The sequence below is a fragment of the Carassius carassius genome, chromosome 1 (genome assembly GCF_963082965.1).
Source record: "Carassius carassius chromosome 1, fCarCar2.1, whole genome shotgun sequence".
NCBI lineage: Eukaryota > Metazoa > Chordata > Actinopteri > Cypriniformes > Cyprinidae > Carassius > Carassius carassius.
In genome coordinates, this window is record NC_081755.1 from 32,365,871 (window position 1) to 32,437,959 (window position 72,089).

A 72,089-nucleotide genomic window follows, 5' to 3' on the forward strand; every position below is an offset into this window, starting at 1 on the left:
CTGTTAGGGCCAGACTCCTGGGCCCGGGGTAGAGCTGAAGGCTTGGAATCAAGAATAGATTATTTTAAAGGGATATGACCAAGAGCCTAGCATCATATTAAGTCTTGGCCTGTCACACAGGGGTTACCACTTGCTTTCGCATAAGCTTTGCTAAAGAACTTTCTCAACAGATCCCTAGTAGCAACACCCTGTTTAAACAGGTATCCTGAGGATTCATAGGTGGAGCGGTGCCCAAGAAGACCTGGGCTTACCAGCTCAAGAAAGGGCATGAAGCAACCCGCGAGAAGCCCTCACCATATAGGATTTTGTAAAAAATTAAAAAAAATTTGTTAAATCATAGCTTAGCCTTCTGACCATGCACTGTATCATAGCTTAACCTTCTGACCATGGACAACTCTACAGACCATGGACTGTATAAAAACATGGATGTAGTGTCCGTGATGTCATCCATAGATTCCTGAAGAGAGATTTTGAAGCTCAAAGTTGGCGGAGCAGGCCGTCGCCATGGTGGCAGCAAATCACTGTGCTTCACTCCCGGATAATCGACAGAAAAATGGACAGAAAGGCAGGAGCTAGCTGCTGAAGTTACGCCCACCTAGCACGACAGCGGTCACAGCAGTGGCAATCGACCTGTAACTCAAGTGGCCACGACCTTAATTATGCAGAACTTTAATGTTTAATGTAAACGGATGAGTTCAAAAAAAAAAATCCAACCCCCTCACAGTTGTCATGAAGGGCAAAATTAGATATTTATACCAAAATCATTTTTTGAACCAGGCTGTAAAGTTGGACATTTTAACATGGGGAGTCTTTGGGATTGACTACCTTTTGCAGCCAGCCTCTAGCGGCCAGTTGACGAATTACGAATTAACATCCCATTATACTTCAGCAAACCTAATGAAAACGGACCAAAAGACATGTAGGATAGTACATTTGAGGAAATGACTTATGCTATTAATGGAGAGGCATGTGAGCTGGAGACCACAATTTTTGTGCAGCATCATGAAAACAGGATTCTCAGGCCATGTTTTAAACACTATGAATGAAGACAGACATATTTAAATTATGTCAAAGCCACGTTCTGTCAGACACAACGTATTTCCTCAGCACACAGTCCTCTTCCCTTTAGGAGGAAATTAGTTTCTGATGCATTAGCAGTCTGCTTTGCAAAGAATAAATGATGATTCAGATGCATTTTTTTTCATTTACATTTATTAATTTAGCAGACACTTTTTTTCTAAAGTGCCTTACGAAAGAAAATAATACAGAAGTGATTCATCTAATCCAAGCACATCAGATCTAAGAGGAGTTTTGAATACATGCAGAAATATAGTTTTTTTTGCAGAGGCTGTGAAATTGTAGTCAAAAGTAAAACCATCCATGGTGTCTTTTCATTATTTTCCCAATTTCTTATTTCCAGCGACCTCCAACCTTTCCTTTTCCATGGCCTTTTTTGCTGTGATAAAGAGAGAGGTGACACAAAAGCATAACTGAGACAGATTTCTATGGGCTTTTTTCAAGAAAAAAATTTCACTGAAGAAAAATGCTTAAGAAACAAGGATTGGTTGGTCCGAAATGACAAATTCTGTCATCATTTACTCCAAATCCTACATGATTTCTTTGTTCTGTGAAACACAAAAGATGATATGTTGGTGACAAAACAGTTTCTGTTTCTATTGACTTCGAATGTATGCACAAATACAATGGAAGTCAGCAGTTTGGTTATCAATGCAAAATATATTCTTTTTTGTGTTCGACAGAAAAAAATAAATGTATACAGGCTTACTGGACAAAATAAGTTATAGATGACAGAATATTCATTTTTGGGCAGTCAGTTTTCATATCTTTCAGATGTCACAGTTGTATGTGCACCGGTTTTGTAGTTGTTGTTTGTTTTATTTTGTTTTTGTTTTTTTGCTTTCACTTTCGCTTTTAAAATTGATCATGTTCAGCAAGAAAGGGAGAAGAGTGAAGGGCAAGGCCCGTGAATGCCCCACCTTGGCGCCGGCACTGGTGTAGTAATCTGTGATGTCTCCAATTATATAGCCTCACACTATGATTTTATCCAGTCTGAGAATGTCAAAAATATGGGCTCATTTCAAACATATGAACTGTTTTCATTTGACTTCTTGCAATGAGGCGCATGTTTCTGAGTGAGTTGTTTGAGCTGTGTTTAGACTTGAATGTCTGATGTGCGTGTCACTCATTTAGTGTATGATTGTAGAATATGAGTTGTTCTTAAAAACCATTTACAAAGATGGAAAGTGAATGTATCCAAGTGTTAAAAAATCAGATAAAAAACAAACAAACATCTGCTAATTAACTTATTGTGACTTACAACTTTTGAGCGTGAGAGATCCTGTTCAGCAGAACAACAATCTGTTGAGGAAGCAACGTTCAGATAAATACTGTACATTCTTTTCACTCTGTTTTCCTCTAATTCAACCGAGCACAGATTAGTATTCGCCAAAACAAACACAGACAGCTTTAATACTGTATAATCCTTCATTAGTTCCCAACAATTTGATCTAGCAAACTCTTAGATCTCTCTCAGCGAATCAAATCAACACACCTCATACTTCTGTCTCTTCATTTGATCCAAGAGGTCAAACTTCTCTGACTCCAGCTGGTAAATCCAGTTCCACATATCCTGAGCTCGTTCCCTGTTATAGTAAGAAACAGATACCTGTCAGGTTTTAATAGACCGCTATTCATGGAGCATGGGGGTGGGGGGGAGTGAGAGTCCAAATAGGAGCACACTTTTCATTGTAAAATTAAACATCCTGCGCACATGCTGAATAACACATATGACTCTAATTGGATGTGTATGTGGGCGTTAACCTCAACGCATCCTCTCGCAGATTTTCGATGCCAAGAGGAGAGCGTCTCTCTGAAAGAGTCTTTCTCTTGATCTCCCGTCCAGTAAGACGCTTCCCCCGTTTCTGCTCTGCCTACAACACAGAAATGCATATGTACTGTACAAGCATTATTAATGTACAATGTAAGGTTGAGAACAGTAAGTTACCTTGGCTAAGAAGCCACCAAAGTTTGCCCCCATATTGGACAAAACCTTCTTCTTCTTGGCATCGTCTTCTGCTCTCTTCTTAGCCTCCTCATCCTCTTTCCTCTGACGCTCTTCCTGATGAGAGTGTGTAGATAATACATTTCACATCAACTTTATCCCGCAAGTGCTTTGTATTAAATTCCACATGTGACTTAGAGAGCATTTGAGTATTTCATTTACTAAGTTTTACGTTTCATTACTGATTTACCGCAATCCTCGTCTGTCGGTCTCTTTCTTTCTCTGCTCTAAACCGCTGCTGCTCTGCTCTTTCTGACCGCCGCCGCTCCTGAGGACCGATTGGCCGACAATTAGTTCAAAACAAAGATAACATTGAGTACAGAAAGGTTTTTGAAAAAACTGAAATGATCAAGATCAGGAATTACAATTCTCTCCTTGAGACCGATCAGTTCTTCCTCCTCTTTCTTCCTCTGCTCAAAGTGGACCTCAATTAAAGTCTGCAACTCCAGAAGGTCCTTCTCCATCCTTTTTCTGTGAATATCCTGACAGAGGAAATTATATAGATTTTCATCAAATCTAAACAGCTTAAAACACACAATAGTATGTTTTATGTCTTCATTGAACACACCATAAAAACCATTTACCCTGCATGTGTTGTCAAATTTTACTCAAATATTACGTATGGTAATAATTACAATCAATATGGTGAATATTTTAATGATTATTTAAATATTCGAAGTCTTAATATAGGCTATAAGTCTTAGGTACCCCTTAACGGGCAAGTGCTTTCCTTTGGGCACCGCCAATGAACTAGAGCAAACTTTGGGTGACTTCCAAGAATATGTCATGGATGGCATATACAAGTAGGATGATTGGCCATTTCTGAATGGCTCCGTTTCTTGAGTTTTGTTTTATGACTTTGAAAAGACCATTGTTTGTTCCACAACACATGGTGGAAAAAAGTGACCCCTGCATATTCTCAGGCTGAACTGTATTTAAATACTGTGAATTGGCACTTACATCAAAATCAACCCGGTCACCCTCTGGAATCTTTGGAGGGGCAATTTGTGGAGCCATGGGCCTGTGAGAGAGAGAGGAATCAGCAATCAGTGCAAGAAGACATTAGAAAAATGCAGAGCATGCTTGTGAAGAGTCTGAACACTTACTTGGGCCGGGGTCTTTCTTCCTCTGCAATAGGGTTCAAACGAACAGGGAAAAAAGAAACAAGGAAGTTTTTTTTTTCAAACGTAGTCATAAAACTTTCTTCCTCTGTATGGACAGGTTGATGGCTAATTTCGCTGGTACTTGTGACTAGTGACAATAAAGGGCTACTACTAAAAGCCTTCCTATTCACAAACAGCTTGACAATTATCCACTAGTCTTGCTGACTTTTGCGGGGTATCATACTGAATTACAGGTTGTATGAAATGTTTTTCTGTCTCCTTTTGACATTTTCCAATTTTAAAAATATCAGGAAATTCTTTTAAATAAAGCTGGTCCCTCTGATGCAACACAAGACTAAAGGACACAGCTGTCACAGGGTTCCTTTAAGAACTCTTAAGTGATTTATTACAGTTCATATATTTTGGGTTTGGAAAAAACATCAGTCTGGCGAGTAACACAAAAGAGTTGCAAAAGATGAATTTGATTTTTAGAGCCCCTTCCCACTAATCTATAAAAACAGATTTAAAGTAAATATTTTCTATCAAAATCCCTCACCTTCTTCCTGAGTGTCTTCTGATGAAAAGAATACAAGAACATTAACAACAAAGAACAATGGATGACATGGGAAAAAAAATTGTGATAAAATGAGTAGATAAGCAGACATTTGACAAATGATGATGTGTGAGAAAAATACTGTTCAGACATAATGCAAATCTCCAATCCAATTTCCAATTGTTTGATTGAACATGCAACCTACTCTTGCTCTCATTTCATTAGAAAACAAAATGTATAGTGCTCCACAGTGTGCAGTCAAATGTTTACAAAAACGTACAATATATTCACAAACATGCATTACACGTCTAAAATGAAGAGTTATAATTTTTTTAATTACTGACTACATGATTTATTAAATATGACAGCCCTTACGCACAATATTAGACATGCATGTTACATGTTACAGTCTTCCCTACTGTTTATATTTAACATGTCATTCTGGTGATGCATGTCTTTGTATCAAGTACCTTGATATTCTGTATAGTCCTGCTGCTCTGTAATAAAGATTCAACAAATAAACAAATCAAACATATCAATTTCTTTAACAAATACAGAGAATCTTGGCAATCAGTCCTCAATAATCCTTATCTGTCTTTATTTGCCGTCCTCTTGCTCCATTTCTGTCCATCTTTTAAATAGGATAAAGAATTTTGTATTTTGATCGAATGTGGATTTTGATTTTTTTTACATCAATATATTAATTTACTATGTTTCTATTGCCCTATTATTATAATAATAATAATTATATAATAATGATTGATTTAATTAATGAATTATTGCTAATTATTGATTTATGTAGAAACAATGTATTTTATATTTTTGTGCAAATATTAATTCAAATGTAAATAATATTTTTTCTTTATTTGAGAGCATATAGACTCAATTATGTCATTCGTAGCGCTTCTTTGCAGTGGGTGGGTACCAAAGACTTTTTTTTTGCTTTTTTTTCTTCCCTGATTCTCTGGTTTGTGGAGACTTCTTTGCAGAATCACCAGGAATTCCACTGTTAACAAGATTGTTTAGGCCCATGGCTTCAACAGAAGCATATATTGATTAACCAGCCTATAGCTCAGAACCCAAATATTGAACTCTACTGGTTTTGTCCATTTCCACCAGCTTGATGGATTAGCTGACCAGTTATGAACATAATCAGTGGAAATAATCCCAAAACAGTGTGATGAACCAGTCAGCGCGTGACTGAAGCTCTACTTCCAGTCATTTGACTTTGTGCTGAATTTTACTATTGCTACTGCATCACTTTCACACGATTTCGGCTGGTGTTACATTCAGTCAACGTTTCTTGAGTAAAATGACTGCATTACATACCATCTCATATTCTCATTTCCATTTATTTTTGTGTAGCCTATTGTTTTTTTATCGACTTTAAAGAGACATTGTTTTGAACCCTTGATGAGGTATAATTTTACCTGCTCCTGCATCTTCTGCAGCCTCCTCCTCCTCTGTTTCTCACAAATAAACAAACCACAATGACAAGACGATGAAAGAAAAGGAAAACACAAGTGAATATCAATTCTGTGTCCAAGAGAGCACGTGGGGACAATCAGGAGAGAGTATGAGTATGTATATAAATAAGTGGTGCAAAGGATTATGTAAGTGCACACCATTTGTTAGGAATGCACACCAACAGCAACATGAGATCAGTCTGTAATAATAACCCTTCCAGGAAAAGGCATTGTAAATAGCCTAAGCACCCAATCAGACTCATGCATAGCTCCATGAAACCAACTGAAGCAGGGCCTTCAGAGACATCTATAACTGGCCTCTGGGTACACATTATTCCAAGGATTTACTGATAATCACTAAAGCTACCCCCCCCCCCCCACCCCACGACCAAAAAACATTCTACTTACCCTCTGCTTGTTCACTAAGAGGCCGTTTAGGAAAAGACAAGACAAGAAAAAAAGGGTAGAGTAAAAGAGTAAAAATCACATTAAATGTAATGCTTTATTAGTCTGATGATCAGTAATAATAGAAAAAAAGAAACATTACTCACTCATATTCCTCCTCTACATCAGACATGGTGAAACTGGATGAGAGAAGGAGGAAGAGAGAGCAAGAGTGAGACAGACAGTACAAGGGAAAATAGCCGATCCACATAGCTAAACATTTCGTTATAGCACTAGAAAGAGGATGAGAGAGCAGGAGAGAGTGACAAAGCCAAAGTAGCATCAGATCTAAATTGTTCCATTGTCCCAAAGTGCTGACATCTGATTGAATGCTTCATATGAGGACTGATGGGGTGAGAACAGGTGGGAACGCGCAGACAAAGACAGGGTCAGATACGTTTTCTGACACTTTCTTCATTCGGTTCTTCCATTATTACAGTTTCATATATGTTCTTTTCTCATTTTGCTCTCTGAGAACAAGAAGCACCTAGTTCTGTTTTGCACAACTGTCCATTAAGTGGACAAGGTAGCAAATTGCTGTGAACCTGGCCTTGCTTGTTTTCCCAAACTGGAACTTATGGATTTGATTACAGGAATTGCAGTAAATGACTGTCATTGTTTAACTGCAGTCATTAGTATTCCACTGTCAGATGTCATCAGTGTCCTATCATAACTGCTATTTGAAACAATTTTAAAGCTACAGTGTCATCGCCAGAGGGAATTTATGAGGCATGTAGCTGTCATCACCCCTCTTGTACTTTACTGTCTCTGGACAAATGCTTGCAAGCACATGAGCTGCCCATTTAAAACCAGCATCCTTTCAACAGTTCACGCTGCTGCTACTTTGCTAATGAGATTCTCAGCATCTAAAGAGCACGGGTCTGGCAAATTCTGCACGAAAGGATCAAATTACAAACAGAAGATGCCCCTCGCTCTGGATCGACCCACTTAAAGATAGACACAATCAATAGGATGAGAAAGTGGCTGACCGAGAGGGCGTTTGAAGGGCGAGTAAGATTATGGGAGGTTATGGGAGGTCATAGCAACATTAACCACAAAATTCTGACAGGTTAATTTTAGCCAAGGACGCATGGGGAGATAATATGAGTTATGGTGAATCTTTATTCCTCTGAAAGTGAATTTTATTCATAGTACCATAAGTCCATTTGGTCTAGGACAGAATCAAAAGCTACACAAATCAGTGCAGACTACAATAGGCAATTATGCCAGGAAGATGTTTGCAGATTATGACCATTATTGGTGAACTACATACTGTTCTGCCTTTAGTTACTTTATTACAGCAATTTTTGAGTCCTACATAACCACACATCTGGTACAGGACACTAAAACACAATAATGGATAACTAACATTATTATGCTGTAATTGCACACAAGAACTTAACCACTTCAGCTGTTATTTTGATTTTTTGAGAATTAGGCATATGCAATATTGGACCCACCGGTGGGTCCCCAGAGTTGATGTGGTTAAAGTCAACAGACCTTCTGAATAATATTGAAAATTAAATTACTTTTATCCAGACTGAAAGAAATGACAATTGTTTGAGAAGTTACAAAAAAGACTTTTACCTTGTGGTGATGGTAGGATGGGTTCACAGTGAAACAAATACTGGCACACAAAGGATGGAAGGAGAGTCCCTGTGAATTATGAGAGTTCTGTAATGCGGGACAATGGCTCGTTTTTATATGAGGACAGGGACAGATGGAGGGTGTTAGCAGCTATGGCACAGGACCATGGATGGATTAGAAATGAACCCAGGACAGAAAGATGACCACCTCAAGGATTAGATGAGGCAGTGGGAATGACCTCACACAACAAACACAGGGATATAAAAAGGGATAGAAAAAACAAAACAAAACAAAGGCACAGTTGGGAACAAAAATAGCACAGGGGATTTAGACACAATTCTTCCTAGAAGCCATATTTATTTTCTATTCGACACAATGTAAAATAAGGTAATGGCTAAGACAACTTGGAGGTAAATGGATGGGCTCCCATTTCTTGTAGGTATTGGTCAGGGATATAAATGAAAGTTTTGTTTATTCTTCTACCTATTTTTTAATTCAGATAATTATCCAAAATCCTAACCCTACAGATAGCTGATTGAAGTTCCAGTAAAAGGTAAAGTTGATGATATATACAGTTAGGTCAAAGGCAACATGCTTGCATGCACAATTGTTGCCTTGTTGGGAAATGTCTTGGCCTTTGTTGGCTGAATACAACAGACTTTAATAGATTATGGTTTAGTTATTTTGTTGTAAAAGGAAATATTTAACCAGCAGATTACAATAACTTTGATTTTTGATGGTCACATTATCTTCTTTCTGTGAACATGAATATTAATTTATTTATTTTAGTGCTGTCAACGTTAACGCGTTAACGCATGCGATTAATTTTTGTCTGGTTTAACGTGTCAAAATATTTAACGCAATTAACGCAGCATCCGTATTTTCTGCCATCCGTTGGCTAGCTTTACATTATATGATCACGCTCTTATTCATTTAAATGCTTTTAAACATTTCAAGCGCGGCAAGACAAAAGAGAATGCGCTGTCTGTGAATGCCCTTATGTGACACATACACACGTACACACACACACACAATGCATAGACAGGGCGCCAGAATCCAGTTCTCTTAAGCACTTGAACTAACAATAAACATCCCAAAGTGCCAGTTTTGTCGATTATCCTCATAAGAGCAATCTTAAATGATTTATATAAAGTCTAAAATGAACAAAAAGAGTTGTGAGAGAATGAGGCGAGATCCATAGACAGTATATAAACGGTGAGATCCGCGTGTCTGTCTGCTCTTAAAGGGACAGCAGCCAATAAAGCTTCCTGTCAGTAAAGTTAAAGAACAAAGGGAACATAGAAAATGACTCGCTGCTCTTGACTAAATAACTTTTGTAGCTTTAATAAGGATTAACTATTTAATTTATAGTTTAGGCAGTGCAGACTGCATATAACTTTGATAACTTTATTACATTTCTGTATATTTCCTAACTGTTAAGACAGGAAGGGCAGGAGTAAACATGGCATTTATCATGGGTTTATGTTAGCATTGTTTTAAGTTTACTTAAATTAAAAACTGTTATATTTTTGAAGCCTAATAATAAATGTAAAAAAAAAATAAAAAATCAGCAGCTGTATTAATATCAGTAATACTGGCCTTCATTCATAAAAAGATGTCATTTACACAAATATTTAAATTTAACTGTGAAATTATTACATTAAAAATATATTAAAAACGTACAAAAACATTTCTTTTATTATTGCGATTAATTGCGATTAATCACAGAAAAAATGTGTGATTAATCTAGTTAAAGTTTTTAATCGATTGACAGCACTAATTTATTTAGATCTAGGCAGTCATTTCTTGAATCAATACTCGGTGTGTCTGTTAAGGTTGCTCACAATTACATAGTGGCCATTTATTCCAATCAATGCCAGCTCAGTGGTTCTCCAGCTCTATTTAAAAATAGAGTTTATCTAGACTCTGACATAAAGCCATACTTCAAGAATACTAACATCCCAGCTAGCAGGGAACGTTCTCAGAACTTTGGCTAACATTCCGTAAAAGATTTTTTAATGTTTGAAAGAAAACATTTTATTGTAATGTTTAAAAAATGTTCTAAGAATGTTTATAATTTAAAAAAATGTTCCTATAACGTTAAGTGTAAACAAAGATAAAACATTCTTCCTGCAACATTTTGAGGATGTTTTGAGGATGTTGTTGAGAAAACATATTATAAAATGTTCTGAAAAACCCATTAGCACAATGTTTCAAGAAAACAAATGAAGAACATTCTCTCAGCCACATTAGTAGAACGTTCTAAGAACATCATTAAGGCTTGAGGTGATGAAATGTTTTGTTTAAAACATTCTTTTAATGTGACGGTCTAACAAAGATAGAACATTTTATCCAAAACATTTTGAGGAAGTTTTGAGGATGTCGCTGAGGTAACAGATTATAAAATGTTCTCAAAAACACACTGGCACAATGTTTCAAGACAACAAATGAAGAACATTCTCTCAGCTACATTAGTAGAACGTTATAAAAACATCATTGAGACTTGAGGTGATCAAATGTTTTGTTTAAAATGTTCTTCAAATGTGATGATTTAACAAACATTGGACATTTTATCCGCAACATTTTGAGGATGTTGTTGAGGAAACAGATTATAAAATGTTCTCAAAAACACATTGACACAATGTTTCAAGTCAACAAATGAAGAACATTTTCTCAGCCAAATTAGTAGAACGTTATAAGAACATCATTGAGACTTGAGATGATGAAATGTTTTATTTAAAACGTTCTTCAAATGTGATGATTTAACAAAGATAAAACATTTTATCCACAACATTTTGAGGATGTTGCTGAGGTAACAGATTATAACGTTCTCAAAAACACACTGGCACAATGTTTCAAGACAACAAATGAAGAACATTCTCTCAGCCACATTAGTAGAACGTTATAAGAACATCATTGAGGCTTGAGGTGATAAAATGTTTTAATAAAACATTCTTCTAATGTGATGGTTTAACAAACATAGAACATTTTATCCGCAACATTTTGAGGATTTTAAAGATGTTTTGAGAATGTTGTTGAGATAACAGATTATATAATGTTCTCAATTAAACACTGGCATGAGGTTTCAAGATAACAAAGTAAGAACATTCTCTCAGCCACATTAGGAGAACGTTATAGAAACATCACTGAGACTTGAGATTGTGTAATGTTTTTATAAAACGTTCTTTTAATGTGACGTACAAACCCGATTCCAAAAAAGTTGGGACACTGTACAAATTGTGAATAAAAATAGAATGCCATGATGTGGAACTTTCAAATTTCAAGATTTTATTCAGAATACAACATAATGACATATCAAATGTTTAAACTGAGAAAATTTATCATTTTAAGGGTAAAACAAGTTGATTTTAAATTTCATGGCATCAACACATCTCAAAAACGTTGGGACAAGGCCATGTTTACCACTGTGTGGCATCCCCTCTTCTTTTTATAACAGTCTGCAAACGTCTGGGGACTGAGGAGACAAGTTGCTCAAGTTTAGCAATAGGAATGTTGTCCCATTCTTGTCTAATACAGGCTTCTAGTTGCTCAACTGTCTTAGGTCTTCTTTGTCACATCTTCCTCTTTATGATGCACCAAATGTTTTCTATGAGTGAAAGATCTGACCTGCAGTCTGGCCATTTCAGTATCCGGATCCTTCTTCTAGTCAGCCATGATGTTGTAATTGATGCAGTATGTGGTCTGGCATTGTCATGATGGAAAATGCAAGGTCTTCCCTGAAAGAGACGATGTCTGCATGGGAGCATATGTTGTTCTAGAACTTGGATATACCTTTCAGCATTGATGGTGCCTTTTTCAGATGTGTAAGCCACCCGTGCCACACACACTCATGCAACCCCCTACCATCAGAGATGCAGGCTTCTGAACTGAGCTCTGATCTCCATTTGGGTTGTCCTTGTCCGCTTTAGTCCGGATGACATGGCATCTTAAGAACTTCAAATTTTGATTTGTCTGACCACAGAACAGTTTTCCACTTTGCCACAGTCCATTTTAAATTAGACTTGGTCCCAAGAAAATGCCTGCGCTTCTGGATCATGTTTAGATATGGCGTCTTTTTGACCTATAGATTTTTAGCCAGCAACGGTGAATGGCACAGTGGATTGTGTTCACTGACAATGTTTTCTGGAAGTATTCCTGAGCCCAGGGGCGGACTTGCCATCAGGAGCACCGGGACTTTTCCCGGTCTGCCACTAGCCAGTGTGGGCCGGCCCACCCGGTACACAAAAATATACATATATTTTTTTCAAATGACGGAGACAATTATTTTGAGATAATTGTGTGTGTATGTGTTCATTCAGAAGTTACGATACGTGAAAGATGAATACTGTGTAAGCGCGAAATGCTGCTCTCGGCGCGTGTTTTTGAATGAGCGCGCAAGCTCCGAATGCACATGAATTGTTTAAAATGCTTGAATCGGCAAGTTTAGAAACAAGTGCAAACAATCAAGATCAAGGTTTCATTCAACAAAATAAATGATTATTTTAAAAGATTGACTCAAAAGAATCATCTGTTCACAAATCACAAATCATGAACTTGTATTACCGAACCAAAGATGATCTATTATTGAACATTTCAAATGAATAAAGACTTCAAGTTCATCTGTAAAGCAAATAAAGCTATCGTTTGAGTTTATAAACTTCTATTTCATGCATGATTCGTATGGATCTGTTAACTGAATGCAAAGTGTGAGTTCTAGGAGATTGTTTGTGTCATGATGAGCATGTATTGCTCACTAGGAGTCACTAGATGAACAGCTGCTGCACACAGTTTTTTTTTGTTTGTTTGTTTCAACGGAGGATCAGTTGCCCTATTGGTTAAAATTCCCGAACTGTTTACTTAAATATTAAATTAATAAATGACATCAAACCAGGGGCGGATGCGTTATGATGTGGTGGGCTGCTGTGGGCCAGAAAGTCCAGGGCCACTTTTCGGTCCCAGTCTGCCCCTGCCTGAGCCCATGTTGTGATTTCCATTACAGTACAGTAAGATCACTGGGACTTGAGATTATGTAATTTTTTTATTTTTTTTATTTTTTATGTTCTTGTAATGTGACCTAATAACAAAGCTAGAATATTGCAGGGAAGTCGTGGCCTAATGGTTAGAGAGTTGGACTTGCAATCGAAAGGTTGTGAGTTCGAGACTCGGGCCGGCAGGAATTGTAGGTGGGGGGAGTGCATGTACAGTTCTCTCTCCACCTTCAATACCACGACTTAGGTGCCCTTGAGCAAGGCACTGAACCCACAACTGCTCCCCGGGCGCCGCAGCATAAATGGCTGTCCACTGCTCCGGGTGTGTGTTCACAGTGTGTGTGTTCACTGCTCTGTGTGTGTGCACTTCGGATGGGTTAAATGCAGAGCACAAATTCTGAGTATGGGTCACCATACTTGGCTGAATGTCACTTCACTTTCACGTATCATTCCTGTATGAGATGCAGTGCCGTCTAAGGGCCCGAAGATCACGAGCATCCAGTATGGGTTTCCGGCCTTTCGCACAGAGATTGTTCCAGATTCTCTGAATCTTTGGATGATATTATGCACTGTAGATGATGATAACTTAAATCTCTTTGCAATTTTTATCTGAGAAACTCCTTTCTGATATTGCTTCACTATTTTTCGCCGCAGCATTGGAGGAATTGGTGATCCTCTGCCCATCTTGACTTCTGAGAGACACTGCCTCTCTAAGAGGCTCTTTTTATACCCAATCATGTTGCCTGTTGACCTAATAAGTTGCAAATTGGTCCTCCAGCTGTTCCTTATATGTACATTTAACTTTTCCGGCCTCTTATTGCTACCTGTCCCAGATTTTTTGGAATGGTTAGCTCTCATTAAATCCAAAATGAGCCAATATTTGGCATGACATTTCAAAATGTCTCACTTTCAACATTTGATATGTTATCTATATTCAATTGTGAATAAAATATAAGTTTATGAGATTTGTAAATGATTCCATTCATTTTTTACTCACAATTTGTACAGTGTCACAACTTTTTTGGAATCAGGTTTGTATTAACAAAACTAGAACATGTTATCTGCAACATTTTGAGGATGTTTGAGAATGTTGTTGAGGTAACACACTATGTAATGTTCTCAATAAAACATTGTTACAATGTTTCAGGATAACAAAATAAGAACATTCTCTCAGCCTCATTTGGGGAATGTTATGGGAACATCACTGAGGCCTGAGATGGTGTTATGCTTTTTTATAAAACGTTCCTGTAGCGTGATGTAATAACAAAGCTAGAACATTTTACCTGCAACATTTTGAGGATGTTTTGAGGATGTTGTTGAGATAACAGATTATATAATGTTTACAATAAAACATTATTACAATGTTTCAAGATAACTAAGAAAAAGCATTCTCTCAGCCACATTAGGGGAACATTATAGGAACATCACTGAGGGCTGAGAAAGTGTTATGTTTTTTTAAAACTTTCTTGTAATGTGATATAATAACAAAGCTAGAACATTTTACCTGCAAAATATTAGGGATGTTTTGAGGATGTTGTTGAGGTAACAGATTACATAATGTTGTCAATAAAACATTATTACAATGTTTCAAGATAACAAAGAAAGAACATTCTCACAGCCACGTAGGGGAACGTTATAAGGATGTCATTGAGTCTGGAGGTGATGACATGTTTTTTTTAAACGTTATTGTAACGTGATGTAATAACAAAGCTAGAACATTTTACAGCAACGTTTTGAGGATGTTTTGTGGATGTTGTTGAGGTAACAGGTTATGTAATTTTCTCAATAAAATATTATTACAATGTTTCAAAATAACAAAGAAAGAACATTCTATCAGCCACATTAGGAGAACGTTATAGTAAGATCACTGGGACTTGAGATTATGTAATTTTTTTATTTTTTTTTTATTTTTTATGTTCTTGTAATGTGACCTAATAACAAAGCTAGAATATTTTACCTGCAACATTTTGAGGATGTTTTGAGGATGTTGTTGTGGTAACAGATTACAGGTGCATCTCTAGTCTCAGCCTGAGATGTCATGCCCATGGACAATTGGCTAAAATTCTGATGCATATGGGACAAAAAATTGGAAACACTTCAGAAGTGTCGAAGTCCTCATCGGATTGGTTGAATTCTACAGGATTTCCGTGAGATGTGTGTGTCGGGTTCTTTAACGTTCTGCCTGGAAACAAAGACACCATGGTGCCAAGCCCCCTCAAGAAAGAAGAAAGCTTTCGTGTTTACAACTGTGACAACAAGTGCTTATCAGGATCAACCAAATGCTGGATTTTCAAAAGTATGTGAAATATTTAATGTTCGCGGCATAAAATCTTTCAAATATGTCCGAAAGTTTTACACACTGTTCTGTCATTGTGGCGACATTTCCACGCCTCGAAACATGATGGTGAATTAAAAGAAATGTGATTGGTTGTTTCACATGTTGGTCAAACAGCCTCATGGGTGGGCCTTGGCCAATGAAAGCTGCCATGAATTCCAGACCTTCAGAAACTTAACACTGGACTTCACGAGCTTCTCCAGCCTTCCTCCAGACTCTAGGACCTTGGTTTCCAAATAAAATACAAAACTTGCTCTCATCTGAAAAGAGGACTTTGGACCACTGGGCAACAGTCCACTTCTTATCCTTAGCCCAGGTAAGACGCCTCGGGAGTGGCTTAACAACAGGAATACGACAGCTGTATCCAAATTCCTTGACACATCTGTGTGTGGTGGCTTTTGATGCCTTGAACCCAGCCTCAGTCCATTCCCTGTGAAGTTCACTCATATTCTTGAATCCAGTTTGCTTGACAATCCTCATAAGCCCGCGGTTCTCTCGGTTGGTTGTGCATCTTTTTTTCCCCACACTTTTTTGTTCCACTCAACTTTCAGTTAACATGCTGGGATACAGCACTCTGTGAACAGCCAGCTTATTGATTTTTTGTGATTTACACTCCTTGTGAAGGGTGTCAATGATTGTCTTCTGGACAACTGTCAGATCAGCAGTCTTCCCCATGATTGTGTAGCTTAGTGAACCAAACTGAAAGACCATTTTGAAAGCTCAGGAAACCTTTGCAGGTGTTTTGAGTTGATCAGCTGATTGGCATGTCACCATATTCTAATTTGTAGAGATAGTGAATTGGTGGGTTTTTGTTAAATGTGAACCAAAACCATCACAATTAAAAGAACCAAAGACTTAGACTACTTCAGTCTGTGTGCATTGAATTTATTTTAATACACAAGTGTCACAATTTGTGTTGAATTACTGAAATGAACTTTTCCTCGACATTCTAATTTATTGAGAAGCACCTGTATATTGGTTGTTCATAGGGGTGGGCGATATGGAAATTATTATTATTTTTTTTTAAATATCACGATTTTATCACAATTCTTTGACATTTTGGTTTTACTATTTTGCAGGTTGTCTGAGAATTACATCCAAACAAATTTCCCTATATAAAGACAAATCCTTTCAAGGTAACAGAAAAAAAAGAATGGCAGATATTTAGGCCAAGGAGGCGAGGATAATTTTTTTGTTATTTTTTAATAACAAGGATAAAAGAATGACAAAGATATAAATTACAACTACACATGACATACAAATAAAACAAAGTGCTTTATTTTCAGGTGCAATAGGTGCATTTAGCAGGACCATTCAAGAAATGAACAAATATAAAAAAATAAAATACTATATGAACCGATTCCTAAAGCAACTGTATTCAATTTCTCCAGTCAAGAGCAGTGAGTTAATTTTTTTTTTTCTCTTTGTGTTTTGTTTTATTTTATTGTTTTATTTGACAGGCTTTAGCGCATGCCCTTTGGCTGTATGCGGCGCTCAGAAAAAGCACAGGTCAGACCAGCACGTGAATGAAACATTTAAAAGAACACGCTTAGCACATGAGTAACTTTACTGCTGAGTTAACACTGCTGTGAATGCATGTGGCATTGTACAGCCTATATGACAGAGGCTCCAGAACTGCAGCTGATAGAATGTGCACTGTAGCATGATACTACGATATTTCTTCAAAAGCAGATCGTGGAGACCTTTTTATCGTCCACGATCCAAAATTGTCATATCGCACCCTCCTAGTTGTTCATTAGTATTTTAAGGGATACCCCACCCTAAAATTAAATTTTTGTAATTAATCACTTACCACATGTCGTTCCAAACCCGTAAAAGCTCCAGTTGTCTTCGGAACACAATTTAAGATATTTTGGATTAAAACCTGGAGGCTTGAGACTGTCCCATAGACTGCCAAGTAAATAACCATGTCAAGGTCTATAAAAGTTATGAAATGTGTCTTCAGAATACTCCATCTGCCATCAGACGTGCAATCTGAGTTATATGAAGCGACAAGAATACTTTTTGTAAGCGAATAAAACAAAAATGACTTTATTCAGCAGTTCCTTTGTCAATCGTCTCCTCTGTGTCACTCCAGATCACTGTATGCTCTTTTGTGTCCTCTGCGCCACAAGGATGCGCTGTTTCTACTTGTATTTAGCTTCACCCAAAAATGAAAATTCAGTCATTAATTACTCATCCTAATTTCGTTCCAAACCCGTAACTTCATTTATCTTCAGAACATATGCGGAGGCAAATAATTGTTGAAGAAAGTGGCTTATATTATTTTTTTTGTGCACAAAAAGTATTCTCTTAGCTTCGTAAATTTATGATTGAACCTGGACCATTTTAACAATGTCCTTACTATGTTTGTGTGCCTTGACCGTGGTGGTAGTACCGTTGCTGTATATGGAGGGTCAGAGAGTTCTGGGATTTCATTGGTGGCCGTGGGTTAAAATTAATCTTTTGATTTTCTTTTTTTTTTTTTTTTTTACATTCTACACAAACAGCTGCTTGTGCTGCCTGACTGTTTCATGAACTGTTTCATGAAGAGACTTTCATGGAGAAATGAAATGTGTAACGCCACTCATAAAGAAATTCACAGAAACATAGAAACATACTGAGGTAAAAATTAAATATGTTTAGTTTATTTCTAACATGATGCATTTGAGTAACATACAATGACAAGGGAGCTATTTTGCTGAATATTTCTATGAGTGCAAATATTACCTTGATTTTAGTTCAACAAACAAGAAAATTTTAGACACAATATTGACTGTTTTGTTCTGTTTCACCAATGAAAATAGTTCCAAAGGAAGATGACAGCAGAAGTATTTCTCATTACTGTGTTTTGAACCAACCAATCAGTGAATTCCCATCTTCTACTGGTGGTTTAATGTATTTTAAAAAATAATTTTTCCTCCGCATATCTTTTTTTTTTTTTTTTTTTTATAGGCCTATTAAAATGTATTGCAGTTGTAATTTGGCACTGTAAATTTAATTTGATTGGTAACAGCCCTATAGTGCATTTTTATTTATTTTTTTATATTTTTTTTTGTTAACTAATAATTTGACTTTAAAGATGATGCATACATTTTAATAAGATTAAAAAGAATATTGGCCTTTATTAAAGTAAATAAAATCCTGGAGTAAATATATTTAAAAAAACAAAAAGTTCAAGTCTCGGCTCAAGGTTCGGGCTTTTCAAGCCAATGTCAAGTTGTTTTATTCATGTATAATTGATTACGTAGATGTGTTTTAAATTTATTGAAGCAGTATATATACTCATAAGGTGTCATATGTAACTTTCAGTAAATTAGTCTTTTCATAGTTTGTGAAGACTAATTAGGCTGGGTAGTTCAGAAAGTTTTCAATATTGTTTGTGATCTTAAGATGTGATAATTATTTGTATTCTTTCTGTTTACACTGTTGTATGCTCCCCTGTTATAGGCCATGAGGAAGAACTCTATCATGCACACAGTGAATAGAGCTCAGCGCTGCTAACTGGGAGAATAGCTGGAAAACTGGAGGAGGAGAACGTTTGAACATACAGACAACTGTATTATTTTTCTGCAAGAACCACAACAAGCAAAGACGATGAGCACTCTGAGCAAACAACAGTCAGACGCTTAATTATGCACTGCACTTTACTGAGTTCTACAACATGTGATGCTGAGTTAGATTTTGATTTTTTTTTTTTCAGGTTAATAAAATTATATGTTTTAAGAATGTAATAGCTAAGAATTTTGAGTTTTTTTAAGAATGTTAGGGAATTATGTTCTAACAATGTTATCACTAAACATTTTTAGAATGTTTTTAAAGAATGTTAAACTATCTTTTGAGAGAATGTTCTGGGAACAAAAACAAAACTACCCACTTAAAACATTGTAAGAATGTTACAGCTTACTGTTTTAACAATGTTGTCACTAAACAATTTTAGAATTATTTAAGAGAATGTTATCTTATAGGAAAATGTTCTGGGAACAAAAATAAAACTACCTGCTAAAAACTTTATAAGAATGTTACAGCATACTGTTTTAACAATGTTATCACTAAACATTTTTAGAATGTTTTTAGGGAATGTTATCCTAACTTTTGAGAGAATGTCCTGGGAAGAAAAATAAAACTACCCGCTTAAAACTTTGTTAAAATGTTATGGATCGATGTTCTAACAATGTTATCACTAAACATTTCAGAATGTTTTTAGAGAATGTTTTCCTAACTTTTTGAGAGCACGTCCTGGGAACTAAAATAAAACTACCCACTAAAAACTTTGTAAGAATGTTATCACTGAACATTTTCAGAATGTTTTTAGAGAATGTTTTCCTAACTTTTAAGAGAACATTCTGGGAACTTAAACAAAACTACCCCCTTAAAACTTTGTAAGAATGTTAGGGAATGATGTTCTAACAATGTTATCACTAAACATTTTCAGAAGGTTTTTAGAGAATGTTACCCTACCTTTTAAGAGAACATTCTGGGAACTCAAATAAAACTACCCGCAAAAAACTTTAAAAGAACATTATGGGGAAAATAATGTCCTAACAATGTTTTTAACTAACATTTTTAGAATGTTTTTTGAAGAATGTTACCCTACCTTTTAAAAGAACATTCTGGGAACATAAATAAAACTACCTGTTGGAAACATTAAAAAAACGTTAGTGACTACTGTTATAACAATGTTTTCACTTAACAGTTTTATAATGTTTTTAGACAATGTTATCCTACCTTTAAAGAGAACGTTCTGGGAACTTAAATAAAACTACCCGCTAAAAACATTAATAGAACACTGCCTGATAATGTTATAAAAACATTTTTAGAACAAAAAATTTCTAGCTGGGATTTCTCCCATGTGACTTCACTAGAACATGCAGCGTTTGCTTCTATTTACATTGCATTGGGCTTTAATCAAAGCACCAACAAAGTTCTTCAAATTTCCTGTGGGACTGCACCAAACATTGAGCCTTGGCACTCATCAGAGCACTGAATGTCATTCAACAAACTCTCTCATAACAGTCATTCTTCTCTCTTTGCGGTTTAAAGAACCCAGTTCTACAACCCGAATTCCGGAAAAGTTGGGACGTTTTTTAAATTTTAATAAAATTAAAACTAAAGGAATTTCAAATCACATGAGCCAATATTTTATTCACAATAGAACATAGATAACGTAGCAAATGTTTAAACTGAGAAATTTTACACTTTTATCCACTTAATTAGCTCATTTAAAATTTAATGCCTGCTACAGGTCTCAAAAAAGTTGGCACGGGGGCAACAAATGGCTAAAAAAGCAAGCAGTTTTGAAAAGATTCAGCTGGGAGAACATCTAGTGATTATTAAAGTTAATTGATATCAGGTCTGTAACATGATTAGCTATAAAAGCTTTGTCTTAGAGAAGCAGAGTCTCTCAGAAGTAAAGATGGACAGAGGCTCTCCAATCTGTGAAAGACTGCGTCAAAAAAATGTGGAAAACTTTAAAAACAATGTTCCTCAATGTCAAATTGCAAAGGCTTTGCAAATCTCATCATCTACAGTGCATAACATCATCAAAAGATTCAGAGAAACTGGAGAAATCTCTGTGCGTAAGGGACAAGGCCGGAGACCTTTATTGGATGCCCGTGGTCTTCGGGCTCTCAGACGACACTGCATCACTCATCGGCATGATTGTGTCAATGACATTACTAAATGGGCCCAGGAATACTTTCAGAAACCACTGTCGGTAAACACAATCCGCCGTGCCATCAGCAGATGCCAACTAAAGCTCTATCATGCAAAAAGGAAGCCATATGTGAACATGGTCCAGAAGCGCCGTCGTGTCCTGTGGGCCAAGGCTCATTTAAAATGGACTATTTCAAAGTGGAATAGTGTTTTATGGTCAGACGAGTCAAAATTTGACATTCTTGTTGGAAATCACGGACGACGTGTCCTCCGGGCTAAAGAGGAGGGAGACCTTCCAGCATGTTATCAGCGTTCAGTTGAAAAGCCAGCATCTCTGATGGTATGGGGGTGCATAAGTGCATACGGTATGGGCAGCTTGCATGTTTTGGAAGGCTCTGTGAATGCTGAAAGGTATATAAAGGTTTTAGAGCAACATATGCTTCCCTCCAAACAACGTCTATTTCAGGGAAGGCCTTGTTTATTTCAGCAGGACAATGCAAAACCACATACTGCAGCTATAACAACAGCATGGCTTCGTCGTAGAAGAGTCCGGGTGCTAACCTGGCCTGCCTGCAGTCCAGATCTTTCACCTATAGAGAACATTTGGCGCATCATTAAACGAAAAATACGTCAAAGACGACCACGAACTCTTCAGCAGCTGGAAATCTATATAAGGCAAGAATGGGACCAAATTCCAACAGCAAAACTCCAGCAACTCATAGCCTCAATGCCCAGACGTCTTCAAACTGTTTTGAAAAGAAAAGGAGATGCTACACCATGGTAAACATGCCCCGTCCCAACTATTTTGAGACCTGTAGCAGAAATCTAAATTGAAATGAGCTCATTTTGTGCATACAATTGTAAACTTTCTCAGTTTAAACATTTGCTATGTTATCTATGTTCTATTGTGAATAAAATATTGGCTCATGTGATTTGAAAGTCTTTTAGTTTTCATTTTATTCAAATTTAAAAAACGTCCCAACTTTTCCGGAATTCGGGTTGTATAATAATCCCTGGCAGAAAGTAGAGGGCAACAAAACAGACGTTGTCAGAAATGTATCTCTCTAAAAAAACAAACAAACATGTAATTATTATATATTGTAATTTGGTTATATATTCAAACCTTGTATAATTAGTTACCAATTAAATCTTCTTGAGCACCACCCATAACACCTTCTGTATACAAAATTAAGTTTAATATGAAATAATAGCCTTGCAATAGTTCTTATGAAGACACCACTGGCATGGTCACTGTGAGCATCTGAAAAGAAAATAGGAAAAACTGTATAAGACATACTGCAAATCCACACCAGCACTAATATAATGGGTCAAATAGTGGTCATTGTGTAGCGTTTAAAAAAAAAACTTGGGCAAAGTATGCTATCCTGACAAGACCTCACATGTGTGTTTGTGTTGAACTGGGCAACACTGTTTACTTGTAAGCAGGGGAAAGAAAATATCCAAGTGGAGAAGAGAAGGTTGAGCATTCAGCACTAGTCTGTCTTCTCCCAAATCCAGAACAAGAGAGCGAGCAGATATCTAGTGAAGAAGACAGCAAAGCCTAGAATCTACTTCTTTGTGTTAACGTAGTTGAATATAGTCCAAACCAGGCCTTCATTACTCATCACTCCAGGAAGTAGGATCTCTTCGATCAGATGCTCTGCATTTCCACATAGGGGCTCCACTAATAAACTGAACTCTGGACTGTGTTAATGAAGTACAATAAAGGCATAAATTATTAAGTTGCAGGTAAAGGCCTGCCTCACAATAACCAGTTATATATCACACAGAGCATAACTCATCTCTGGGTTGTTAAACATAAGTGACAGCAAAACACGAAAGGGACAGACTAAACAATTTACAAATGCATTTTAAAAAAAACCTTCACTTAAACATACTGTTTGGTTGATAAAGGCAAGGAGTCTGATACTTTGTTCAGAGAACAAAGTGATTAGAGGAATTCCAGTTATAGCTACTCAGCAGGTCAACATTCAGAATGGGATCAGGTGACAGGACAGGACAGACAACTCAGTCACTAATCACATGACACATACACACAGTAACAGACAGGCAAAGTGTCACTGATAACTAGGAACAGGTCCAGACAGAATGTGTCAATGATTTTTGAACAAATTTGGCAGCATTCTATGAAAGCTATTTCATTTTAGTAAAATGTGTAAACATAGTAAGTATAAAAATATTATTGGTAGTTAAAAGCATAAAATTTAAACAAAATATTAAAGGACCAAACACACAAGGGGCTTGCAGTGTGAGATAATTATTATCTATGATGGAATTTTTCAATGGCCGAACTATAAATATACCACTTATGCACTAATAGACAATGATGAACAACAGAAAAAAATAAGTAAAGTATAGAAATCCTTCAGGCACAACTAAAGTAGTTGGTGCCAAGTATGAGCAATGTTTCATTTTGTTAAAATGCTGTATACCCAACTTGTTTGAACACTGCCAGAGGGCCTTCTGTTGTAAGAAAGCTATAACTGAAAACTTTGCTGTTCAGAAGGCTTTAAAGGGGCAGTTACAAGCATTTAATAATGAATACATGTGAAAACATGAATAAGAAATGGCACACTTTTCTGATTCTTTTTGAGTATTTTTAACACATTAAGCCATTTCCCCTAATCAGGGCCATCCTTAGCTGACGGGGGGTCCGGTGCAGGGTAAGGAGCGGGGCTTCCCCTCGATCCATTTGTGATCGTAGGGTGCTTAAAACCCATCACAATGGATAGAGCGCCAAGTGGACAAAAGTGAAAAGTTTTGTAGCATTACAAATATTTTTTGGAAATAAATAAAAATGATTCACTGAAGTAGGCTTGTTGCCAAAACATTTGATTGTCAATTGCTCCATTGCTAAATTAAAATAGATTTCAAGTCATTAAGAAGAAACAGCGAGTGTGGATCCTTTCACTGAAAGGGGGAAAAAGAATTCTAGTTTCTACAAAGTCAGATGATATTTTTCAATGGCTGATGTCTATAAAGATATCTAGAAAATGGAAAAATAAAACATTTTACACAAATTTATTTAAAATTCATGTAGAAACTGAAATCACAAAATTATTACTTATCTACTGACAGAGCTGTTTAGACATTGGTATTAACATGTATTTCTATTCTGAAAAACATCAGAATTTTCTGAAACAATTCAACTGCTGATTCTAGTACATTAGGCTTCATAATGAGTATTATTTGTTTTCCTTAGCACCGGCCCAATCAACTCAAAAAGACTCATTTTAAAGAAGAACTCACTTTGAGTTAATTTCCTGGATAAATGACTTGCTCTTGGTACGAACATTTTGTTCCACTATGGAGCCCATGAACTTCCTGTTCTTCAAAATTTTTACATCTGGAGAAAAAGAAAAAGAAAATGATTGGATCAATGGACATGGTATGAAGAGGGACTTTCTGAACTAAACACATGCAGAGTATGATCGGAAATGAATGGTGGCTTGGGGGAAAAATTCCCCCAAAATTTCAAATTTGAAAAATGTTGAGTTGAGCTTATGAATGCAATGTCCAATCAGAAGTTATTTTTTCCACCAGAGTTATACAGTGCACACACTCATTGACTGAATGCTCATCATCATAAGATGCATTTTGGAGTGTAGACAGCAAAAATGCATATCTCACTTTATTTCATTTATTCCCAGTTTGACTAACCATTTAAGTTTTTCATGCTACTGAAACAAATCAATGTGACATTTTGATTTTCTAATCTGTAAAATGAAATAAATTCATGAACAGTTCTTAGTTTTTGTCTGTAGCCAGAATATGACATGCTTCAGTCAAATTTTGTGTAAATACAAACATGAGCAGTCTGTGTAAATGAATTAAGTAAAATTTAGCTTCACCTCCAACTCTCAGTGTAAAGATGTTTTCTATATATATATATGTATATATATATATATATATATATATATATATATATATATATATATATATATATATATATATACATGTATGTAATTGGGAACAGACTATAGTATTGCGATGATTGAAGTAACTGGTTAAATTTAAGTAGCTTACATATCACACAGTGACAAAGCACACAGATAAATTTAATGTAATAAAAAAATTGGCCTCACAAAACAAAACTAAAATGTCCACTTTTGTATGCGGCTCGCCAAGACTCATGGGCACTCTGTAACTGGTCAGGTCCTCTTACTCCAGTAGTTCAACGAGGGCTTCCTGGGACAGATGAGGAGGGGGCGGCACCATAGTGTTGCACGCTTCTTTTACTGTCTATGGTTGCACGGTGCACCGATACTTAAAAAGTATCGCGATTCTCGGAAATTAAAAACGTCACGATTCCTAAATGTATTAGTATCGATACTTCAAAGAATGACTGCGTTCCAGATTTGTAAGAGACGTATTTCATGTTGGTGTGTGCAACGCACGCTTCTAGTGCCTCCCTATGGACGCCTGTGTTTTTTCTCCTCAGGAGATGTATCAGTTCATTCAGCTCGTTCACAAATGAGAAGATCTATCGATCTCGTTCAGTGAAGGGCGGATTCGTTCACTACGTACATTCAACAAATCACATGCTCCGTCACATCTTGAGTAACTCTTTGACAGGATGAAGCAGTTCACAGAGCTGTTCACGAGCTGCGCATGCGCTGCTTTAAGCGCCGTGCTCGCGCGCTGCTGTGGAGAGAGGAACTTCAGTGAACGTCTCCGGTTACTCACGTAACCTTAGTTCCCTGAGAGGAGGGAATGAGACATTACGTATGGGGAAATCCATTTCCTTGAAATTATGAAGTCTGATTGAATAACTCTTTTGCTTGCAAATAGCCAATGGCTATTGGCTGACAACCATCAATATAGGTGACGGCGGGCACCAAAAACCTCAGAATCTTCGACTGAATGAGAGTTATGAGGCTGGAAGGTTTTCCACACGGCAGGTTACGTAATGTCTCGCTCCCTCCTCTCAGGGAACTAAGGTAAGTGAGTAACCGGAGACGTTCCCTTATCGAGTCGGCCTCTCGACATTACGTATGGGGAACAATAAAACCCCCGCCGTGTTGGAAATACTGTCCGGCCCAGCTCGCATCGAGCCACAGAAGAGCATAAGCACTAGTTCTTACAGCGCATTAGCTCTAGGTCGGGTACCGGACCTGGTTGAAACACCTCTTGGCACAGAGCCAAATCAGCTCTTACACCATCGTAACCCAGTGCACTTAGATAAGCAACACTGGTGTGATATGGGGAAAATGCAGCAATATGTTGGTGCTTGGGAATACACTGCCGGCTTATAATGCGGGCATAATAAAGGGGCCACACTAGATAGTGAATGAATACCTCAACCGCAGCTATTACTAAAATAACTGACGCTGTCTATATGACCTGGTCGAAACCATGGCTAGTGCACGTGCCAGACAAGGCGTGCCATAGCCTAGTCCAATGACTGCTCGACTCCCTCCTCCTGCACTGACAGCACATGTGATGCGAACGAGGGAATGTCCAAATTATAGAATCTCGCAAACGTGTTGCGAGACGACCAGCCCGCTGCGAAACAAATGTCCTGAATAGACATGCCTTTCTCCCAACCCCATGACGACGCCAAACTCCTTGTGGAGTGGGCATGCACCCCGATTGGGCAGGCGGTTCCCCGGGAAGCATGCACGGGGCACAAAGCGCACTTCTGAGACACTGAATTACTGTCCTCCTCGGGAGAAAATGCTTGAATTGTAACTATCTGAGCTCTGAACGGCGTTGAGAGTACTTTAGGCGAATAGCCGCGTTTGGGTAAAAGTCTGACCATACAATCCTCCGGTCCAAACTGCATACACGCGCTGTTCACTGACAGGGCATTTAAGTCTCCCACTCGTTTCCCGCAAGCTAGCACGAGCAGTAGCGCCGTCTTACATGAGAGCATTTTAAGGTCGCTAAACTCGGCTGGTTCAAAAGGTGGGTAGGACAGCGCACTAAGCACTAACGACAGGTCCCAGACCGGCATCTGACGAAGGCGGGGTGGATTAAGCCGCCTAGCTCCCCGAAGAAAACTCGTTATCAGGGGGTGCCTCCCCACTGAATGGCCGTCTAGCAAGTTACGAAAAACAGCGATAGCGGCCACGTAGACTTTCACTGTAGATGGGGTACTGCCAGCATCCAGACGTTCCTGTAGGAAGGTCAGAATAATGGAAATATCGCAACTGCTGGGGTCCTCATTTTTGTCAACACACCAGTTAGCAAATACTTTCCACTTCAGAGTGTATAAACGCCTCGTCGAAGGGGCTCTAGCCTCTGCTATTGTCTGCAGCACTCGCTGATATACTCCACGCTGATCTGCCACACATGCAGGTCCCAAAGCTCTGGGTTGGGGTGCCATATGGTGCCCCTCGCCTGGGATAAGAGGTCCCTTCTCGGCGGGATCCGCCACGGGGGAAGCCGCAACATGTTCACCAGTTCCGGGAACCACGGCTGGTTGGGCCATTTGCGTGCTACCAGGATCAACGCACATCTCTCCTCCCTGATCTTTTGCAGCACCAGCGGCATTAACTTGACTGGGGGAAAACCATACTTCCGTCCCTTGGGCCAGCGGCTCGACAGCGCGTCTCCCCCCAGGGGGGATGCTGTCAGCGAGAAGTACAGAGGGCAGTGGGCGTTCTCTTGCGACGCAAAGAGGTCGATCTCTGCTTTGCCGAACAGATTCCAGATCATATTTATCATTTGCGGATGGAGCCTCCATTCTCCGTGTACAATGCCGTCCCTGGACAGCATGTTGGCGCCGCAATTCAAACTGCCTGGTACGTGCACTGCTCGAATCGACAGAAGTACCCTGTCCGTCTATAACAGCAGCTGACTCGCTAATCCCTGCAGGGATCGCGAACGTAAACCTCCCTGGCGATTGATGTACGCCACCACCGCCGTGTTGTCCGTTCTGATGAGAACATGACGGTGTTTCACAAACGGAAGGAAACTTTGCAGTGCTAGATGAACCGCTTCCATCTCCAAGCAGTTTATATGCCAGTGCGTCTGGTCCCCTGTCCACGTACCGAATGCTGGTCTGCCATCGCATAGGGCTCCCCAGCCTGATAGTGAAGCCTCAGTGGTGACCACTACACGTCTGACCACTCTGCCCATAGCAGCACCCTGCTCGAATATGGTCGTGCCGAACCAAGGCACCAGAGTCTTGAGACATGAACGTGCTATGATAAGGCGTTCCGTTCCCTCTCTCCACGCCCGCGGCTTCACTCGGCTCTGTAACCAGTGTTGAAGCGGTCTCATGTGCAACAACCCCAGTCTGCAGACGGAGGCTGCGGCCGCCATCAGACCGATCAGCCTCTGAAACGTTCTTAAGGGGATAGCTCTGCCTTGAACGAAGAGGGCTAGTGTATTGTGAATCGACTGGATTCTCGGCTTCGCGATCATAGTGCGCGAGTCCAGTATCATACCCAGGAATGTGATATATTGGCGCGGCTGCAGCGTGCTCTTCTGAATGTTCACAGACAGCCCCAAACCTGTCAGATGGGCGAGGAGTCTGTGTTTGTGTTCCTCGAGAGCGCTTCTCAACCGTGCGATGACTAACCAGTCGTCGAGATAGTTCAGTATGCGCATTCCACTGAGCTTCAGGGGAGCGAGCACTGTATTCATGCACATTGTAAATACGCGGGGAGCCAAAGCGAACCCAAAGGCAACACTTTGAACTGGTACGCCACACCCTCGAATGCAAAACGCAGGAAGCGCCTGTGATGTGGGGCTATCTGGATGTGGAAGTATGCATCCTTTAGATCCACTGCAATGAAGTAATCGTCGGGCTGAATATGCGCGAGGATCTGCTTCACAGTTATCATCTTGAACGTGCGTTTCGGGAGCGCTTTGTTCAGTAATCTCAGGTCTAAGATGGGGCGCATACCTCCGTCCTTTTTCGGAACTAGAAAATAACGGCTGTAGAACCCTGAATTTCTCCGTTCCTCGGGCACTATCTCTACTGCTTGTTTGGCCAGGAGACAGGATATTTCTGCTCGTAGCAGCGGGGCGCTCTGTTCTGATACTTCTGTCATAATCACACCGCCGAAGCGGGGTGGTCTGCGAGCGAACTGGAGCGTATAGCCGCGTTTTATCGTGTTGATCACCCAATAAGATGCCGCGGGGAGTGTCGCCCACGAGCTCAGATGACTCAATACAGATGGTATTAATGCATGCTGCGGCAGGGGCTGCGCGCCAGCCACCGGGGAAGCATTGACCGCCATATGAATGGCAGGTGACTCGTCCGCGGCTTCTTGCACAGGAGCATACATAGTCACCTCCTCGGGTTTCCCCGAGCTTCCGCTTTGCAAAACGTCTCTCGGGGGAGAGGCTTCGCTTATGTAGCGGGTAATAGTAGAGGGAGGAAGAAAGCTCTTTTGCTGAGGCATGTAATGCATGTTTATTGAAACAGAAGACAGCGGTTTCATTCTCACAACATTTACATCGTTGACGAACTCTGGGCGGGAACACGCCCTCTTCGCTGCGGGTCCGACGAACACGTCCCGCGCTCTCTTCCCCCTGGCACGAGCATCAGGAACACTGCTCCTTCTTGCCCGCCGGGCGCCCTTGGCTGCTAGAGGCCGGTTTAGTACCAAAACGGGGCTTCCTGGGCTGCCTCTGGCGGAACGGTGGCTCTGGCTCACGACGCACTACCGCGCTCGGGAACGCGCGCCTGGTATATCCCGCTGGGCGCTGCGCTGAAGAAGACCTGGACCTCGCTGCAGGGGGGGCTTGAGACCGTTTCGGCAGGAGATGAGGCATCATCTTAGACTGCTTGACGGTCTCGGCGTATTTCTCTGACAGAGATTCCACCGCGACACCGAAAAGACCGGTGGGGCTCACCGGCGCATTCAGGAACTGCCTCTTTTCGGCATTGCGCATGCCAGACAGTGTCAGCCACAGATGGCGATGCAGGACCACAAGGCTGCTCATATTGCGGCCGATTCCCTGCGCGACTTTCTTCGACGCCGCGAGAGCGAGATCCGCCACCGTGCGCAGCTTCCTGAGCGACTCTGGGTCCGGGCTTCCCTCGTCCAGGGACTCCAGGAGCCGAGTTTGGAAGACCTGCAGGATTGCCATCGTGTGGAGGGCAGATGCTGCATGTCCAGCCGATATATACGCCTTCTCGGCGATGTGAGCAGTAGCTCGACATGGCCTAGAAGGCAAAGAGGCGGTTTTCCAGCCGGGAGAAGACGCCAGGTGGGCCGCGATAGCATCCTCGACGGGAGGCACGAGGATGCTATCCGAAAGTCGCGCGTATCCGATTTTCCACCCCTTCCACCGTCGTCAGCAGCTGGGTCCCCTGTGCATGGGCTCGGGCTGAGTAAGGCCACCGCCTCCGTGATGACCGCCATAAACTCGGCATCCAGCGAGGCGGGGGCGGCTTCAGACGGGGCCTCGGACCACGCTCCCGGGTCTGAGGCATTAGTAGACATAGCGTCATCCTCGTCATATCCAAATGAGACCATTTCCCGCGCTTCAAGTGGAGGGCGGTAACTGGCCTCAGAGTATGAGAGGGGATCTTCCACGTGAGGGTGGCGTGGGCGTTGGGCCGATGCCAGTACCTCGACAGAATCCGTCGACGGAGCTCTCTGCAGTCTCCCGGTTCGTGGCTCGACGGTGGCTGACGGGGGAGTGGCAGGAGATACAGGGCCCCCATTGCAGGTAATGGCCAGCCTTGCACGAAGGATCTTGATGGGAAGCTCCTCACAGGCACGACATCCCGAACCTTCGAATGCCGCCTCTGCGTGAGCCCGACCCAGGCACAGCACACACTGCTCGTGTGCGTCCGGGAAATCAGTGGGCCCACCACACATGCGGCAAAGAGACATTATAAGAGTAAAATCACCAGAACGCGAGAGGGGATAATTTTCCACAATTTTCCGCTCTGTATGCGTGAATCCACGGCGAAACCAGACTCAAGTGAAAAAAAAGATTCTGAGGTTTTTGGTGCCCGCCGTTACCTATATTGATGGCTGTCAGCCAATCAGGTGAGGGTGAGGGCGCCATTGGCTATTTGCAAGCAAAAGAGTTATTCAATCAGACTTCATAATTTCGAGGAAATGGATTTCCCCATACGCAATGTCGAGAGACCGACTCGATAAGGGAACGAGAAATATGAGTCAGATTCATTCACCTACAAGATTCGTTCACGGACGAACCATCACTAGTGCAATTTCATATAGCCTATATTAAATATTTGGAATATATATTTTAATATTTTATTAGGTTCTTTAATAAGGTTACAATACGAAGGTCTAAGTAGCAACGTATCTTCCGTGATGTCCCCGATGCGCGGGTCGGGGTGGGTAAAGAAATTTAACTTTATTTGCGGGCTGGGGCGGGCCAAGTAATAAAAAAAAAAAAGCGGGACCCACGGATTGGAAAAAAACCCGACCCGCGCATCACTAGGCTGCATGTACGAGCACAAGTGATACTGTGGCCGCCGGTCCACGACTGGAAGAAAAAGATGACGCTCAAAAATTTCACTGGTTGCACAACTGACAGAATAAGTTACAATATCTCAGATATTGCTGCTAAATTTTATTTGCTTTTTTTTTTTTTTTACTTGAATGCCATTGCTTAAATTGATATTATTTATCTTTTGACATTTAATCTTTTGAGTTCAGAAACATTGTTTAATATAATCGCTGTTCATATTTTTATTCAAAGTTCAGAATCAAGATAAATTTATTACTCTTATGTTTCTTATGATAACTGAGATAATGCTGCTAAATTTATTCTTTCTTTACCTTGAATGTCATTGCTCTAATTTATTTTTTATATTTTGATATTTCATATTTTGTTCAAATGTTTAACATATATGCTGTTCATATGTTCATTTATTAGTGTGTTATATGATTAGAATGTTGTCCCGATTTTAAAATAAAGCACAGCAATGATATTTGAGAGTGTATTTTCCACTTTCAGGAAACGTATCGAAAAAGTATCTAAATCGCAATTCTTGACTAGGTATCGGTATCGAAACAATAATTTTGGAATCGTGACAACACTACTGTCTGGCCTATCATGGCCTCTATCACTGTGCGGCATTTTTAAGTGCTTTTATAATCACTTTATTAATTAAATCTTATCTTTTCTTCTTTTTATCCATATATTCTAGAATCTTGTAAGAAGTACTTCGTCTGGTGGGTTTTTAATTTTCTTCTTACTTTTGGGGTATGCTCCGCAATGCCTTTGTCTTCGGCAGGAATAGATGGAATCTATAACGTCTCACTCAAGCTACCGATGGGGTCTACGCCAAAATAATTCTGTTCTATGTATTGGTCTTGTAAATAAATACTTTTGCATTTTATCTTCACTTCCTGAGTCTTTCTGGTAGAAGTGGAAGTGTCAGCGCAAGTTCTACTTGGAAGACTTAATGCCATGTCACATTACAATTAGATCTAGTCAATCCGCACTCAACACAAGGAATATAAAAGCCCTCTACTCACACCTCATTGTGTTTGCAGATACTGCCGCAACGTTTCCCTCCATCCTCCCCACCACCACCATGTTAGCCCTGTCCATGCGGGGGTATGCTCCGCCCTGCCTTCGTCTTCGGCAGGATTAGCTGGAATCTACAACGTCTGATTCAAGCTAAAGATGGGCCTACACCAAAATAATTCTGTTATTTATTATTTTTGTAAATTAATACTTTTTTGCGTTTAATCTTCACCTCCTGAGTCTTTCTGGTAGAACTTAATTAATACTCCTTCCTTCTACAGTATTGAGGCCATTCTGATGCAACAGGATGATGGCTGCACGTGTTTCTATGCAGGTAACCATCGATAACAAGAACACGATTGGAAGCACTTCTTCCCTCCTTTACATCAGTCAATTATTGTTTGAAAACATTGTTTCTTGAAACATTGTGTCAGTGTGTTATTGACAACATTGTATAATTATTACCAGAACAACATCCTTAAAATGTTGGAGGTAAAATGTTCTTACTTCATTAAACCGTCATATTAGAAGAATGTTTTATTAAAACATTTCATCACCTCGAGCCTCAATGATGTTCGTATAACGTTCTACTAATGTGGCTGAGAGAATGTTCTTCCTTTTGTTATCTTGAAACTGTGTCACAATCTTTTATTGACAACATTTTATAATCTATTACCTCAACAACATCCTCAAAACATCCTCAAAATGTTACGGAAAAAATGTTCTATCTTTGTTAAAACGTCACATTAGAAGAACGTTTTATTAAAATATTTCATGACCTCAAGCCTCAATGATGAACGTTCTTCTAATGTAGCTGAGAGAATGTTCTTCATTTGTTATCTTGAAGCATTGTGCCAATGTGTTTTTGAGAACATTTTATAATCTGTTACCTCAACAAAATTCTCAAAATGTTGCATAAAGAATGTTCTATCTTTGTTAAACTGTGACAAATTCTTAGCAAATTCTTTGTCCATGCTCTCTGCCTTTTTCCTATTTGACACTGCTGTTCCTTCCTCTGTTACTAAAAATGTTTTTTCCAATTCCCCTTTGTCTCCTCTCATCCTCTTTATCATACCCCATACCTCTCCCACTAGTGTTGTTCTTCCTATTCCATCGCAAAATTCCTTAACCTGATGTACTGTTCTTCTCACTATAGCATGAGCTTTCTTGTACTTAATCAAATGCTGCATATTGTGGGTTCTGAATGCTCTAATGTTCTAATCTGAATGCTTTATTCCTATTCCTCACTGCCTGCTGACATTCCTCTGTCCAGCATTGTACCAGTTTTCTGTCTTTCCTATTATTACTCTTTAGAATGGAATCCTCTGCTGCAAGAACAGCCTTTGTTGTAGATTTTAAAATAAAAGTACCTTGCTTAGACCGACGACGGCTTCACTCCTCAAAGGAGAAAGAAATGATGCAAGAAAATGTGTATGTGCCGTTCTAGATGTGACAGGTGCCTGATTTAATTAAATAGAAGATAATACAAAAAATATATATATATAGAAGGGAGCACATACTAGGCCTACTTCTTGGTAAGGAAGACACAAAATGATGAAAATGACTGTCCAACTTTTTAGTGACATTTAATTAGGTCTAAGATACACATGGATTACATGAGACAGAAAACAATTGTCAATTTTACACAATGGCACAAAGATCATTAACATAAAATTTACATTCTGACTTCTGAGATACCCAGAAATATATTATGCATGTCCTCTCTTACACGCAAACATTGCAAAATATAAACATAGAAAGATATTGTATAAAATAAACAACACAAAATATAAACTCCTGAAAACAGGATATATTACTTTTTTGCAGCTGTAATTTGTCTGTAAATACTTTTTGTTCCCATCTGGCACAACCATTCAAGACCTGAATGCGAAAGCGGATATATTCTTTTCCCCCAATAATTTTCGCAATAGTTATAATTTTTTTGTGAAAAAAAAAAAAGTATATATATATATATATATATATATATATATATATATATATATATATATATATATATATATATATATATATATATATATATCAATACAACAAAAAGAACTGGGGATGTGTAAGTAGATCAAATAAAAACTGATAATAAATACCAAGCTGAATAAAATAAAGTGTTAAAAAGAGAGGGTTTCTTCTATTGGGAATTATGGTATATTTAAAGTATTTCTTAAAACATCTGTGGGCTAGACAGACAGACCATTTTATTCCACATCATTCTAGGTCAGAAAACCATGAACAGGAGTACCTGATATATGATGGCTAACAGTTACAGAGGCACATTTAAGATAATTGCCATTAAAATCTGAAAAATACACAAGCTGTGTGAATGTCAGTCATATTGTCAGTCACCGATTTAAAAACAGAACTGTGCCTTGTATAGCATAGAGAGTGTGGATGCAGTAAGAGATGACTGGAGAATGACTAAGTAGCTGGAGAAACACGTAAACAGGTGACTGACTTGAAAAAGAAAAAAAAGATTAGATTAGAAGTTTATAAAAGAATAAATACAGAAACTTTATGATTAAAAAAATAGGCGAGTGACAAAAAAAAACAGCTTACCAAAGTGCTAAAATTATTAATTTCCTGCAAGTAAAAAGGAGAAAGAAGAATAATGTAAACATTTTTGTCATGTATACATGAATGTCCAAGACTGGACATACTGTAAAAGTATATATCCTTCTCATCTGAAGCCTTTTCCATAATCTACAAAAATGGTGTTACCTAAATCAGATGTTTACCTCTCAACTCCAAGTGTGTCATCTCTCTGGATGTTTTTGACTGAAAAAAAGGAAAGAAAAATGAAAGCCATCACTGAATGTATACTGAAGAACTGAAATACTGATGAAGCTGCTCTCATTAGAGAGAACTTGATTGGTTTCATTAACAAAGGTTCAAAATATAACGTAAAATAGTACTGTCAAGCGATTAATCGCATCCAAAATAAACGTTTTTGTTTTAAAACTTAAAATAATACCATTAAAGATTGCCATGTGAGCAAATTAAGGATTTTCATTTAATTTAAATTTTAAATAATTAATCTGTAATAAATAAAAAATCTATAATCAATAATAATGTTTCCTCCTGTGAAAATGTCCATCCCGTGTTATCCTCTTACATTAAAATTAGTTTTGGGCTGTTTTAACATTTAAACCGTGCTTGATCTGTGCATAATCCTCTTCTTACTCCGACAAAAGTATTTTTCATGGAGAAAGCAATATTATGATATGATAGATAACTCGTATTTTAGCCAGAAGAATTGATTTGAAGTTAAACCATGCCCCCTTACCCAAATACAAAATAACTTGTTTTAATTTTATACAAACTCACAAATCAAATCAATGATTAGACAATCTTACCTTCCTGTGCATGTGAAACACCTTCAAGAGTAAAACAATATTCAGCAGAAATGACACAACAAGGAGTCCAGAACATGTTTTAATGGTAGCTTGAAGAAAGAAAAAAATGTCAGTTTTCATAGATTTATTTGGAAGAGAGAAGACTTGAAAGCAAAAAATAACTGGTCAGAAAGACCCACAGATCTGACACTTACCCAACTGATCGTCACCTTTATCTGTAATAAAAGGGAAAACCGTACAAAAACATGAGATCTAGCAGCCAGTGTCAACTTAAAGATAATTGCTTATATGGTATTCATTAAAAAAAAATGGCTTGTGATATTAAAGATTATGCTGAAATAAATCATATTCATTTTTTATTTAACAAAACCATTAGTAGCTATGCATAAAATTATTAGTAATTAGTAAATGGCTATTTTAGTAAAATAAGTAATTTGTGGCAATACACAAGCTGTGGTGACTTCATTAGGTGCAGCCTGGTATGTATAGAAAGACAAATACATTTTGGGTTTACTTATTCAATTATTTTCTGAATTAGTATTTCACAAACAAATGAGAATTGTGCAAATATCAAACTTTCTGAATGCACAATATGTCAGATGAGTGTATGCTGAAGGTTTTATGCTGCTCATCACAGATGAAGCTGCTCTCACAAGAGACAAACTTACTGATGAGTTCTGTATGTGCCGATGGATCTGCGGTCACATCTACAAAATATTGCAGACTCATATTAAAAAATGAACAAACACACACACACACACACACACACACACACAGTAAAAGCAGGCCATATAAATCTGATGTCCCCATACAAATCTCCTGTTAAATTTCTGTTGGTTTTATTAACTGAATTTAAAGGAATGTGATCCTCCACGCCAAAATGAAAATGTTGCCATTAATCACTTACCCACATGTCGTTCCAAACACATAAAATTTCCGTACGTCTTCGGAACTCAATTTAACATATTTTGGATGAAAACTTGAGACTGTCCCTTAGACTTCCAAGTAAAATCTTTCATACTTATCTGAACCTTGACAGTGTTACTTACTTGGCAGTCTATGGGACAGTCACAAGGCTCCCTGTTTTCATCCAAAATATCTTAAATTGTGTTCCGAAGATGAACAAAGCTTTTACGTGTTTGGAACGACATGTGGGTAAGTGATTAATGGCAACATTTTCATTTTGGGGTGGAGTAAGCCTTTAATGCTCAGTGTATTACATGCAAATACTCGTATGTATGTAATCCAAGAAGATTAATGGGATCCTTACTTTCAGGAGCAGTGATTTTTGGGCTGACCAATGTTGTTAAAGATGTTATACCTATGTGATTAGAACATTTGGTTTAATGTCAAAAAACTCTGATTAACATGGCAGATCTTATCTGTGCTGTACTCTGTGTTGATGTGAATATGAAACACCATACAATATTGAACTTTCATGATCTGTGGTGATTAAATGGACTGTTGTGCCTGATTAATTAGAAAACAGATTATATTACACTTAGCTACAGTATAAAACCGTGCATGTGCTCAGAAAGGGGATATACTGTATGGGCAAAACTTTGAATATGATGGTTTTCTCTTCCCTTCCATTATCTTCAGTTTCACATCTACTTCAGTAAGTAAAAAAAGAAAAAAAGACATTCTTGTCAAAGCGAGATACTTTGTTTGTTGTCGCTTTTTAATAATTCGATTTGTTTAGTAGGGCATGATGTTTCTTTCATGTACTTTTAGATAGTTAGATCTGACATGAAACTTTGATGTTAATCATTTTATAAATAGTTATTTTAATGTACATGAACTAATTATCTGTTTTTAATTTAAATACTTGTGAATGGCAGTTAAAAAAATCTGTGTTTGAGATGTGAAATAAGAAACTGAGTTATCTTACTGGATTCAGGAGTTGGGCTGATCGTTGTTAAAGGTGCGCCTGTGTGATATTGATGAAAACATGATATTTTCCAAAAGGTTTCAGCATAATAATTCAACAATTTCTGTAGTACAGAGATTAACGTGTGATACTGTGTGAGCTAAAGAAATCAGTTTCAGAGCTACTGGAAACATCCAGACATTTTAAAAGCACAGTTTTAATATGTGTGTGTGTGTGCAAAATAATCAGCTATTGCTTAAACAAGTTAATGGTTTCCTTTTCGTCTGCTTACTGAGTTTTTTATTTTATTTTTTATTTTTTTACAAAGAGTAGACGAAAAAGTTCATCATGGATATACTGTGAGTGAGACAATGTAAAATAACTTACTCTTTGATGGACACTTCAGGTCTAAGTAGAGAAAAAAGAGAGAAAGTGAGCTAAATGGGCATTTTCAAAAATGTATTATTCATAACATTCTATATATCCAGATCATGCAATTTAGCTTGTTTGTTTTATAAATATTCTGGCTAATTCTATGCATTCAGCTACAAATAAGTGTTGTCTAGCTCGAGATTTATGGTGGCCATTGTTCATATTATATTATATAGTATATAAATTAAGGAAGAGCAAGACTAAAGGAAAAGGATAAATGATGAGAGGTTATATGTCTACTATACCTGATACAGATCCATTGCAAGAATTTCTATACATTTTTCCAAAAGTGGCTGTGTCAATGTTGCGTACTGTGTAAGCATCCGTGCAGTTGAGATTTGCACAAAAGACTTCAAATTTTTTATCTAGCTATAGAAAGAAATAGGGAAACATTGAATGTAACTAAATCATTTTGATATTTGAAACAGAATGATAGAATATGGTAGAGTAAGCAGCATACTCACATCCGTCAGCATTATGCGAAAAGTATCTACAACTCTTAATTGTTCATTACCCTTATTATTTATCCAGTATGAACACAGAGTATTTATTACTGATAGAAGCGCATGTTCCTGGAAAAATAGTCAGGAAAATAATGTGACAAATAACCATGACATAACTATATAAATAATTATTAAACTCAGTTATTCAAACTAAAATCCATATAAATCAGTATAAACTGACAAGAGAAATTACAGTTTTCTGGCTAAAGTTAATATACTCTTGTTATGTTTTCTGTACAATACATTTGGAATAACAAGAAACATTTAAACAAGCTAATACTTCTTATAATAACACACAATATACAACTACTGCTTATAATAATATTAAAAGTAAATAAAGTTAAATAAAGTAAATAAAAGTCCCCTTATGTTCTTTGCTCTTACCTTCATTTCAGGTGAGAACACCTTCATCTGAAACATGTGCTCTTTCAACAACTGCTCATCCTATGTGCATTTAAGAGAATATACAATATGTACATATTTAGGGGATCATGTACAGTCAAAATGGTAGCACTTTATTCCAAAGTCCTATTCAGCATTGTAAGGATGAAAGATTGATTTCCTGAGAAACAGACAATAGAAACATACAGGGGCATCTTCGAGACATGCCACAAAGTGGAGCTGCAGGAGACTTCCTTACCTTCTGTCCATTAGTTTCTTTTTAAATCCCTTCACCCATGCTTCCTTCTACTCAGTCTGCTCAAAATGATTACATGAAAATGCCAATACAAGTGAACTAACAGTCCTGTCTGGTATCATTTGAAATGTCTCATTGCAACTGATACAATGGTCTCAATATTACAAAAGTAGATTAAAATATTACAGATCCTATGAGTTAAGAGATATTTTGTTTACTGTAATGGGTGTGCCCTTTCCCAGGGTCTTCCATGTAAATTACCCTCTGTTCGTTTGTACATGCCTCCTTTGGGGGATGTTTTATTTTAGTTTTGTATTTAAAGAATTGAAGCAAAAGGGTCAGGGAGCTTCTGTAGCCAGAATTAGCCCACAGTATGCATAGACGACCTATTAAATAGTTAGTCATGACCTCTGAATAACGATCAGACTCGAGAGGTTTTGATCGTGGGGTACATGCACATGCATGATACACCCTGAGCGACACAGATTATAATGAATGAGTAAAGAGTTAACTAGAATAATCAAATGTAATAATAATAATAATAATAATAATAATAATAATTAGAGACAGACAAACAACCAATTTGCCTTTCAACCTAAAGTCGAGGTCCTACTAAAAATGGAGTCAGATTAGAATTAAACTTAAATGTAATAACTTTGTATGCTGAGCACATTATAGGAAACTGGTTGTCAGAGACACAGTTTTACACTTAAGTGGTCATTGCACAAAAACATTTGACCTGGGGCCTACTTCACAAAGGAGGTTAAGTGAAAACTCTGAGTATGTTAACCCTGAAATGAGGGGAACTCTAGGTTTTCTGTTTCAGAATGGAGGGTTTGTCAAACCTGAGAAAGCAGGGTAAGTCAAGCCCGTTTCTGAAAGAGAGCTTACTTATACTCAGAGTCAGTTACCATGGTAACTTACTCTATGAACCTAACCTGGTCAGGAGCAGGTTTTATTCGATAAACCCAGAGTTTTTTTCAGTCTCCTCCCCCTTTTTAAACAATTCATTGATGCACACTGGAAAAAATGCTCACTGTAAAACCCGACAAGTTAACTTAACTCAAACCGTTTGAGTAAACCGATTGCCTTGACTGTAATACCCGACAAGTAAACTTAACTCAAACGGTTTGAGTAAACAGATATCCTTAAGTTATGTTAACTCAAACCATTTGAGGAAACCGATTGCCTTAAACCGTTTAAGTTGAAAAAACTCACAGTTATGAGTACTTTGAACTTAATTCAGTTGAGTTCACTGAAAGAAGATATACATTGCAATTAAGTAATTAAGTGATTAATTGAGTGATAATTGAGCTTTAGTGATGAACAGCTGCTGTTAACAAACAGAATCACTGAAGAAAAGAGAGAAAGGAAATACAGCTGACTTCAGACACAGCCTCACTCAAACCTGACAAGTTATGTTAACTCAAACCGTTTGAGTAAACAGATATCTTTAAGTTATGTTAACTCAAACCGTTTGAGGAAACCGATTGCCTTAAACCATTTAAGTTGAAAAAACTAACAGTTATGAGTACTCTGAACTTTATTCAGTTGAGTTCACTGAAAGAAGATATACATTGCAATTAAGATTAACTAAGTGCTGATTGAACATTAGTGATGAACAGCTGCTGTTAACAAACAGAATCACAGAAGAAAAGAGAAACACAAGAAATACTACAACTGACTTCAGACACAGCCTTAGATGAAATCAACTGAAATAAAATACATGAAATCTCTCAAGATCTGATTAAACAACCCCACAAACAGCATCACTGCACTTATTAATAACCAGACTGACTTTATTTCTGTCAGACGTCTACAGAAGATCTTATTGAGAATGAACTAAGGTTTAGATGGTGATTTATTGTTTCATTTGAAGTAACCATGTTAGAGATCAGTGTTTGTATTAGTTGGGCTCTTGACCCTTGACTTCTGTCTTAGTCTTTTCTCTGGCTGTTTCTAAAACACATTTGTTGTAATTCAAAAGCCCAGAAGAAATGCCATCAGGTGTTAACCTGTACCTAGGTGTAGGTTGTTATACTTTATATTGGTGATGATAATTATTCATTATTATTATTCACAATTATTGACCCGTACGGAGTCTAATCTTTGAGTCTAATCTTTGATGACGCAGGTGTAGTGTAATTTGTAGAAGTTGTTCTAGTAAAAAAATGACACTAAGAGCCAGTGGTTCTGTGATAATCAGTTAATATAAAAATGACTTTCTAAACATTTTGTACACATACATTTTTCTTCTATGCCAGTAGTTGGTCAAACACAGACATTAATAATCAGAATATGAACCTCTACAATGGTGACGAAAAAAAACATGCTGCAATGCATGCTGGGTACTATTGTATTACAAAACTCTTCCATGGCTCCCAGCATGCTCTGCAGCATTTTTTTTTTTATGGTCACCATTGTTGAGGTTCATATGCTGATTATTGATGTCTGTGTGTGACTAATTGACACCATAGAAGTCCAAACTGTTTGGAAAGTCTTTGTATTATCTGATTATCACAGAACCACTGGCTCTTATTATCCATTTACTATAATCAATCAAATTAGACAACACCTAATTCATCGGCGATTAGACTCCGTACAGTTCAATAATTGATGATTATCATCACCAATATAAAGTATAACAACCTACACCTAGGTACAGGTTAGCACCTGATGGCATTTCTTCTGGGCTTTTGAGTTACAACAAATGTGTTTTAGAAACACACAGTTATAACAGCCAGAGAAAAGACTAAAAGAGAAGTCAAGGGTCAAGAGCCCAACTAAAGCAAACACTGATCTCTAACATGGTTACTTCAAATGAAACAATAAATCAACATCTAAACCTTAGTTCATTCTCAATAAGATCTTCTGTAGACGTCTGACAGAAATAAAGTCAGTCTGGTTATTAATAAGTGGAGCTTGTGATGCTGTTTGTGGGGTTGTTTAATCAGATCTTGAGAGATTTCATGTATTTTATTTCAGTTGATTTCATCTAAGGCTGTGTCTGAAGTCAGTTGTAGTAGTTCTTGTTTCTCTTTTCTTCAGTTATTCTGTTTGTTAACAGCAGCTGTTCATCACTAATTCTCAATCAGCACTTAGTTAATCACTTAATTACTTGAATGCAAAGTTTCAAAACTTACATGGTTTAAATCAAGGCAATCTGTTTACTCAAACGGTTTGAGTTAAGTTAACTTGTCGGGTTTTACAGTGTACTAAGTGTTTGTTTTTTTCAAGTATAAATATATATAAAAAATAAAATAAAATAAAGATTGATTCTCTATATAAGAAAATGATATAAGATACTTAGTCTTGTTTCCTGGGGGATCTAAATTAAGTGCATTTTACTTAAGTAAAATTATATGCCAGTCTGGTAATAAAAATAATCTTAATGCAAATGGAAAACAAGATTATGAGTGTCTATTACTAAGTACAAATCTACTGTAGCTCCGCCCTCCATCGACACATAAGGTTAAATACGACACATGTGAATAACGGCTTCAATGGTGTAGGCAGTAAAGTTTTGGGCACGGAAAACTAGCTTGTAACGCGATTGATTAGGTTAGAGTCCGGATTTTGCCGAGCTCGTTCTTGACGAGGTGAAGCCAGAGGAGTGGAGTCCCGAGGCGGCGGATGGTCGACGACTGACCAAGGCGGAGCCAGAGGGACGAGGGAGCCCGGTGGAGCAGGTGGGATGACAGGCCATGGTGGAGACGAGGGAGCTAGGTGCCAAGGTGAAGCCGCTGGGTCGAAGGACTGAGGTGAAGTCCAGGGCTCGGAGGCTGGAGGCGGAGACAGGGAATCCTCACGCCAAGAGGGAGCTAGAGACTGGAAGTCCCGCGGTGAACAGGAGATTTAGGGCTGGGCGGAACCAGCGGAGAAACAGGAGATTCAGGGCTTACCTCCCCAAACCAGTCAATTAAATCCATCTTGAAGACGTCTATAAGTTCCTCAAAATATCCAGAAACCACATGCAACTCACCTTCAGTCACAGGAGTGTGGGCAGGACTCTCCCCCACTCCCTCGATGCTCACCAGCAATCCCACGACGCACGGTGTTGCAGGCTCACACACCTGGTCAGACGCTGCTAGACGTTTAGGCTCCATGGCGACGATGGGCTCCGTCATGGTGGGCTCAGGCAGTTGCTCCATGCAGCTGGATGGTGGCTGGCTGGTCTCTGGTTCGGGAGTGGGGCTGGAAATATCCTCTTCAGCGGGGCCAACGGTGAATGGGGATTCATTATTCTCCAGCACCCACTCCACAAAAGCGGCGAAATCCTCTCTGGGACCGTTCGCTGGTAGACGTGCCTTACACTACTCGCTCAGGCCGGTGTAATAAAAATTACAGAGTGAGCGGTCTGGGAAGTTGGTAAGGCACGCCAGATCGATAAAGTCCCTGGTGTGGTCCTACAGTGAACGGTCCAGTTGCTCCAGGCACAGGAGTTGGACTGCTGGGATAGCCATTACGAGAGGGGGGAAAACAAAACAAAACAAAAAAGGAAAGAAAAAGGACGCTAAACTAACTGTTCGGTCCGCGATTCTGTTACAGACTGTGTGCTGCTGGCGTGTGAATCATAACGCACGAGGAGGGTATAAATCAAAAGAGGAGTTTAATGAACATCGATAACATCATCAGAGGTAACATTGATAATCGCGGACAAGGAGGAACTAAACAGCAGAGATGGGACCAAGTCACACATGTGCAAGTCTCAAGTAAGTCTCAAGTCTTAACCTTCAAGTCTCAAGTAAGTCCCGAGTATTTTTTTCTTGGGCAAGTCAAGTCACAAGTTATGTCAAGTCAAGTCAAGTCAAGTCCTGTAGTAAGTCAAGTCAAGTCCAAGTCAAGTCACCTTATTATTGTAATTTTACCTGCAGAATCTGATCTTAACAAAGTTAAAAGACAAGATATAAGTAACTGTCAGTAAATTTAAATAATTTGGATTCGCATTGTAAATACTCATGTTCAGTAAAATACATCATGGAATCAAACAAAATTGTAACTTCATAAAATTATTTATTTTTCACTTCTGCCAACAGTGTTTGAAATGTTTTACATTTTCAACATTGAGTCCATAAAACAAAAAACAGCTAAACATCCAACAGACTCCTCTCTGAACACCTCTCTCTCTAACGATGTGACGTGACGTGACATGACATTCGGCCAAGGATGGTGACCCATACTCAGAATTCGTGCTCTGCATTTAACCCATCCAAAGTGCACACACACAGAGCAGTGAACACACACACACACTGTGAACACACACCCGGAGCAGTGGGCAGCCATTTATGCTGCAGTGCCGGGAGCAGTTGGGGGTTCAGTGCCTTGCTCAAGGGAACCTAAGTCGTGGTACTGAGGTGGAGAGAGAACTGTACATGCACTCCCCCCACCTACAATTCCTGCCAGCCCGAGACTCAAACTCAAAACCCTTCAATTGGGAGTCCGACTCTCTAACCATTAGGCCACAACTTCCCCTCAAACACAGTTTACATACAACATTAAACTTTCTTACACTTCTCCTCTCTCTCTCTCTCTCTCTCTCTCTCTCTCTCTCTCTCTCTCTCAAGTTCAAGTTCAAGTTGCTTTATTGGCATGCCATTTGAGTTACAGTATTGCCAAAGCATTTAGATACAGAATAAAATATAAAATGATAACAATAAAATACAATACAATAAAAATAGCAACAGCAGATACTATTTCTAATATTAATAATAGTAAATATATAAAATTAAGAATATCAAATAAAACAGCTGAATACAATAAATGATCCCTTTCGTATGGTGTGTATAAATATTTAGCAGCTATTGTGACTGCCGTCTCATTCTCTCCAAGTATATAGAGAAGTTTCTCTGAGTCATTTAGAGACAAGAATGAAGGATTCAAAGCTTCAAACTGTGAGAAGAATGTTTCTCTTGTAGTGCTGTATTTGGGACAGACCAGAAGGAAGTGTTTCTCATCCTCTGTTTGATTCAGCTCACAGTGTTTGCACAGTCTCTCTTCTCTCGGTAGCCAGGATCTTTTATGTCTACCAATCTCTATTTCCAAATCATGATCACTGAGTCGATATTTTGAAAGGATTTGTCTTTCTTTTAATTGCTTGAGTGATAAGTAATTTGCCAGTTTTGTGGTTCTGTTTAGGGCCGAATAACACTGGAGTTTGGTTTGGAGCTCAAATTCATTTTTTCATTTTTCATCATAATTATACTTCAGATTTTTGTCAATTAGTTTCTGAATGTTGGGGTTGTGATTGAAGTCAGAATCAGTTTGGGTTTCCTTCATCAGGTGAAGCACGAGTGTGTTTCTCTCTCTCTTTCTCTCTCTCTCTCTCTCTCTCTCTCTCACACACACACACACACACACTCTCTCTCTCTCAGAGTATATCCGTAAGTCATTACCTCTATTACAAGGTATTGCACTTGCAAAATATAATATTCAAGAGAGTCTTGTCTGCAAGCTGAGCACGATGTGGCCTATCCCACCATGTATGCGCCACCGGTATGCACGCTCATAATGGAAGCAACGTGGTCGCGACGCGCTCGTTTTTTCCAATCGCGTCCGCACCGCATCGAGTTAAAAACATATCAACTTTTCAGAGAGCCACAAGCGCACCGCAGGTCTTGTGACAAGAACCAACCAATCAGCTTCATCCTTTCCCCTAACAACATTGAAAGCTCAGCCAAGATGAAGGAACAGCTGATCATAGCTGTCTATGGATTGCCATTTTGAAATAAATTTAGTAGCAGAGCTACTGCAAGCGATTTTTAGTGATGCAAATCCATTTATCATTTGCTGAAATTCCCGCGTCTTCATGGAGAGAGCGCGTCATGGTTGCTAAGCAACGACAGACGCCTCAGGGGCGTAACTGCCCGAGCGCTTTGGAAACAAGGAGAAAGCGGCGCGCCTAGCGATTTCCACGCGTTTTTAGGCGCGAATTATTGACAACAAAAGCGATGACCCTCGGTACCCCTCAAGCTGAGATGTTGATGTGATGTGATATCTGATCTAAGTGGCCGTGGTGTGCGTAAGGTAGAGAGGGCATGACTGATGATAGTGTCCTGGTCCAGTCATGACAACGCGATTCTCAGCCTGTGCTCCAGCTGAGTAATCAATTTTATTTTAAAAAATAATTTATATATTTTACATTCAAACTGAAAACATGATGTGATTAACACTCAAGTCATTCAAGTCATCATGTCTCAAGTCAAGTCAAGTCCCGAGTCTTTAACTTCCAAGTCCGAGTCAAGTCTCAAGTATTTTATTTTTTGTCAAGTCAAGTCACAAGTCATAAAAATAGCGACTCGAGTCGACTCGAGTCCAAGTCACCAAGTCACAAGTCCCCATGTCTGCTAAACAGACAGGGTTTTAAACACAAGGGAGGTAATCTGGGGAATGGAGAATATGTGGGAATTAATTAATTAATCGATTAATCAATTAACCAAACAAGAAACGGGACATGACCAAAATAGGGAAACACAAAAGGAACAGTCCATGTCCATGATCCATGATCGTAACAGTTACTATATACCTCCTATAATTTCAAGTCAGTCAGATCATTGCACACTGAGATATGGGTCTCCGTATGTTCACACTGTCTGGCAACCATTTTGAAAGCTGTCTAAAAAGATTTTTATATATATGTTAAAGTATTTATTTTGGATAAGTTCCACTACTTATTTATAAAATTAAGAGATTAATGTTCAGACTTTTGCATAGTATAACCTAATTATAACTAAAAAAAAGTTTTAGCAACTCAGCGCAGATGTATCAGAACACAGTAAGCTGACTAGCTGTATAAGATTGTGTGCTATGATAATATTCTACTTCACAGGAATTACTGGCTTGTACTTTTACACTCATTATATTATAATCTGACAGTTTATTGCTGTTCTGTTGTTTTACAGTTCTGTAATTTTAAAAAAAGATTTTATATTATTTTAAGGTGAGCTTAAAGAGTGCACTACTAGGAAAATCAGACTTCAGTGTGACATCAATAAGAAAAACTAAGCTAAAATGGGCCTAAATGGGCTAAAATGGGCTAAAATGTTTTGGTAAATGACTTATAATACCATCAAATAAACTATGCATGTGACCAAATGATATTTTTATAAATTATCATGGGTCTCTTGGGACAGTACCCAGATTTGAATAGAACAATAAGATTTAACTTCTACTGTTAATACATTTTTGGTTTGCTACTTTGAGATGGATGTACTAAATGTTATATAATTCAAATGGCTACTTGTTCTTTTTATGGTATATCAAAAAGTGTATATTTTTAAATGTGATTATTGTTGGTACATTTTACCAGTATTTACCATACTTTCAAAACAAAAATTAAATTAGGAGAAATATGCAATATGAAAATATGAGAGGGAGAAAAAAAACAAGATTTGGTTTTCAAAAAGCCTTTTTCCAAAAGGTACATCTGTGAAAGGGGGGTTGTCTCATAATCAGGGTCATCAATATGGTAGGCTACATGAAATTTATAAAAAAGATTGTTTCTGCTGCAATTAAGTTCAGTGTGCTCTCTTTATGCTCTTCCACACTGAACGTCTATGTAAATACTTCATAAACAGACTTTAAATATTAACTGAAGGTTGTCACTTTAAGTTAAGTCAGTAATTGATTTTCTATGGATTCTGTCAACTCAAATCTGCAGACTGGCTCTGACCTTTGGCAACTAATATCAACTTCTCCAGACTGTAAAGCAGTGGAAAATCGGGGCAAAAATCCTGTAGTGTATGCCAGGCTAAAGAGACTATAGATAAGTTGATATCCATTTAAAAAGAGGTTTCATAATGAGGCAAGTTTCTGCGTTCATCCCCATTAAACAAATTAGATTTTTGAATGTGTTACTTAGCTAAACATGGAGTAGTCTAGGTGCTGCAATGTGCTTAGATGGCACATCAATATGAATATATAACTGATCGACTTGAATGCCTTGTTGCTTGAATTTTGTGTTGTTGTTGTGTTTTTTTTTTTGTGATTGACTTTGTACCTTCAATTTATTTTTATTTTTGTATTTTATTTTTGTTACAATTATTCTTAAAAATGTCTTTAAATATCCTTAAAATAAACAATACTTTTTATTAAATCAAAATGTGAGCTCAATGGGAACAAGGGTGTGCTTAAAAGGAACAAAAATGTACCCATTAAGCACAGCCAGACTTTTTGAATTCAATGATGTTTATCCTAATTGAAATAACTTTGTCATTTAAAATCTAATTAAATATTATTGTGTAAGAGATCAATATTTTATTTTGACAAAACTTTCTGTACTGAAACCAATAGCTTGTGCACTAAAAATATCTCATCGAAGATTTTGATACGTTTACCCTACTCAAAATATAACAAAAAATTTGCTAAAGCTTTTCTCAGAACTAACTTCACATTTCCACTCTTTCAATTAGTTTACATTTTTTACCCTTCTATAGATGTATAGAAGCCAGTTCTCCTCAAGTTCACACAAATATCCTGCCAGAATAACCTCAACTGAATAAACAATTTTCAACAAAATCAGAAAAATAAATGCCAATTGTGCTGATGTTTTTATATGTAATAAAGACATGTTAACCAAGATACTTTTAGATTGTACTGAATTCTGTGTAGAATTATTAGACCCGTATAGAATTAGAACAGAGCAAAATACATTTTTCCCCACTATCAAATAAATAAATAAAACACTTAGTTGTAAGAAGGATAACACAGCTACATATTGTGAGATGTTAGCTGTTATGAACATATAACATGACTTTACATTATGGCAGTAACCTCTTTTTTTTAGAAAACACTTAAAATTAGCATTTCATTGCTGGATGCTTTCCCAAATTAAAAATGTTTAAGATACAAATGTTTACAAATTTGATTTACAAATGTTTAGGATAAAAGCAGCAAGCCTCAGATTTAGTTGGGACAATATGTGCAAAAAATCACAAAAACAATGAAGGATAGACTCACCAGATGTGCCTTAATGTCTTGTTGCATACACTTGGACTGGACATGGTAAACATGGGTGATGAATGAAACTGCCTATGAAAGAAATGCCAAAAATCAAGTCCCACATCTGGACAACTGTCATCTGAAATAATTAATCTTATGTTAAGCATATTATGTAAACATTGTGTGTAGATTACTAATAGTAAAACAGTTTGGGCTATCTTTAACAATGTGCAATAAAAAATAAACTGCAGCCACACAACACCTCTTCCAAGGACCTCCACTAATATATTAGTAAAGACTGATTATAACTCACAGTGATCAATATCCAGACTTTCCCACTCATTACGGTGCTTTGTTAAACATCAGAGTTTAGCTCCATAAGACACGGCACTTTGCCTTGCTGGATGTATAACATAGGGAACACACAAGTGAAAGAGATATTATTTAAGAAAAGACAACACCAGTGAAGGATTATATTATTATATAATAACAGCAATATTTTTCAAGTGCTCAGAAACAACATAATTGGATATTAAACCAAGATATTTAAAAATACATTAGTCTGCACTGTTCCTTGATAATCTATAATCCACAATAAATTTATTCTGTAATGGACTCAAAAAAAGTTTAGTTTATTGCTTTATCCAGGCAAATGAACTGTGTCTATTATGTCATTCTGGCAAATGGATCTACTTAAATAAACGTGTAGCACACACACACACACACACATACACACACACGCACGCACACACGCACACACACACACACACACACACAGACAAAACAATGGACTTCCATAGATTTACGCTTCAAAGGGATAGTTCATCCAAAATTTTCTGTCATTAATTACTCACCCTCAAGTCATTCCAAACCCATTAGACCTTTGTTCATCTTCAGAACACAAATTAAAGATATTGCTGATGCATTCCAAGAGCTCTCTGACTCTCTCATAGACAGCAACGCAACTACCAATTTCAAGGCTTAGAAAAGTAAGGACATCGATATAATAGACCATGTAACATCAGTGGTTCAACCTTAATTTTATGATGCTACAAGAATACTGCAGTGTTTGTACACAAAGGAACAAAAATTACTTTATTCAACCAATTTTTTTTTTTTTTTAATCAGAATAAGAATCAGAATGAGCTTTTATTGCCAGGAATGTTTACACATGCAAGGAATTTGTTTTGATGACAGAAGCTTTGACAGTGTAACAGAATGACAGTGACAGATCAAAAAACACAGATAATATAAATTATCACAAAAAAATTATAATAATAATAATAGAACAAATATAGAAGGTCGTTCTGGTGCTTAGAGCTCTGTAGTGTCGACCAGATAGCAACAGTTCAAATAGGGACTGTGCTGGATGTGAGGGGGTCCAGAGTGATTTTGCCAGCCCTTTTGCTTACTCTGGATGAGTAAAGTTCTTGGAGAGTTTGTAAGGGTTGTACCAATGATTCGCCCAGCAGTCCGGACTACCCTCTGTAGTCTTCTGAGGTCAGATTTGGTAGCTGAGCCGAACCAGACAGTTATTGAAGTGCAGAGGACAGATTCAATGATGGCGGAGTAGAACTGTTTCAGCAGATCCTGTGGCAGGTTGAACTTCCTCAGCTGGCGAAGGAAGTACAGCCTCTGCTGGGCCTTTTTCCCAATGGAGTCAATGTGAATGTCCCACTTCAGGTCCTGAGAGATAGTGGTGCCCAGGAACCTGAATGACTCCATTGCAGTCACAGTTCTGTTTATGATGGTGAGTGGGTGTAGAGCAGGGGCGTTTATCCTGAAGTCCACGATCATCTCCACAGTTTTGAGTGTGTTGAGCTCCAGGTTGTTAAGACTGCATCAGACAGCCAGCTCCTTAACCTCATGTCTGTAGGCAGACTCATCACCGTCCTGAATGAGGCCGATGAGTGTGGTGTCGTCTGCAAACTTTAGGAGCTTGACAGAGGGGTCTTTAGATGTGCAGTCGTTGGTGTACAGGGAGAAGAGCAGTGGGGAGAGAACACAGCCCTGGGGAGCTCCAGTGCTGATTGAACCGGTGCTGGATGTGAGTTTTCCCAGCCTCACTAGCTGCTGCCTATCTGTAAGGAAGCTGTTGATTCACTTCACTTCAGAGTTAGTCTGGGCAGGAGAAGGTTTGGAATCATAGTCTTAAAGGCAAACCTGAAGTCCACAAACAGGATCCTCACATAAGTCCCTGGTCTGTCTAGATGTTGTAACAAATAATGCAGTCCTGTGTTGACTGCGTCATCCACAGACCTGTTTGCTCCATAGGCAAACTGAAGAGGATCCAGCAAGGGTCCAGTAATGTCCTTCAGGTGGGCCAGCATGAATTTTTCTAATTACTTCATGACCAAAGACATCAGAGCCACAGCCCTGTAGTCATTTAGTCCTGTCATTTTTGGGTTTCTTTGGGATGGGGATGATGGTGGAGCATTTGAAGCATGAAGGAACTTCACACAGCTGCAGGGATCTGTTGAAGATCAGTGTGAGGATGGGGGCCAGCTGGTCAGACAGATTTCAGACAGACTGGTGTAACACAATCTCGGCCTGGTGCTTTGTTCCTTTTCTGCTTCTGGAAAACCTGGCACACCTCGTCTTTGCTGATCTGGATTGCTGATCTGGTGTGGGGGAGAGGGGGGTTGCAGGAGGTGTGAATGGTTGTGTGGAGAGGTGTTCAGGGCAGATGTGGGGTGTTTTGTTCAAACCTGCAGTAAAACTCATTCAGATCGTCTGCCAGTTGTTAATTATCCATAGTGCTGGGGATGGTGTTTCATAGTTGGTGATCACTTTCAGACCTTCCCACACTGATTCTGAATCACTGGAAGTGAACTGAGTCCTTAGTTTTTCAGAGTAATTCCTTGTTGCCCCTCTGATCTCCTTTTCCAGTGTGTATTTAGCCTGTTTATACAACACTTTGTCCCCCTTCCAGTTAGCATCTTCTTTGGCCTGCCGTAGATGTCTGAGTTTTGCAGTAAACCATGGTTTGTCATTTGTCACTAGCTGTGTCCTATTTTGGAAGGCCAAACAAAGTAGTTTTGCTTTCACAACGAAACACACAGCATCTTCACAACATGGCGAAGGCAACAATACTACAGCCAGAATTAAAGTTATGCTTCTTTCTTTGCCTAAACATTTAAGTGAAAGTGAAAGTGAAAGCGATGTGATATACAGCCAAGTATGGTGACCCATACTCAGAATTCATGCTTGTGTTAACTAGGTGTTTTAGTGTGGCATGGACAAGTCTTAACATTTAATAGAATATCTCTTTGGGTTTGATACTTTAATCTTTGCAACTTTAGGGATCTTATCTATTAACGAACAGCTTGTAACACTCCAAAGAGAAAGGAAAACTTGAAATCACATCATATGACCCCTTTAAGGCTTGAGTACATGCTTAAACTGAATACTGCATCCCACGCCACACTGAAGTCCATCGCTTCAAATTGCCAGTCCAATTCAGCCAGAAAAATGACTCCGTCAACCACATTTTTATTATATTAATATTAAAAACAATATGTATAATAAAAAACAACCACATCAACGAATATTTGTTAATTTGCTAAAGCAGGAAAATAACGAAAATAATGTGATTATGTGTTGCGAGTTACAGGGATATGGGGCTTAAAAAATAATTAATTTAGTCCAAAACGTACTTATTCTATCTACTAAAACAGTGGTTCCCAACCTTTTTCAGCTCGCGGCCCACACAACCAAACACATATGTTTGCGCGTCCCACTGCAAAAAAATGAACTGACCCCGCCATTGTTGGGTTAATAACTTAGTACTCAGAAGCTAGATGGTTAACTGTCTTTACTGAATGGACTGGCAATGAACAGAAAATAACTCGGGCTGGCACCACTTGGAACAACTGCTGTTGTTCTGTAGCATATGCAGCAAAAATATAAATTGGCGGTTTATTCTTAAACCAATCAGCGAGCTCGAATAGTGGAAGCATAGTTACAGTTTAATATAATTTTTTTCTTATTTAATTCTATATATGAAATTATGTTATGTTATGACTTAGACATTTTTACATGTATGAACAATATTATTATTTATTATAATAGTAATTGGCGGCCCACCTGCAATACCAATACCAGCGGCCCACAGGTTGAAAACCACTGTACTAAAATAATAAGTTAATACAAATACTATAATTTTTTGATTTTATTCATAGCTCAAGCAAAACCATAACCCTTTACCCTGAGTTACTATAGAGCATCACCTGTGACAAATACTGTAATTAACACATTCCCAGGTGTGTAGAAGAAGAACCCCAGCACACCCAACCTTCATTTGAAATGCATCCTGACCTCTGACAGCATGCCAAAGATTCAACCAACCACAGACCAAAGTGCTGATCATCAAGAGCCTGAAGACCAAATCTTCTGCTGAGGTGGCAGACCTCATTTATTATCATATCTATTATATCATATCATATCTATTACCTCAGATAATATATCTAAACGTCAAGTGGAGAGGATAAGAAAAAGATTTGAAGAAACTGGTGAAGGTCATGACAGGTCCAGGTCAGACAGACCCTGTAAGACAACTGTTTGAGAGGACTGTTTGTTGGTTCAACAGTCCAGGGCCAGCCCTTTTTCAACTGCAACTCAGAAATCAGCATTAAACAGAAGACAACTAAAAAATTGTGTTGCATTTGCCAAGGCCCCACAGCTTGCAGGAAGGATGGACTGTGGAAAAATGGCAGAAGGTTGATTTTTCCGATGAATCATCTATTAAACTGCATCCCAATCGTTGTAAATACTGCAGAAGACCTATTGGAACCTGCATGGACCCAAGATTCACACAGAAAACAGTCAAGTTCGGTGGAGGAAAAATCATGGTTTGGGGTTACATTCAGTATGGGGGCGGGTAAGAGATCTGCAGAGTGGATGGCAACATTAACAGCCTGAGGTATCAAGACATTCTTGCTGCCCATTTACATTCCAAACCACAAGAGAGGGCAAATTCTTCAGCAGGATGGTGCTCCTTCTCATACTTCAGCCTCCACATCAAAGTTCCTGAAAGAAGGTCAAGGTGCTCCAGGATTGGTCAGCCCAGTCACCAGACATGAACATTATTGAGCATGTCTGGGGTAAGATAAAGGAGGAGGCATTGAAGATGAAACCAAAGAAACTTGATGAACTCTGGGAGTCCTGCAAAAATGCTTTATTTGCCATTCCAGATGACTTTATTAATAAATTATTTGAGTCATTGCTGAGACGTATGGATGCAGTCCTCCAAGCTCATGGGAGAATATTAATTATTTTCCATTGCACCATGACTTTATGCTCTGTACTGTACATTATTTCTGTTAAGTAAGTTTTTCTAAGCAAAGTCTGACCTTTCTGTCCTAATTAAATAATTCTAAATCAAGGCATGATAAGATACATACATAACACCCACCCAACCACCCTCGTCCCACGCATAGCCTACAGCATACCCCAACCTAAAACCTCTTCCTGCCCAACTGATATATATATATATATATATATATATATATATATATATATACATACATACATACATATACATACACACAGTGGGTTTGGAAAGTATTCAGACCCCCTTAAATTTGTCACTCTTTGTTATATTGCACCCATTTGCTAAAATCATTTATATTCTTTTTTTTTTTTCCTCATTAATGTACACACAGCACCCCATATTGACAGAAAAACTTGTTGGAAGGTGAACATTCGGCCCAGTCGGAGGTCCTGAGCACTCTGAAGAAGGTTTTCGTCCAGGATAAATGGCCGTATTCATTTTTCTCTCGATTGCAACCAGTCGTCCTGTCCATGAAGCTGAAAAACACCCCCACAGCATGATGCTGCCACCACCATGCTTCACTGTTGAGACTGTATTGGACAGGTGATGAGCAGTGCCTGGTTTTCTCCACACATACTGCTTACAATTAAGGCCAAAAAGTTCTATCTTGGTCTCATCAGACCAGAGTCCTTCAGGTGTTTTTAGCAAACTCCATGCCGGCTTTCATGTGTCTTTTTGTAACCTTGGCCAGATCTATGCCTTGCCACAATTCTGTCTCTGAGCTCCTCAGGCAGTTCCTTTGACCTCATGATTCTCATTTGCTCTGACATGCACTGTGAGCTCTAAGGTATTATATAGACAGGTGTGTGGCTTTCCTAATCAAATCCAATCAGTATAATCAAACACAGCTGGACTCAAATGAAGGTGTAGAACTATCTCAAGGATGATCAGAAGAAATGGACAGCACCTGAATTAAATATATGAGTGTCACAGCAAAGGGTCTGAATACTAAGGCCTAGTCCACACGGACACGGGTATTTTTATAACCGGAGTTTTTCCTCCTGCGTTTAAAAAAAAAATCCTGTCCACATGAAAATGCAAAAACATGCTATCAAGCGCTGTCAAGAGCATGCCACACCAGCAGGCGGCGATATAACCCAAATCGTAAAGTCACCTTGGCCAATCAGGAGCAGTCAGCAGCGCACAATCTGACGTCAAACACAGCGGATAACGGCGCACACCCTGACGTCGCAAGGCAAAAACCCCGGTTATACTGTCCACACGACAACACTGCAACCGGCGTTTCTGAAAATGCTCACCCTGGCCGTAGTTTTAAAAAACGTTCGGTATCGGTGCCCTGAAACTGCGTTTTCATGTGGACGAAAGGCCGAACCGCGTAAAAAAAGTCACGGTTATAAAAATACCCGTGTCCGTGTGGACAGGGCCTAAGGATCATGTAATATTTCAGTTTTTCTTTTTTAATAAATCTGCAAATGTCAACAATTCTGTGTTTTTCTGTCAATATGGGGTGCTGTGTGTACATTAATGTGGGAAAAATTAACTTAAATGATTTTAGTGAATGGCTGCAATATAACAAAGAGTGAAAAATTTAAGGGGGTCTGAATACTTTCCGTACCCACTGTATATACTGTATGTATGTATACACCCTGCATGTAGATCCACATCCCTGCCTGCTTGCTTTACCTTTCACACATTATACCTTCATTTAAACACAGACAGATATGTAGCTGTTTGTGAATGATGTTTTAATTAAGATAAAATTATAATCTGCAGACAATGTAGGCTTCAAACTAATGTTGTTAGCCTATTACTTTAGTATAGGCCTAATAGACTACATGCCATTTTTTAAATGCTTAATGTTTAATTTTATTAATACAACAAAAGATGTGTTCCTCACTGAAAAGAGACCCTGGTTGTTGTTAATACATATTTACACATGCCTACCCGTCATCGACATATTTCACACTGTATCCTGTTCTACAGACTGTGTGCTAGCCCTTATGAAACAAAAATATATTGCAGTATATTGGAAAATATCATGTAATATATTAGGCATATATTCTTATATATGGGATTTAATATTTATTTTTTCCAATATATTGCAATATATTGAAAGCGGCAATCATTTGTATATTTTGCAATATAATATATAATATATGTATCATCAATATATTATTCAATGTATTCAAATATATAATATATTAGAAAATAAAAAGGAAAATAATATATTACAATATATCACAATATATTTTAAGAAATATATTGGTAAATATATTTTCCTTTCGTAAGGGAGTGTTATCTGTTAGTTAAACTTGTCGACTCTCCGATGGAAAGGTCTCAAGCCCCGTTCACTCAACACAAATCGACCTCATTCATTTTCTGCTCACAATCTGTTTGACAGGATTAAACGTGCAGACACTCAAGTCAGAATTTACTCGGGTGGTTAATTTGTCATTCAGAAAAACTGAATATGAAAAACTGGCATGTAATGGATACATTTCGTTAAGTTAGATGCCATTTAAGCATGCAAAAAAATCACATTTAGTAAAAAAAAAAAATTTGCTGGCTGTAGCGTGACGTGTTATAGCAGAAATACTTTCCTTACGCGGAGAAGAAATGTCTACAGCCTAAATAGGACAGGTTTAAAACATCGCGTCACACAAAAAAATCTAGCGTTTGGGCTGCCAAACGCGTCCGTATGGCACTCGCACACGGGTACGTCACTAAAGCTGTGGATAATTTGCAAATGGCATGTGACGGAGACACTAAAACCTCAGCTGCCAATGCAATACCGTCACCAACGACAATTTCGCAACAGTAAAAAAAAACAGTCTACTCAAAATGTCTATTTAATAAATGCATATTTTGTATGCATATTTAAAAACAAACTGAATAAAATAAATGTATTTATTATGCTATTTTATAATAATAAAATCGCAAAAGGAGGTTTTGGTTTGAAAACCATGCATCTCACAGCACACTCTCAAATACACTCCTTACCTTTCAGCAGCCTTGTCTTGGTCTGCAACATACTTTCGTTTTTGCGTCTTCAAGCAGCAAGCCCCCTTGTGTTACAAGGAGTTTAAAATCCCCCGAGGAACCAGAGAGGAAGCAGAAGACAGTGACCAATTGGAATTTCACAGTGTTTATACGCAGCTAACGATGCTCTCATGTAAGCGTGGGCTCAGCGTGCGATGTACACCACTGTTTATAGGCCAACCACAAGTTTATGTGCAGTCGCTTATGGACAAGTGAATAAAGTCCCCACCCTCTTCCACATCTATACCATTTGTTGTAGGAGACTGTATCACCAATAAAACTGAGGATGTTTCATTTAAGCAATAAGACACGTGATACTGTGAATATCGACAAGTTTGGCGCACTGCGATGAGTCGAAACAGAAGTAGGCCTGCCGGCTTTCATGCGCTTGCCTTTTTCTGATCCATTGCGTCATTCCATGAGTCAATATATAACTGAGGGAGTGTTCATGTCCATGAGATTTCTCTCGCAAACATGCTTATTAAAATAAAAATTTAAAAGTCTTCAGTGTTCTTCATGATCTTGTCTTTACAAATCCCATAGTTAATTATTATGGAAATAATCATTTATTTAAAAAAAATGTACTAGATATCTCTAAAATGTCAACTAAATAACCGTCCGAAATGAATTACAACCACAATCCCATTAACTAAAAAAACATTTTAAAAACTTATTCAAAAACAGTTTTAATTATATTATTTATTATATTATTTAAATATAATTATATAATTATATTTATCGGGGAAGTCGTGGCCTAATGGTTAGAGAGTCGGACTCCCAATCAAAAGGTTGTGAGTTCGAGTCCCGGGCCGGCAGGAATTGTGGGTGGGGGGAGTGCATGTACAGTTCTTTCTCCACCTTCAATACCACGACTTAGGTGCCCTTGAGCAAGGCATCGAACCCCCAACTGTTCCCCTGGCACCGCAGCTTAAATGGCTGCCCACTGCTCTGGGTGTGTGTTCACTGGTCTGTGTGTGTGCATTTCGGATGGGTTAAATGCAGAGCACAAATTCTGAGTATGGGTCACCATACTTGGCTGAATGTCACTTCACTTTACTTTAAGTTGAGGTAATTGTGAACAATGTGTCTTTTTAGGCAATATGTCACATTTTCAATAGAAATTGACAAATTGAATATGTGTCCGAGAAGTCGCTGTCATCTAAGTTACCCATAGCAAATACACCCCTCAAGGAAGAGTATGTTTTCCAAATCACATGATCTGCTCCACATGATGTAATTTCCTCCTGAAGAGAAAACTAGCAAGACTCCAAGGCATGTTCTCCCTCCACATTTTCAGTTATTTCACCTAAAGTAGTGCTTGGGGCAAATGTGTACTAATCATATGTCAACAATGTTACTACAATGAATTCATAAATAACTTTGAATTTCAATTTTACTCAGTTGTACATATAATATTTAGAAGAACCTCTCCGTAAAATGCCATGTGGTGTCTGGTGCTAGGCAACCATTTTGATTTTATCCCTAAAAACAGCAAAAATGTCAACTAGGTTACCAGTCACCTATGTTACTCTGCAAAGGTAACTTAGTTGACTTAGAGTAACATAGTTGACATTCATGACATGTTCTTATAGTATTCAGGAGTTCATTTAATGTTCTAATTGTACAGTAACTATAAAATACTTTGCAATAAATATTATAAAGTAAACTTGTTTTCAGGCAAATGCCATGATTATCTGCTGAAGAAAAGCAGCGCCGTTACCGTGCACGGCGAGATGCTGATCCTGCAAAAAGGGAGGCATACTTGGCAAAAGGCCGGCAGAAATGGAGAGATAAGAGGGAGCAAGGTGCATACTATGTATAAGCCCATATCTGAAACAGAGTGAGAGGGAAAAACGTGCAAAGAGAAAGGCCTGGAGAAGAGCCCAGGAACAGAGCAGACGCAGAAAGAAACAGAAACTGCCATTGTTACCCCACCACTGAGTCCTGACAGCGAGGAACAACCAGTTCCACAACCAGGAAGGTTAGAAGGTTATGTAGAAAGAACCTCAAACAGAACTATGTAGGCAGGCTATGTAGAAAGTACCTTAAACAGAACAATGTCTCATGAAAAAGTACTTGTTAGATTATAATGTTAGATTAAAATGCAACATTACATGGTGGCATGGTGACTATTAATTTCAAATGCTTTAAGTGACACCTGCAATGTTAAAAAATAATTTAAAAATATCTTCATGTAATTTCAGACAGAGAATACAAGGAAGAAGGACTAGAAGAAGACGGTACCAGAAAATATAAATTGAGAATCAGAAACTCAAGGAAAAGCTTAAAGCTCAAACAAAAACATCAGACAAATACCGTAAGCGCTATGAACGGCTACTGTGCCGTGTCGACTCTCCTAGGAAAAGAACAAAAAGGATGCTCGGAACAAGTGCAGTCAGTAATGATGTTCGGAGAACTCTGGTCTATCATCATGCACTTGCGAAAAGCCTCAAACAAAAATTTCAGTGTGCAGCAAAAGAAAAGACCAGGAACCTAATCGCCAGAATCGTATCTGGAAAAATATTGAAAAAATACAGGTTCCAGAAAATCATTCATGACACACTGGGTGTCTCAGCCAAACGATTCTGATCTCTTTCTTATGATATATGTGCTTGTTAATAAAGTTGTGATTGATCCTTGTAAACTGATGTGCGTCTGTATTTCTCCTTTATGTCATGAAATATTCAACAGGTCTTGATTAAATGCAATAAAAGATTAGCTAACATATAATAATTGATATAGTTTAGGATTGTTTTTTTTTTTAAATACATCATCCTTCTTTGTCATGTCAACTATGTTACTTTTGTCAACTATGATACTGGGCTGTCAATTAAGTTACCATTATGTTTTTAAAAAAAATATATATTTCAATGGTTCCCTAATCTCCAAGTAAATATTTAGAAACTGAGTAGCTGTCAAATATATACCTCAGCATAATTTCATCAAGAAAATTATCATGAATCAAGCACTTTGGAAACAAAATATACAGACCGGTTACTTCAGTACTTGAAATTTGGGGTTTCAATTGAACAAAATGTGTATTTTCTTAATTAATTGGGTATTTTAATTGAAAAGGTAGGTAAATAGACACATTCTTCCAAGAGTAATGATTTTTTTAAATGTCTGCCATTTACTTAAAGTTAAAACTTATAGGTTTTTTCCGTAACATAGTTGACCAAATAATGAGTAAACTTCTTGTTTTTAAAACTAAATATCTGAAATCAATTATCCCTGAGCTTGGCAATGACTAAAAACAAAATATTTCAGGGATGATTTATCAGGGAAGATAATAATATTTTGTATATAAATATATATTTTTTCTCAGAATTATTCAAACTCAAAATCTCCCACAATTATATATTGACCCCCATCCTTTTCTCTTTTGCTTTTAGTACTAACTACCTAACAGGTCAGAGGGTTAATTATATATGGTACTTGGACAGATGTAACAGAAATATCTAATATTTCACAGCAATAACATAAATATTTGTATCTTATTTACCTGCAAGTAAAAAGCACATTTGTATGTCCCCTACAGAAGTAAAAGAAGGTCATACTGTGCTCTGAACACGTTTCAGGTGTTCCTACGCAGAAGCCCATTTGAAAAGCAAATATAAAAAATATAAATTATAAAAAATAAAAGCCACATCTAATACACTACTGTGCTGTATAATACATCACCTAAGCAAGCAGATTCCTCAATATTCATATACCATGGCTTCATGGCAAGTTGATCCATTTAACATCAGGTACATTAAAAACTACACCATAAGTGAGCATTATAACACTCTATAACACTAAAATGTGCAAAAACTTTACCATTGGGGTACAACAACTCGTTACTGGAGCAGTAATTTTAAAGGAACAGCCTTCTAACCTATTTACCTATAAAAGATTGGTAGTAGTACCTAGGTTCAGATAATTACTAAAGGTACTAAAATACACCTTTTAGGGGTAGATAAGAAAGATGTGAATACAAAAAATCAAAACCACTTCAAATCATACCTGTTTTTAATGGGCACAATATAGGTTTTAGGGGGAGGGAAACTGTAGAAAAACAATTTCATCTGGAGCAGCAGAAAAAAAAACATATTAGTATTAAAGCTTCCATTAAAGTTGTTTTGCTAACTTTCACCCAGACACACAGGTTTTAACCAAACAGCCTCTTTTCATAATCATAAAAACAAAGAAATAATTAAAGATGTCCACAAACAGATGTCACACACAGACAGCCAAGCTGTAATTCCTCAGGAAACCTGTTTTAGTGATTTATGACAGGTATACAGAAAAACTGCTCCAGCTGGAATTAGCTGAAAACCTGAAAATCTACTTTCAGCATTGACACTGGGATAGGTCCCTTATATAACAAACTCAAATCCAACAAACAGAAGATAATTAAATATAAACTGCAAATAATGACATCAGTATAAACCCATCTTCATATAAACACAGCAGGATTTACGACTGTTTGTCAGGGTCGACTTTTGAGGCTTCCTTGAAGTCTGGTGAGAAGAGTCATAAGATCCATCATGACTTGACTGATGTGAGAGCCAAGCTTATGAGAGTCCAATAAACAAGAAAAATGAATCACAATTTAGTTTAATATGCTATGCTTTTCACCGTTCCAATGGCCTAAGTCAGGTAACGTTATTAGATATTTAGGAATTCTATTTTCCCCAAATTTAAATGACTCAGTAAAAGTTAATTTCAACCCCTTAATGAAGAAGATTTCCTGTGTTATAGATAGATGGGCTCCACTCCATATGTCATTGGCTGGAAAAGTCAATGTTATTAAAATGATACAGCAAAATTTAATTATTTATTACAGTTTCTCCCAATACAAGTACCGCTTTACTACTTTAAACAGTTTGACAGAATATGTACGATTTTTATTTGGAATGGTAAGCGTCCTCGGATGCATTCTAATACATTGCAGAGACCTGTTGAAAAAGGTGGTTTAGGCCTGCCTAATGTTTTATTTTATTATTATGCTTTCAATCTCAGACATCTGGCTCATTGGTCACTGCCGCCTGAGCGAGCTCCCCCGTGGTATACAATGGAACAATCTGTCTTGCCTTTGATATCATATTTGCAGAGTCTGTCCATCAAACTGGATAGCGAGGTGAAAAAACATCAACAGGAGTTGATGAGTCAAAATGGCATGGATGCAAAAATATGCCTTATACAGTCCGATTTTACTGGACCCCTTCCACACTGTTCAGACTTGGGTTAAGCTATACACCATAAATTGTATGCATTCATATTCTCATCAATTGCTTTAGCACATCATTATTTTGTCTTGTACTAGTTAACAAAATCTAGGTCTATAGCAAAACAAAAACGACAAATATGCTGTTGGAAGATAAAAAAAATTAATAAAAAAGATCATGCACGATACATAAAAGATGCTTAAAACAAATCTAAAGACATTTTAATATAATTAGGAAATCAGGATTCTACCTATACATTTTATTAACAAATAGGAAAATTATATGAACTATATTCATATTATTAAAGACTTATTAATCTATTTCTTTAATTCACTATATTGTCTTGATGAACTCAGGAAGTTTGACCAAATGAAATAAACAAATAAAACTCCATCTGTTGCACAGGGGTCTGAGAAGTGGAGAGGCACCAGGCCTCGGACAACACCTGCAAGTCACATATGAACCAACAACTTCATGCACACACAGCCATTTAGCCATGAACGCCCTCAAACAATTTAAATAAAAAATTGTCTGCCAAGATAATGATTACGCACCACTTTAGTTAGAGATTGATTCAATTTATTATTTAATGCCATTAAACTACATCATATGAGTGTTTGATGACTCACTGGTGAGTCGTCACCACTCACTTCAAGATCTTTGAAGAAAAGCATGCAAGACATTTTTTGGGTGGCTTATAAAGATGATCTCTCATCGAAGACTGCATGAAATGAATCAGTCTTCACAATACAGACAAAATACCCTCTTTAAGGAAAAGATACTTCCCCGTCAGGTATTTTAAGACCTGATCCATTCATGGCCAGGCGGTAGAGGTTCTGATTCTTCTCAGCAGCCTTTCAGATAATAAATAACTGCCATGCGAGAGGTTACACGACAGCACAAAGTAATTATGAAATTTAAAAATAAAATTAAGAACTCAATGGATTTACATAAAAATAGAATCAAACAGACCTTTTTTAATTATTTAATAAAAGAATAAAATGTTTACAAATTAAATGAAATTATACAATAATTAATGAAAGAATAGAAAAAACTTCATTTGTGCATGCAAACTTTGAATAGCATTTTTATAAAGTATTTACAAATTGCTTTTCTTGATTATTTTGCAAAATCATTTTCTAGATCAATTAGCCAATCAACTAATAAAACATGTCTTTTTATTTTACCATTTATAAAGTGATTTTATTTATTTTTACTGATGAACAATGGGGTTTCCAAAGTTGATATTTCAAAAATTTCCCAAAATGTAGAAAGAACAATGTGGAAGAATTCAAAGTATTGACTTAACCTCTCCTGCTTCCAGTGCAAGGACAAAGTCACAGCTTTCATTGGAACCGGATGGTTCCCTGTGTGACCCTCGTGAAACAGACGAGTCATGGAGGCTTTGTATACATCAGGCAGAAAGTCCCTTGGTCCTAAAGGTCAAATAACAAATGAGACAGTGATCTAGAAAACAACTTCCTGTTATTAACATTATATTTTTTGGAACTGTACTGCAAGCGGAATAAGATCATGAACACAACAAATGAGACAAATTGGTCTATTAGGAATGTTGACCCTCAGTATTTCTCACGCATGCTTACCATCATCAATGCTTTCGCTTTGTCATGATGAAGATGTGAAGTACACTGTAGTAGGCCAGCTGCACAAAGGGATCTGGGCTAATTTTTTGTTCCTTGATCGGCCTTTCCCAAATTATCTGAAGGAAAACACGTGATAATCCACATCATTACCCAGTGCTTGCGCAGCAGCGAGAGACTCGGACACCTGCGTCTGAACCTACAGAAAGACAGCAGAATGTTTATCTGACTCCACCCTGGTGTGACCCTCGGTCACAGAACCAATTGAATTCTTTGTCGTCATGTCAGAGTATAAGGAAAGTAGTATTCTGTAGTCAGAAAATCCCCCATGCAGTGTGTGAGAGTCTCCTGGGGGGGTTTAGGGGATTTCTTTCCTGTCACAGTAGGCTGTCAAGTTCTTACCCCTACTTCCAGGAAGCAAGCTTCCAGGAATTTCACACAAAAGGCAGAATGGAAAGATAAAGAGCTAACACATTAATTGCTGTAAATTATATTTTTCTCCCTTTTATGACATTGTCTTGTAAAGGCCAAAATATTAAACAATATTTTGTCTGTGGAAACCTGGCGCTGACTGGCCATCGGGAGAACCAGGACAATTCCCGGTCGCCTGGCAGATTTGGCCCGCTATTTTAATATTGTTATTGTATAATTGCACGCAGAATGTACTAAAGCGATTATTTCCGAATCCGTCATTCGATAATTAAATCTAATTAAATCACAATTTAGTCGTGACTGGCAATGGTTGGGCGCACGCACTCTCCGCGCCTCTGCCGAACGGTTTGGATCAGACTCCAAGTAATCAATACGAGAGAGAGAGAGAATAGAGTGGACTGTGGAAGCACACAGCTGGAGCAGAGAAGTGACACTTCTTTTCAGGGTTTCAAGTGCAGGTCAGTTTTATCTGTAAATATGCTATTGTAGTTTTGACTTTGTTTACTTAGTCAAGCAGCAGCAGCACATTGCTCACACTCACTCAAAATACTGTATAAACAATATCATTAATATCTATTGTAATGTTACAGTAGTAATTTAGCAGAGAAATAATCATATTTGATCATAGGTTTAGGGGGAGCTAATGCAGACAAAAACACAACCCTTAGGAAAATTAATGTAGCCTATGGTATGGCACTAACCATAGTTTAGTGAAAAAAATATAGAAATGTCTGCAACACTGCTTCAAACTCCCATGTTTAGCAGTGTTGCAGACATTATTAATTTTTCACTTCAGTAGTTTCTTTTGTCCTGCACCTGCCAGAAGGTGGGATGTGCACACAATTACTTATTTAACACTAACTGCGGAGTTTAACCATGGAATTTGTAGTAAAAATAAATACAAGTGGTAATTAATTTGCCAAAAAAACAAATTAAAAGGCAAAATTAAAAAAAAGGCCTTTTCAAATTAAAAGGCAGTACTAAAGTCTGATTGTGTGTTGGATGCGTTCAAATGTGATCATCTTAATTCAAGTGATGAAGGATGGTGAAAGTCTGACAGTCTTGAGCACTACTTTAAGGTTAAACCTGCATGGTGTAAATGTTTGAAAATGATTTACGGTTGCCAAAAAACATTCATTAGAAACTTAGAAAAGTAATCAAAAAGTACGCAAAAGTAATTAGTTACATTACTTTATTAAAGTAATTAAAAAAGTTACACTACTATTACATTTTAAATAGGGTAACTTGTAATCTGTAACCTATTATATTTCCAAAGTTCAATTCAATTTCAATTTCAATTCAAGTTTATTTGTATAGCGCTTTTTACAATACAAATCGTTACAAAGCAACTTTACAGAAAATTATGTTTCTACAATATTTAGTAGTAGCTAATAATTTGTGCACGTTTGACAGGATTTTAGAAAAAATAATAATAATAATAATACAAGACGTAGTCAGCTAGACGATGAACTATCAATATTATTAATTAATAGTTATTATATGATGCAGTCACAAATGTAGCAATAATTGTTAGTTCTGTTTGTTGATTCAAGGTTAGCATCATCTGGGGTCCTCTGAGGGTCAGCATCATCTCTTCTCAGGTGTTCTGGATCCAGACTGGAGCTTGTGTAAATCCTAGTTACCACGGGATGTAAATAGTAATAATAATGTAAATAAATTTAAACAGAGAGTGTGTCTGAACCCCGAACATTATCAGGAAGGCTATTCCAGAGTTTGGGAGCCAAATGTGAGAAAGCTGTACCTCCTTTAGTGGACTTTGCTATCCTAGGAACTACCAAAAGTCCAGCGTTTTGTGACCTTAGGGTGCGTGATGGGTTGTAGTGGCGGTGGCGGTGGCGGTGCCGCGGTGGTAACTGTAATTCAGTCGCGTGTTAAAATCATTCGCGTAACTACCGCCAGGTGGCGCAAAGGGACGGATAGCGAAATGGGAACGGTCCAGCATTTAGCAATAATTAGTATTAACTCTGTTATTATTCTTGATTTTTCAAACTACCAGCATTTTTGAATTATGCCTTATGTGTGACCAAAAATTAAGTATTATTTGTTTCAGCTGTTTGAGCGTGCTGGTGCCTCGCGCACATATTCACTGGAAACAGCAGTCGTTCACCAGACATTCGGCGTGAGCACTTTGACATATTGTTAATTGTGATTTTTTTTTTTTGCGCGCGATACGGAAACGCACACAGCCTATTTACCTCATGAATAATAGTTAAGCTTCAAATGGGCAACATCACAAATATGGAAACGTTTGATTTCTCCCGATTGAGAAAGCCAAACCTTACCTTATGCTTAGCTTTAAATTATTATTATTTTGTTTTTTTTTGTTTTATTACTAAGCCTATATTATTATATACTGCAATTATATTTATCCATTAGAATTATATATTTTTAATTATTGTTTTGTTCTGATACATTTGTTAAATGTAAAGGATTTGTTGTAAAATATTTTCTTAAAGCCTATTTTTTTCCTCTCACAAACTCTGATTTATTTTTTAGCGTGTTTAAAAAAAAAACATGCAGCAAACGAAAATAGGTGATTGATCCGTTACAATGAAACCTATACACGATTCATATTTTTTTCCTCTGACAAACTTAATTTAATTTTTAGCGTGTTTAAAAAATAAAAAATAAAGAAAACATTCAGCAAATGAAAATAGGCAATTAATCCGTTAAAATGTGTTAAAAATGTGTTACTCTTGGTTAACAGTAATTATAATTATTTTACTTCAGAACAGAGCCTGGGACTAATCTAGGTTATCCATGGTTTTTTTTTTTTTCATTGCATCTGAAAATGACTTCATTACATTCACTTCACGCAGGTCAGCCTCCCGCAAAACTCAGCTGTGGACGATTTAAAAATGTTTGAAATAAAGCAGTGGTTCTCAACCCGCAGCCCGTCACGAATTCAAATGCGGCCCGCACCACATGCTGAATAAAAAATAAAAAAATTTTTTTTATAATTTTCTAAAATTTTATTATTTACATCAATTAAAAAAAAAATATGCTACTAATGAAATATAAGCTATATCCTAATGTTTTTATGTGATTTTTTTTTCTTCATATATTATTTTCAGACATGAGCACTGGCATAAGCATTTAACGAACACATACAAGCGTGCACTTTGGCAGAATTCAATTCAAATAGTCATCAACAGCCATTAGGTAAATTGCCTTTAAGGTAAAATTGCGCATCAGAATGGACACATTTGTTTTTTAAGGGAGAAAAAAAAGAAATTCAAAAAATGTCAGCGAATGAACATGTACAAACTGTGAATAGTCGCAGTATCAGTATTGAAGGAGAAGTGCTGGATTTTCGTTAGTTTTTTTTTTTGCCCCGCAACTCACTTGAAGAAGTTCAGATAAATGGAAACACCATACACTATGTAACAATCCTTATCGTCATTGGAGAGTGTGTGCCGAGGCTCATGAGCAGACGACCGCGTGGACAGGTGCGCGTGGTCAGTAGGCTTCAAAAGCAAAATTGCACATGTGCAGACAGAGTAAAGAAGCTCATTGCATATGCGTGCCACTAGTTGCCGACCCCTGGTCTACTGTTACCCTGCCCCTCTGGTTACCTTATTATCTCGTTAGGGTTACACCCGTTTTAGATCTTTACTCACCCCTTATATTCCCCTCTTGTTTTCTGTCCTGTGCCAGATCGAATCTCTGCTCTGCTGAGTTAACCTGGCTCTTGTCTCTGTTGTTTAATCTTGTTCCTGCTACTACCTAGCCTAGTTTTCTTTGGTTTCTTTTGCATTTATTTTATACCTTTTGATATTAGGGGTTTTCTTTTGATTTAGTTCAGTTCCATCTAGTTCCTTGTTTTTGAGCTCCTGCTTTTTAGTTTAGTTGTTCACCGCCCCCACTAAACTAAAAAGCAGGAGCTCAAACTAGTGGCGCGCATATGGATACTGGATACGCCATAGGGATACGCCACTTACTGGAGGTTTTAATTTCAAATTTAAGCTATCTTTTCATTTTTTTATAATTTCAAACATCACTTTTCAATGTTTTATTTTTAAAATATCAAAACATTATTTATTAATTTGTAACTGCAGGTTAAAGTACTCCATGTCCCTCAGAGCTGGACTCCCTGTCTTGAGGAGGGAGCACCTCGATTGGCCTCATTCCCTAATAGTGTATTCACTTCTTGTTCCATAACCAGAGCCTGCTCGGGGCCGAATAGCTTCGGAGTAACCCTGTTGAATCTCGGCGGTGAAGAGCCGAACTGAACACGGTAGCCTTTTTCTATTGTGCGCAGGAACCATTGAGATACATTTGGAAATAGTTTCCACACTGCTAAATAATCTAGTAAGGGAATCAGTCTCATGAGACTGACCGCTGGTGTAAGAGGCCCCCGAAGGGGCGGCAAGCGTCTCAGCTCCACTACGCACTCGGGCGGAAAATACTGAGGACATTGCTCACTGGGGCCGCTGCACCCTGAAACTCTGGCAGGGTTGGTAGACCGGGCCCCAGAGGGCACTGAGGCAAGACGGGCACTGTTTATCTGCTCAACTGAAGAGGACCTACACGTCCGTCATCCTGAGTCTTAATCTCCAGTTGGAGGCTTCATGGGTTATCTCGGTCAGTTATCTGCCCTGGTTGCCCACTGATAAGCAGGGGCTCATCAGCCAGTAGGGCCCGTACGCCAACACCGTTACCTATTCCAGTCGAGGCAACTCGGGCCATCCTGGTCGGGCTATCCAATCATGTTGCTCCTCCTCTATCAGCCTGTAGGGCTCATCCGTTCCTATACAGTGAGGTACTCTGGTTGTGCAACAGCTCGAGACCTCCCAACCGGGTGCCCCAAATCACATAGTTCGATACAAGCAGCCAGTAGGGCCTATCTCTCCAAATATATAAAGTTGCTCCCACTGGAGTTCATAGGCTCTTCCGACCTGCCAACCAGCTGACTTTCTAAATATCAGCCCCCGCCAGATCTCAAAGCTATTGTGGAGGGGTCCTTAGTCTGGCGGCCTTTCCTTTCCGCTATTGCTTTTTGGAGGGTAATCTAGGTTCGGGCCATTCCCGAGCTCGGAGCCCTTCCCCGGACAGATGCCAAATATGCATTATAAAACTTCAGCTAATTATATGTAAGTGTGAACTCGTGAATTTAATGCAATCAAACAATCAGACAAGTAAACACGGTCTGCCTTGTTGATACAATTCATATCTAACTTCTCATAGTCAGATAAATACTGAATTTAATTCCTCAGAACTTTGCTCCCCAGCTACCCTTTCGGCTAGGTTTGTTGGACTCCCTACTGCCCGCCCCCTCCCTCCCATCACTCACTCTTTGTGTATCTCCCCCACATTTTTTAATGGGTTTTGTTTCACAATCCTCTCCAGGGTGCGGTTATCCCTATTGCTTGTACACTGTTTACACTGCTTGGACACAGAGCTCTGTGAACAGCCAGCCTCTTTTGCAATGATCTTTTGTGTCTCACCCTCCTTGTGCTATGGAAACATATGGGTAGCAATATTCAATTTGGAATGTAATATGCAAAATGACAATGCAAGATGTAAAATGGCAATGCATTTCTGTATTTACATTTACATTTTCCAATACATTTGTGCAACGTTTGGTGCAAAATGAAAATGAAAAGTAAATTACATAATTTTCATTTGCCATTTCATACACCAGTTTTAATATGTAAAATGAATACTAATTTTAACGCTTTATAAGTTGCAAAATTAAAATTAAAATGTATTACAGAAATTATTAGATATGTCTAACATGTTCAAGCAAAAACTGTGGCAAAATTATCATTTAAATGCTATTTTTCTTAAATGCATTAACACTCACAGTCAAGACACTTACAATTGCATTTTCATTCAATGTCCCGCAATGAATGTAGTAAAATTCAATGTGCACATTGAAAATGCATTCCGAGCTGATCACGTCTCCGCCCCCTCGCGCCATGTCAATCACTGAGTGAACAAGGCGGGGCTTGCAGAAGGTCAGCGACTCAAATTTCAAGAAGAGGATTCAAGTGAGAGAACACGGACAAGACAGTTGGTCCGTGTACGTTTTGATCATTTCGGTTTATGGCTTCAATATTTCATTCGCACTTGTGGGCGGCGCTGAAATGCTGCTTTCATCTGATTGGTCGAATCGCTCCACCTTCAGCTCGGTCTTTTCATTCTTTCAGGCAGAATAAGAGTCAATGCGAGTGAAGCACTGTAATGTCTGAAACTACACTCACTGTTAATTAGCATAATATTTGAATCAGATGTAGCTGGGCACATAATTTGTGCTGCTGCGACTTGCAAGAGACCCTGTTAAATTATTTCTAGGTTATAGTATTGTATAAATATTGTCCCACTGATAAAAACAGTGCAAATAGTTCTGTCTCCTTGGATAACAGTGAAGTGGAAATAAATATAGTTAAATTTATGAAATAAAATTAAATAGGATTTTTTGAGAAGGTAAGTCTGGCCAGTTATACAGCAACATGAGTCAGACGAGTTTGAAGATCTGAGCTTAATTTGGTGAAACAAAGTTCTAGTCTGTGTCAATTACTCTCATAATAAATAATAATAATAATGTTACCCGTATTTTTTGGTATAAGTTGCATCAGTCCAAAAATACGTCATGACGAGGAAAAAAAACCTATATAAGTCGCACTGGACTATAAGTCGCATTTATTCAGAACCAAGAGAAAACATTACCGTCTACAGCCGCGAGAGGGCGCTCTGGGGTAGACTACAGGAGCACTGAGCAGCATAGAGCTAATTTTACTATTTTTATTTCACAAATGTAACTATATTAATTTTTACAATTATTTATTAATGTCACACACACATACCTAGTGCCTTATGACTTAAAAGATGAGAGTGGTAAATGTTACAGACATGGAACTGTTCAGTCTATTATTGATTTTTATTTCCACTTCACTTTTATCCAAAGAGACAGAACTACTTGCACTCTATTTATCAGTGGGACAATATTCATACAATACTACAACCTAGAAATAATTTGCAGGTCTCAGCAGCACGAATTATGTGCCCAGCTACATCTGATTCAAATATTATGCTAATTAACAGTGAGCGGTGGTTTCAGCTTCACTCGCACTGACTCTTATTCTGTCTGAAAGAATG

At 38.0% G+C, this 72,089-nt stretch overlaps 2 protein-coding genes across 5 annotated transcripts; both read right to left on the reverse strand.

The window, feature by feature from the left end:
- Positions 1-1,333: 1,333 nt before the first annotated feature.
- On the reverse strand, positions 1,334-6,620 carry LOC132145576 (troponin T, slow skeletal muscle-like). Of its 2 annotated transcripts, XM_059556704.1 has the most exons (13): positions 6,613-6,620; positions 6,169-6,201; positions 5,209-5,235; positions 4,742-4,759; positions 4,189-4,210; positions 4,043-4,103; positions 3,448-3,564; positions 3,273-3,350; positions 3,026-3,139; positions 2,842-2,951; positions 2,573-2,663; positions 2,339-2,379; positions 1,334-1,456 (listed from the first exon to the last, which is right to left on the reverse strand). In XM_059556704.1, the coding sequence occupies exons 6-13, from the start codon at positions 4,097-4,099 to the stop codon at positions 1,411-1,413; spliced, it is 654 nt and encodes a 217-aa protein (XP_059412687.1). In that variant the 5' UTR covers positions 4,100-4,103; positions 4,189-4,210; positions 4,742-4,759; positions 5,209-5,235; positions 6,169-6,201; positions 6,613-6,620; the 3' UTR covers positions 1,334-1,410. The 2 variants fall into 2 exon arrangements, with proteins under 2 accessions (XP_059412687.1, XP_059412696.1); XM_059556713.1 differs by lacking the exons at positions 4,742-4,759; positions 6,613-6,620 and having other exon boundaries at positions 6,169-6,184.
- Positions 6,621-34,693: 28,073 nt separating this feature from the next.
- Positions 34,694-57,889, reverse strand: LOC132145598 (uncharacterized). 3 transcript variants are annotated; one of them, XM_059556742.1, is made up of 13 exons: positions 57,686-57,889; positions 49,706-49,792; positions 49,411-49,482; positions 39,204-39,263; positions 38,781-38,888; positions 38,562-38,685; positions 38,272-38,292; positions 37,906-37,944; positions 37,285-37,335; positions 36,015-36,721; positions 35,397-35,436; positions 35,218-35,241; positions 34,694-35,115 (listed from the first exon to the last, which is right to left on the reverse strand). In XM_059556742.1, the coding sequence occupies exons 2-10, from the start codon at positions 49,733-49,735 to the stop codon at positions 36,585-36,587; spliced, it is 642 nt and encodes a 213-aa protein (XP_059412725.1). In that variant the 5' UTR covers positions 49,736-49,792; positions 57,686-57,889; the 3' UTR covers positions 34,694-35,115; positions 35,218-35,241; positions 35,397-35,436; positions 36,015-36,584. The 3 variants fall into 3 exon arrangements, with proteins under 3 accessions (XP_059412725.1, XP_059412732.1, XP_059412718.1); XM_059556749.1 differs by lacking the exon at positions 57,686-57,889 and having other exon boundaries at positions 34,694-35,111; positions 49,706-50,064; XM_059556735.1 differs by lacking the exon at positions 57,686-57,889 and having other exon boundaries at positions 49,706-50,064.
- Between the last annotated feature and the right edge of the window lie 14,200 nt (positions 57,890-72,089).

What these genes read in the sequence shown, in the direction of transcription:
- LOC132145576 (XM_059556704.1), bottom strand. Translation starts at nt 4,099, where the DNA reads ATGGCTCCACAAATTGCCCCTCCAAAGATTCCAGAGGGTGACCGGGTT. An exon ending in GTGACCGGGTTGATTTTGAT is followed by an intron (nt 3,565 to 4,042) that starts GTAAGTGCCAAT and finishes TTCCTCTGTCAG; the next exon opens with GATATTCACAGAAAAAGGAT. An exon ending in TTGGTGGCTTCTTAGCCAAG is followed by an intron (nt 2,952 to 3,025) that starts GTAACTTACTGT and finishes TCTGTGTTGTAG; the next exon opens with GCAGAGCAGAAACGGGGGAA.
- LOC132145598 (XM_059556742.1), bottom strand. Translation starts at nt 49,735, where the DNA reads ATGAGTGGGAAAGTCTGGATATTGATCACT. An exon ending in CCTGAAGTGTCCATCAAAGA is followed by an intron (nt 37,945 to 38,271) that starts GTAAGTTATTTT and finishes AATATCACACAG; the next exon opens with GCGCACCTTTAACAACGATC. An exon ending in AAAAATCACTGCTCCTGAAA is followed by an intron (nt 36,722 to 37,284) that starts GTAAGGATCCCA and finishes AATATTTTGTAG; the next exon opens with ATGTGACCGCAGATCCATCG.